This window comes from Dasypus novemcinctus, chromosome 1, assembly GCF_030445035.2.
Source record: "Dasypus novemcinctus isolate mDasNov1 chromosome 1, mDasNov1.1.hap2, whole genome shotgun sequence".
In the NCBI taxonomy this organism is placed as follows: domain Eukaryota; kingdom Metazoa; phylum Chordata; class Mammalia; order Cingulata; family Dasypodidae; genus Dasypus; species Dasypus novemcinctus.
This window is the reverse complement of record NC_080673.1, coordinates 133,213,671-133,285,759: the sequence shown is the minus strand read 5'-3', so window position 1 is coordinate 133,285,759 and position 72,089 is coordinate 133,213,671. Positions and strand designations below refer to the sequence as shown.

Here is a 72,089-nt window from a genome sequence, read left to right as displayed (position 1 = left end):
ACTGAGGATGATGTTAGCGTGGGTTTTTCATATATGTCTTTTATTAGGTTCTATTCCTAATTTTCTAAGTGTTTTTATCAAGAAAATTTGATGGATTTTGTAAAATGCCTTTACTGTGTCAATTAAGATGATCATGTGGGGTTTTTTTCTTCATTCTATTAAAGTGTTGTATTATATTGATTATTTTATGTTGAACTTCCCTTGAAGTCCTGGGATAAATCTCACTTGATCTTGTTGTATAATACTACTAATGTGTTGTTAGATACAGACTGCTAGTAGTTTGTTGAGGATTTTTCCATCTATGCTTATGAGGTACAGTAGTCTATAATTTTCATCCATCTTTGGAAGTTTTTAAGAAAGATTGGTGCTAATTTTTCTTGGAATGTTTTGTAAAATTCACCAATGGAGGTTTCAGGTCCTGATTGTTCTTATTGGAAGATATTTTTATTATCAATTCAATCCCTTTGTTATTGGTCTATTAAGGTCTTATATTTCTTCTTGAGTCATTTTAAGTAATTTAAGTGTTTTTTTTTAAATATTTATTTATTATTATTATTTTTTAATTACATTTAAAAAAATATATGAGGTCCCATTCAACCCCACCGCCCCCGCCCCCCACTCCCCCCACAGCAACACTCTCTCCCATCATCGTGATACATCCATTGCACCTGGTAAGTTCATCTCTGAGCATCACTGCACCCCATAGTCAATGGTCCACATCATAGCCCAGACTCTCTCACATTCCATCCAGTGGGCCCTGGGGGGATCTACAGTGTCCCGTAATTGTCCGTGAAGCACTATCCAGGACAACTCCACGTCCCAAAAACACCTCCACATCTCATCTCTTCCTCCCGTTCCCCACACCCAGCAGCCCCCATGGCTACCGTTCCCACACCCATTTCACATTTCCTCTGTGGACATTGGATTGGTTGTGTCCATTGCACATCTATGTCAAGTGAGGGCTTAGATTCCACATGGGTACTGGATGCACTCTTCCTGCTTCTAGTTGTAGACACTCTAGGCTCCATGTTGTGGTGGTTGACCTTCTTCAACTCCATGTTAGCTGAGTGGAGTAAGTCCAATAAGTCAAAGTGTAGGAGCTGAAGTCTGTTGAGGCTCTGGGCCTGGGTGTCATATTATCAGTCCAGAGATTCAAATCCCCTACATATATCTTAAACTCAGCACCAACTACAATTCCAATAAAGTAGCATGCAAGTCTTGTGAAAAGAGATCCCCTCTGAGTCCATTTCCATCACGCAGAAACACCAGCTCCAAAGAAGGGCCATCTGTCATGGCAGTGAACCCCTTCTGCCATGACCATAGAACCCGTGGGTCTCTTTATCCCTCAAAAGAACCAATACCTGGGGTTGTATCTACCTTATCTGTCTCTTAGACTCTGTTCAGTTGTACATAGGGGTATTCCTTCTGACAACCTCCAGACTCTTTTTTAGAGACTCACAGCCTTATAATCTCATTTCTCCTTTCCATTTCCCCCTTACATTAGGTCAAACCGCTTCCCGAAGTCATGTTATTATATGTAGACAGGTATATTCTGCTGTTCCATATTGAATCTTTAATTCAAGGTCATTTTCTAGTTGCTTCTTCAGCTGGTATGTGGTAGTGATCCCTCGGTGCCAGGGAGGCTCATCCCCAGGTGTCGTGTCCCACGCTGGGGGGAATGCATCACATCTACACGCTGAGTTTGGCTGTGAGAGTGGCCACATTTGAGTAACATGAAGGCTGTCAGGAGGAAACCCCCAGGCACAATGCTACTCTAGGCCTTGTTCTTATTGCAGGTGCATAGGCTCAAAAGTGTAGCCATTAGTATCAAGAGCCCACTGTTGGGCCCTCCTTCCTTCCTGGTTCTTGCCGTTGCACCTGGAGGATTGCCGCTGCTCTCCCAGGGCCCACAACAGTGACCCCCCGGCCAGGAGCCCAGTACCCCCCCAGCTGTTGTTTTTAATTGTTTCCACTATGAGTATATATAGACATTGCTATATACCCTGGGCATATGCCCTGTATAACTCCCTGTCAACCATATATATCCTGTCAATAACATCCCATATCAGTATTCCTCCGCTGCCATTGTTGAACCACTCTGTGATCCAAAACTTCCCGTAAAGTGAATCCCAACATAATGTCAGCTTCAGAAGAGTCTTAGATCACCAAAATTCACATATACAATATACAGTATTTCCCCAGATCCACCATAAAACCTTTTCCCTTCCACAGCAATAATCTTTTAACTTATTCATATCATATTTCCTGAAACTGATGTACAGATTCCGAAACTATAGTTTTCAAACAAGGTAACATTTGTGCTTACTATGTGGTCCATACTTTAGGTTGTACAGTTTTCTAAATTTTTTAGTTATCCTATGTTTTGTCTTATGGTTTTCATTATTAGTCTGTCGTCCCCTATATGTTTTTGGTGTAATATTAGCTGTTTTATATTCATCCTCGTGTACTCTCACATAACTCCTCTTTTGCCCCCTTATTTACCTTTGTTCTATCCATTGCACGTCCATTTTCCCCTCCCCTTAGGGCCCACAACGCCTGCCAATCTAATGCCCTGGGAGCCGTCCTTTCTCACGAGAGATACAGTTCTCTCTATTCGACGGCATTAGTCTTCCCCAGGATATGGGTCCACCCCACCCAATGGTAGAACCCACCTTGGCAAAATGAGCCTTCAGCTATTCCCTCCGGAGTCCGTCCCGCATCAGACCATACCCCCTGAGCGTCCTAACCAGGTGACCCTCCTATTTATACTTTGATACGTTTTACTCAACATTTAGTTCTCAACGAACTTCTGGCACTCTCCCATGTTTGTATGTTGCCCCTCCCTCCCACCTATTTCTTGGACCATATTACCCCTCTTCCCATCCCCAGCCCCCCTCAAACCCAGAAAACCCCACCCGAAGGTAACCCCTTGCCCCCATTTTGTCCCTTCTTTGTGCTCATACTTACCCCCAGCTCATCACAGATTCCACCCCTACAGACATTAACTCACAGCCTTCCTCCACCCCCCGATTTCCAGTAAGCCACTTTTCCAGACTCTAGCTCTCTGAGGCAGTTAACTTGTTTCATATCATTGAGGTCATATAGTATTTGTCCTTCAATGCCTGGGTTGCTTCACTTAACATAAGATTCTCAAGGTTCATCCATGTTATCACGTGCGATTGTAGTGTATTGGTTCTTACAGCTGAGTAGTATTCCATTGTGTGTATATACCACATTTTATTGATCCACTCATCTGTTGATGGACTTTTGGATTGATTCCAACTTTTGGCGATGGTGAACAATGCTGCTATGAACATTGGTGTACATATATCGGTTTGTGTCCTTGTTTTCAGATCTGATGGGTATATACCCAGCAGTGGTATTGCTGGGTCATATGGCAAATCTATGGATAATTTTTTGAGAAACTGCCAAACTGTCCTCCAGAATGGTTGGATCCTTCTGCATTCCCACCAGCAATGGATGAGTGTTCCCCTTTCTTCACATCCTCTCCAGCATTTGTATTCTACTGTTTTTTTCATGGCTGCCAATCTTATGGGAGTAAGATGGTATCTCATTGTAGTTTTGATTTGCATTTCCCTGATAGCTAGGGATTTGGAGCATTTTTTCATGTGCTTTTTAGCCATTTGTATTTCTTCTTTGGAGAAGTGTCTGTTTAAATCTTTTTTCCCATTTTTTAAATGGGTTGTTTATCTTTTTGTTTTCGAGATATATGAGTTCTTTATATATGCAAGTTATAAGTCTCTTATCAGATATATGGTTGCCAAATATTTTCTCCCATTGTGTGGGTTCCCTTTTTACTTTCTTGACAAACTCCTTTGAGGTGCAGAAGGCTTTAATTTTGAGGTAGTCCCATTTATCTATTTGTTCTTTTGCTGCTCGTGCTTTTGGTGTGATATTCATGAAGCCATTTCCTATTACAAGGTCCTGTAGATGTTTCCCTACACTGCTTTCTAAGGTCTTTATGGCCTTGGCTCTTATATTTAGGTCTTTGATCCATCTAGAGTTGATCTTTGTATAAGGTGTGAGATGGTAATCCTCTTTCATTCTTCTACATATGGCTATCCAGTTCTCCAGGCACCATTTGTTGAATAGGCCATTCTCTCCCAGTTGAGAGGGTTTGGTGGCTTTATCGAATATTATATGGCTATATACATGAGGTTCTATATCTGAACTTTCAATTCGATTCCATTGGTCTGTGTGTCTCTCCTTATGCCAGTACCATGCTGTTTTCACTACTGTAGCTTTGTAGTATGTTTTGAAGTCAGGAAGTGTGATTCCTCCTATTTCGTTTTTCTTTTTCAATATGTCTTTGGCTATTCGGGGCCTCTTTTTATTCCAAATAAATTTCATAGTTAGTTTTTCTAGTTCCTTAAAGAAGGCTGTGTTGATTTTTATTGGGATTGCATTGAATGTGTAGATCAGTTTTGGTAGGATAGACATCTTAATAATATTCAGTCTTCCTATCCATGAACAGGGAATATTCTTCCATTTATTTAGGTCTTCTTTGATTTCCTTGAACAATCTTGTATAGTTCTCGATGTATAAGTTTTTTACCTCTTTAGTTAAATTTATTCCTAAGTATTTGATTTTTTTATGTACTATTGTGAATGGTATTTGTTTCTTGATTTCCTCCTGATCTTGCTCATTATTGGTGTATAGAAATGCTACTGATTTTTGCGCATTGATCTTATAACCTGCGACTTTGCTAAACTCATTTATGAGTTCTAGGAGCTTTGTTGAAGATCTCTCAGGGTTTTCTATATATAGGATCATGTCATCTGCAAATAATGAAATTTTGACTTCTTCCCTTCCAATTTGAATGCCTTTTATATCTGGTTCTTGTCTCAGTGCTCGAGCTAGTACTTCCAAGACAATGTTAAATAGGAGCAGAGACAATGGGCATCCTTGTCTTGTTCCTGATTTTAGAGGGAAGGATTTCAGGACTTCGCCATTGTAAACAATGTTGGCTTTAGGTTTTTCATATATACTCTTTATCATGTTCAAAAAGTTTCCTTGTATTCCGATCTTTTGGAGTGTTTTTATCAGGAAGGGGTGCTGTATTTTGTCAAATGCCTTTTCTGCATCTATAGATATAATCATGTGGTTTTTTTCTCTCAATCTGTTTATATGGTGTATTACATTGATTGATTTTCTTATGTTGAACCATCCTTGCATACCTGGGATAAATCCCACTTGGTCATGGTGTATAATTCGTTTAATGTGTTGTTGAATACGATTAGCAAGTATTTTGTTAAGTATTTTTGCGTCTAGGTTCATTAGAGAAATTGGTCTGTAATTTTCCTTTCTTGTGGTGTCTTTGTTTGGCTTTGGTACTAGGGTAATGTTGGCATCATAGAAGGAATTAGGCAGTGTTCCTTCTGTTTCGATTTTTTGGAATAGTTTCAACAAGATTGGTGTTAGTTCTTTCCGGAATGTTTTGTAGAATTCACCTGTGAAGCCGTCTGGCCCTGGGCTCTTCTTAGTTGGGAGATTTTTAATGACTGATTCTATCTCTTTGCTTGTGATTGGTTTGTTAAGATCATCAATTTCTTCTTTCGTCAGTATGGGCTGCTTATGAGTTTCTAGGAATTTGTCCATTTCCTCTAAATTGTCATTTTTGTTGGAATATAGTTTTTCAAAGTATCCTCTTATGATAGTCTTTATTTCTGTGGGGTCAGTGGTGATATCACCTTTCTCATTTCTTATTTTGTGTATTTGCATCTTTTCTCCTTTTTTCTTTGTTAGTCTCGCTAAAGGTTTGTCAATTTTGTTGATCTTCTCAAAAAACCAGCTCTTGGTCTTGTTTATTTTTTCAAGTGCTTTCTTATTTTCTATTTCATTTAGTTCTGATCTTATCTTTGTTATTTCCTTCCTTCTTCTTCCTGTTGGGTTACTTTGTTGTTGTTTTTCTAATTCCTTCAAATGTGCAGTTAATTCTTCAATTTCTGCTCTTTCTTCTTTTTTGATATATGAATTTATGGCTATAAATTTCCCTCTCAGTACCGCTTTTGCTGCATCCCATAAATTTTGGTATGTTGTGTTATCATTATCATTTGTTTCAAGGTAGTCATTGATTTCTTTTGAGATTTCCTCTTTGACCCACTGTTTTTCTAAGAGTGTGCTGTTTAATTTCCAAATTGTCATGTGAAGTCTGGGTCTCTGTCCCTTGCAAATTTCCAGCTTGACTCCACTGTGGTCAGAGATATTGTTTTGTATGATTTTGATCTTTCTGAATTCATTAAGCCTTTCTTTGTGGCCTAGCATATGGTCAGTCTTGGAGAATGTTCCATGTGCGCTTGAGAAAAATGTATATCCTGCTGTGTTTGGGTGTAATGATCTATATATGTCTATTAGATCCAGCTCTTCTAATATACTGTTCAAATGTTTTGTTTCTTTAGTGATTCTCTTTTGAGATGTTCTGTCCAGAGTTGATAGTGGTGTATTAAAATCTCCCACTATAATTGTAGATGCATCTATTCTTTCACTTAGTTTTTCCAGCGTTTGCCTCACATATTTAGAGGCGCCCTTGTTAGGAGCATAAATATTTATGATTGTTCGATCTTCTTGACAAATTGTCCCTTTCACTAAAATATAGTATCCTTCTTTGTCTCTCACAATTGTTTCGCATTTAAAGTCTATTTTGTCTGATATTAATATAGCTACTCCTGCCTTTTTTTGGTTGTTGTTTGCTTGTATGATTGTTTTCCAGCCATTCACTTTCAACCTCCATGCGTCTCTGGGTCTAAGATGTGTCTCTTGTAGGCAGCATATAGATGGGTCGTATTTCCTTATCCAGTGTCCCAGTCTGAATCTTTTGATAGGTGAGTTTAATCCGTTGACATTCAGTGTTATTACGTTTAGAGAGTTATTTATGGTAGCCATATTTTGGTTGGATTTGTGTTTGTTATATTTTGTTTGTGTTATTTTATTTTCCCCTTCTATTTTTGTCTTTCTTGTTGCTTTTACACTCTCCTCCATCTCTGACTGTCCTGTTTTTTCCTTTCTTCCTGCAGAATTCCCTTAAGAATTTCTTGAAGGGGAGGTTTCTTGTTGATATACTCTTTCAGTTTCTGTTTATCTGTGAATATTTTGAACTCTCCATCATTTTTGAATGCTAGTTTAGCTGGATAGAGTATTCTTGGTTGGAGATTTTTTTCCTTTAGTACCTTGACTATATCATACCACTGCCTTCTTGCCTCCATCGTTTCAGATGAGAAATCAGCACTTAATCTTATGGAGTTTCCCTTGTATGTGATGGTTTTCTTTTCTCTTGCTGCTTTTAGAATTTTTTCTTTGTCTTGAGCATTGGATAATTTGACAAGTATATGTCTTGGGGTGGGCCTGTTGGGGTTTATGACCAGTGGAGTGCGCTGTGCTTCTTGGATATGTACATCTGTCTCTTTCAGTAGATTTGGGAAGTTTTCATTCATTATTTCCTGCAACACTCCTTCTGACCCCTTTCCCTTCTCTTCTCCTTCTGGAATGCCTATAATACGTATGTTTGAGCGTTTTGCGTTATCATTCAGGTCCCTAAGTCCTATCTGGATTTTTTCTACCTTTTTATTGACCACTTCTACTATCTGTTTGATTTCCAATGCACTGTCTTCCACATCACTAATTCTCTGCTCTGCCTCTTCTAGTCTGCTGATATTTGCTTCAAGTGTATTTTTGATTTCTTGAATTGTGGTGTTCATTTCCATCATATCTGTTATTTTTTTGTGCATGTCTGCAATTTCCCCTCCAAGTGTTGTCTTCACGCTGTTAACCTCTTTCATTACTTCATCAAATTTGTCGGTGATAAATGTTCTGAGATCTTTCATTGCTTGTGCGAAGTCCTGCCCCCCTTCCTGATTTTCAGTTTGTTGATTGGATTCAGCCATGTTTTCCTGATTACTGGTTTGGTTTGTAGATTTTTGTTGCTGTCTTGTCAACATTTTTTCTTGACGGGTTTAATCCGTTCCTTAGCTTCTTTGTCTAGTCTTGGAGATTAATTAGCTGTTGTTTTTGCATAAGTGTTATATCTTCTCTTTGTCACTTTGTTCTTCTTATTCCAATTTCTTATTGCTAGTTAAGCTCACTTTAAAGGAAAGTATTAGTGCTGGGGAAAGTCAATTGTGTAAGGAAGGAAAAAGTGTGAAGTAGTATTGGTGATATATGTTTACAAAGCAACAATATGAGTTCTGGGAGGATGGAGGTTAGATCATGTAAATTGTGTAGAGTTATAGTAGTAGGAAAGTACCTATAATGAGGTAGACGACTGAATATGGGAGGAATGTGGTACGTACTAAGAGGCTATTGTTTTCGTGAGAGAGGGAAAGAGAAAAGAAAGGTAATAGTTTCAGGGACGAATACCAGATGGAAAACTAAACAAAGGTATTAGAAATTAAGAGTTAGACACTTTGTGGATCAAAGAAAGGGAGATGGAATATAGGAGAGATAGCAGATGGTGGAGGATATCAAGTTGTAGGGGAAAGGGGATAGTGTAGATAGGCTAAATCTATTCACAGAGAAATGGGGCAGTGGAGGGTGAGGAAACCCAGCAAATGTGAGGTATTTCCTGTAGGACCTATTGTATTGTTAAGGTAAAATAGTATAAGAAGAATATTGCGGACAAGAAAGAGAGGATTGAAAAAAAGAACAACAAGAACAACAACAAAAAATAAAAAAAATAAATAAATAAAAAAAAATTAAAAAAAAAACAAAGAACAGAAACCCCGCCGCCAGGCTCGGCTGGGCTCAGCTGGGCTCCGGTCCCCCGCCCGCCGCCCGCCGCGGCTCGGCTGGGCTCGGCTGGGCTCGGCTTTCCCGCCTGCCGCCCGCCGCCCGGCGCGGCGTGGCTGGGCTCGGCCCCCCTGCCCGCCGCGGCTCAGCCGGGCTCGGCTGGACTCGGCTTCCCCGCCCACCGCCTGCTGCCGCGGCACAGCGCGGCTCGGCTCTCCCTCCTGCCACCCGCCGCGGTGCTAGCTGCCTCGGCTCCGCCTACCCAAGGAGGGAGTCCTCCACATGTAGCCGGGATCTCCGTGTATATTTCACAGATGGATCCTCTCTGTTACCTTCCCTCCAAATCGATGTCCAGACACCTCCGGACCAGGAAAAATCCCGAAACAGCCGATCCCAAAGAGTCTCCGACGCCTCCCAGCCGATTCCCCCCAGGAGCTAGTAACCGGGAAGTTCACTCAGCCGCCATCTTGCCTCCCCCTCCCTGAAAAAATCCTGAAAAAGCCTGGTCCCGGAGAACCTCCAGCGGTGCCCAGCTGCCTCTTCCCAGGAGAGACGGCAAGGCAAGCTCACTCAGCCACCATCTTGCCGGAAGTCCTTACGTGTTTTTTTTTTGTGGAATTTATCCATTTTATTTAGATTACCTAATATTTTTGTGTGCAATTGTTCATAGTAACCTGCTTTCATATTTGATTTTTGTTACTTGCATCCTTTCTCTGTTTTTTTTGTTTTTGTTTTTGTTTTTGTTTTTGACATTCTAGCTAAAGCTTTTCTAGTTTTATTGATATTTTCAAAGAACCAACTCTTGGTTTTGATAATTCTCTCCATTGTTTTCCTGTTTTCTATTTCATTTATCCTTACTCTTATTTTTATTATTTCCTTCCTTCTGCTCACTTTGGATTTACTCTATTAGTTTGAATTGGTTATAGAGTTGTTCAAGTCTTCTATTTCCTTATTGATCTTCTGTCTAGATATTTTATCCATTATTGAAAATGGTGTCTTGAAGTCTCATACTACTAAAGTTGAACTATCTATATATTTGAGAACTGATGTTAAGTGCATATATGCTTAAAATTGTGAATTCTTCTTGATGAATTGACCTTTTTATACATACTTGTATGAGTCCTAAACCATAGATTTATCATTTTTTTGTTTTTTAAACATATTTTTATTAGAGAAGTTAACAGTACAAATAAAAGAATGTCCTTCTATGAACAATGTACATCACTATTGCAAGGTGGTAAAAATGTGGAAAGCCATGGTAAAAATAAATTAATGAAACTCATTTTTTTAAAAAATTTATTTATTTAATTTATTTTTCATTATATATTCCCCCTCCCTAGATGGTTCTCTCATCTGTGTGCTCAGTGTTTGCTCGCCTTCTCCAGGAGGCACCAAGAACCAAACCTGGGACCTCCCACATGAGAGGTAAGTGTCCAGCAGCCTGAGCTACATCTGCTCCCCATGGGCTGTGCTGTCAGCTGATTTGTGACCTCAGCTCACTGCAGTGGGAGGCAACATCTAGCTTGTGGTGGTGGGAGGCGGCATTTGCTTGTCTTCCTTTAGGAGGCTCCAGGACGTGAACCTGGAACCTCCAATGTGGTAGGTGGGCACCCAAATGGTTAAACCACATCTGCTTCCTGTCCCCTCCATTATTTTTTTTACGCATTTGTATTTTAGATCCTGAAAGAAGTAACAAAATGGAATTACCCCAAAAATACAATCGTACTGGTATTTCTATTTATTCAAGTCATTACCTTTATTGGAGATGTTTATTTCTTCATGCAACTTTGATGAATTATTCAAAGTCCTTGCCTTTCAACCTGAAGAAGTCTCTTCAGGAGTTCTTATAAGGCTGGTCTAGTGGTGATGAACTCTCTCAGTTTTTGTTTTCCTAGGATTGTCTTAATCTCACCCTCATTTTTGTTTTTTTGTTTTAAAGATTTATTTATTTATTTATTTCTCTCCTCTCCCCCCCCCCCCCCCGCGTTGTCTGCTCTGTGTCCATTCGCTGTGTGTTCTTCTGTGACCACTTCTATCCTTATCAGTGGCACCAGCAATCTGTGTTTCTTTTTGTTACGTCATCTTGTGTCAGCTCTCCGTGTGTGTGGTGCCATTCCTGGGCAGACTGCACTTTCTTTCGTGCTGGGTGGCTCTTCTTACAGGGCGCACTCCTTGTGCATGGGGCTCCCCTATGCAGGGGACACCCCTGAGTGGCACGGCACTCCTTGCGCACATCAGCAGTGCGCATGGGCCAGCTCCACACAGGTCAAGGAGGCCCAGGGTTTGAATTGTGGACCTCCCAGTGTGGTAGGCAATGACCTATCCATTGGGCCAAGTCTGCTTCCCTAACCCTCATTTTTGAAACCGTGTTTTGCCAGATATAGAATTCTTGCTTGGCAAAGGTGTTCCTTTTTGCACTTTAAATATGTCATCTCAGTGCCTTCTTGCCTTCATGGTTTCTTATGAGAAACTGACATTATCTTATTAAGGTTCCCTTGTATATGACACATTTTTTCTCTTACGACTTTCAGGGTTCTCTTTGTCTTTGGCATCTGACTGCTTTATCATAATGTGTCCTTGTATGTGTCAATTTTGGTTTTTGTTTGGATTTTGTTAAGCTTGTTGGATGTGCGTATTCATAAATTCAGTTTTCATTGATTATTTCTTCAACTATTCGTTTCTTCTGATTTTCAGATAGAAGAATTTCAATTGTCTTATCTTCACGTTCACTTATTGTTTTCTGCTAGCTCCATCTACTGCTGAAACCCTATAGGAAATTTTTTATTTCTGTTACTGTTGTTTTCATCAGTGTTTTGTTCCTTTTCATGATTTTTATCTCTTTATATTTCAATAAAGCTATTTTTTTCTCATCTGTTTTCCTTATATCTTTTAGTTCTTTTTCCATGTTTTCATTTAGCTCTTTGAGCATATTTAGGACAATTTTTAAAAAGTCTTTCTCTGTTCTGTTTAAAGCCTTTTCTTCCTTATTAACAGTTTCTATTACTTTATTTCCCTCCTTTGCATGAGGTCCTTTTCTTTTCTTTTTCTTTTTTTGTATGCCTTTTAATCTTTTGTTGCACACTATAAACATTTTGATATTTTGATGTATTATCTCTGGAATTTAGTCACTGCATATCTGTTTCTTAAACTTTTATTGAGTTAGTATTATGACAGAGAGTTCCTTGAATGCCAGGAGCTAACAATAAAAGTAAATAAAAATAAAAATAACACATCTTTCCCAAGCCTTTGCAGATTGGCCCATGTAAGTGCTCTCCTGCAAAGCTTAGCTATACTTAAAATGAGTTTAAAGAACAGCAAGGCAAAGCTTAGGGCTTTCCCCACTCTTTCCTGAGTATGAGTCTCACCCTGGGCATGTACATGTGGCCCTAGGAATTCTCCCATTTACACAGTTTCAAAAGTTACTTTTCCCTAAAAAATATATTTCTTTTCAGTATTGGGTCTATGCTGCAGGTCCCAAAGGAAGCAATTCTTTGCTCCAGGCAGCTGTACTTTTAATTGTTCTCCTATAGTGTTCTAGTTGTCCTGCAAGCTGTCACTACAAGCAAGGTAGTTTCAGAGACAGCAAGCCTTTGATGAGTGTCCTGGTTCATACCTTAGTATGCCACCAGACAGATTGGCATATCATTTTTTTCAGTTCAAGAAAGTTACATTCTCTTTTGTATTTTTTTGTTTATGTTCAATTTGCTCTGCTTTTTCCCCCCTGTTAAACACCTATCATCTATAAGTTGACTTTTCATTCATTCTCCTTCACATAGAAATATTATCTCATCCTTGTAGTTAGCACAGTATAAAGGTAAATGGACATGCTTTGAGTCTGACAGATTTGAATTAAGAGTTCTCCTGTCATCTACTGGCTGTTTGCCTAAGGTTAGGTGAATTTGCCAGGCCTTGGTTTCTTCTCCTATTGCATGTACTTGGTGTCCATGAAGTAGTAATTGAAGAATAGCTATTTTTAGCTAATTTTCTCAGCAGTTTTCAAGAGTGCTTCAAGGATTTCCTTAAACTCACTGATTCTCTGTGAATTTGGTTCTATATATGGTCTTCTGGTGTTTTCTTTCTATGATTATTCAATCGGATTCATTCACTCATTTCTTACCTCTCTCAATCTGCATCTCGACTTGTTTTTAAATTAATAACCTCCTTTCACTCAAATCATGTTTTCTTAGTATTTCGCTGAAGACACAAAGCTGAATCTTCAAGTTTCTTCTCTTTCCTATGGTAAGTCTTTTCCAAGAGTGTGATTTTTTTCAGCTCTATTTAGGCACTGTAGCTTTTTTTTTATATTGACGAATATTTCCCTGTGTCCTCTGTTGCTTTTTTCCCATCCCTTGATGAAAATATGGGCAGGTCTAGTCACTTTAAATCACACACACACACAAGTAAGATCTTAATTCAGAATTTAGAAGTATCTAGCTAAAAAACTAATCAGAACTCTGTATTTCTAATATGCTTCAGAAATGGATGAAATGATGTGGATGGGGTGGGGGAGAGGAATGACTTTTTCTCTGCTTCTCTACACTCAGCTTTTACCCACCTAGCTAGCTGCCTGTCCATTTTTGGACACTTTTAGGGTGGAATAGGGAACGGAAGAAGTATGAAGCATTTATCTCTATAAAGGTTTTACTTGAGCAGATGCATTTATAAGCTACATTTAATCTCCTTGATACTGGAAGGTGTTTGAAGCTCTTTTTTTGATGGGAACTTTTAGAGTCCTTTGACAGTTTCTATGATTCAGGGCCCATCTCCTATAGTTTTCTTGACATAAATAGACATCTGTATTTTGAGTCCCTTGCAAGAGTATTATGGGTATAATCTGATGAAGACCTTAGGAATTCAGGGCTTGATCCAACTTTTTTTTTTTCTTTTTTTTTTTTATTGACTTTGTAATAATATTACATTAAAAATATATATGTGAGGTCCCATTCAACCCCACCCCCCCCACCCCACCTCTCCCCCCCCAGCAACACTCATTCCCATCATCATGACACATCCATTGGATTTGGTAAGTACATCTTTGGGCACCTCTGCACCTCATAGTCAATGGTCCACATCATGGCCCATACTCTCCTCCATTCCATCCAGTGGGCCCTGTGAGGATTTACAATGTCCAGTGATTGCCTCTGAAGCGCCATCCAGGGCAGCTCCATGTCCCAAAGACGCCTCCACCTCTCATCTCTTCCTGCCTTTCCCCATACCCATCAGCCACCATGTCCACTTAATCTCCTCCAGGTTACCCCATTAGACAAGACTAAGAGGATGCATCACTAGCACTCTCACAGACTCCATATCTGCTCCACACCAAAGTCTACATATTTCTTTGTACTAACAAACTGGCCACAGGGTGTCTTAGTTTTTCAGACATGGGTCAGGCACCAGTCTTTTGTGAGTATTCACCACAAGACCTCAGAGTGATCTTGTGGCAGCTCCTCTCATGAAGCCTGTGGTGCAGAATTTCTTTGTCCTTCTACATTTAGTATGCATTTGTGTATTGGGACAAGGGAATTATCATAACATGGTAACATTTTTCTCTCCTAAAAATATTTATATCTTCAAAAATCACTTCCTGACCCCTTTTAAGATTTTTAATTTTACCGTAGGGCCCAAGGGTCATAGAGGTCATAGAATTCATGGAACCGAGGAGCAACCATTTCTTTTGTAAAACTGCATATGGAGATTTATTTCCTAGTCACTTTGATGCCTGATGTCTATCATTTTCACTTCAGTTGAAACTTCAATTTTGTCATTCTTTCATGAACTCATAATCATATATTTTAAAGTATGTTTTGCCCAATCTAAAATTCCACATATGCCCTGGAATTGTCTCTGGAAAATGTTTATTCATTCAGCAACTATTCATTCAGTTGACCTCATGTCTTACATGCAGTTTATTGGGTGATGGGCACATGAAAATTACCACAACAAAGAAGCTTAATGTCTGCTCACACAAGATGCCACTGATGTCATGGAATCAATGCCCTAGAGTAGAATATTGTTTGGTCTTAAGGCACCAAACTGCCATATGACTTTCAGCACTATATCTGTCAGTTAACTGGTAAAAGAACACAGTATTCAAATGGTATCTAAAGTTGTGAGGAAGCCATAGCCATGTTTATAGTGTCATGGCTCTGGGGCCTTTTGATGGAGGTGGTGGCCAAGAGTACCATCTCAAAGAATATTAGAAGAGATTAAAGATGACAGTCTGAAATCAAGCTTCCGTTTTCAAGGGGACTAGTGAAGAGGGGAAGTCCAGAAGAAATACAAAGAAAGTGAAGGCTAATAAGAGGCCAGTTTGGAGAAGATGAGGGGGTGAGAGCCAGGAGAAATTTTTGATTGGAAAAGCAGGTGGACATAGAGCTCTGGCTCCTGAGAGGCTGGGCATGTTAGAAAGAGCATCTGGTGGAATAAACATTAGTCCAAGAGAACAGGCATACACAAAAACAGGTAGCAATTTCAGATGTTAACTCTGTCATGATTATAACTATTTTGATAGTGTTAAGGACATCAGTTTCCTTCTTTCTGAAGAGCTCAAACATATCATTTTGGAATCTTGAAACTGGAACAATTGGTGTGGAGGTATTTTAGATATCAAATAATGACCTAAAGAAGACGGGGCCAGTTAAAAAGACCAAAAAAAGGATATGAGAGCAGGAGACACCAACCCTTAATAGGACACTCCCAGCTATTTTTAGGGTTTGGAGTCAAATATTTTTTCCAAGAAAGTGAGGATACAGGTTTATTTACTTGGCCCACAAGGCTAACTGAAACTCCTGAGATCACCATTATCTCCTTCTGGAGACAGAAGCCTGCTACCCTTAGATCTAAATACTGGAAGGTGCAGGGGGTGTCCAAGGTTTCCTACTCCTGCTGGTAGGTTGGGCAGGTATAGAAGTGGTGCAGTGACCTCACAGACTAGGTACTCTGTCCCATTTCAGTTTCTCTGAGAATTGAACAAAGATTCATGGAATGTTACCTATCTCCATCTTCACACAAGTGGAGCCTAAGGATTAATATGGGTCCAGATATCAAGGTTCCTTGGTGATTTGTGCATATTGAAGAGTCCCTTGCCAGTAGTTGTGGTGAGTGTAGTCAGTGGAAATTGTTGGAAGCATAATTTAAGAAGCCAGGTCAGAACAGACTATAAAGATTTATTGTCTGAAATCATGTGACCAAATAAGGCTATATAAAGAAGAGAAAGAATGATAAAAAGCTCAATGTTTCATAGAACGTGAGGATGTTGAAGCTGACAGACCTGAAGTAATTACTTGTCTGTGAATGAAGATAATCAAAGTAGCTCTTTATGCAAAATCCAAAGCCAGGTTGTGGGTGACAAAGGGGCCAGAGAGAAGCAAACCCTTCTCTTCCCTCATTCTGACAGAGATAAGATTGCCTTTCCTCCATTCCTGCTTTCCCCCTCCCTTAACCTGACTTTTCCCAATTTTTCCCCTTTAAACCTGCCTTTGCTTCTTTTATTTTTTAAACTAGGCTTTATCTATCTGGAAGTTATTCATGGAAAAATGAGCACACTGTCCACATAAACCTGGATATCATCTTAGATTCTATAATCCACTGAAGACAGTCTATAGACTACCCCTTTAAGCAAAGGAATTATAGTCATGAAATATTGCAAGACCGACTGCAATTGGAATTTATAACATTCCAATTCTTGTAGCACTAAATTTGGAGGAAGAATATTCTACTCTTTCACTACAGTGTGAAAATTACCTCTTTGGTCAAGAGATAGTTATGTAGTATTAACATTCAGAACAAATTTGGTATCCCAGACAGAGGACTGGAGTGGTTTCTTATTTAAAATTAGCTGTTGAAGAAAATAAATCTGGATACTATAAAAAAAAAATTATACCTGTATCAGGCTAAAAAAGATTTTTTAAACAATTGTCAGGCCAATGCATCATATTGCCAAACCCATAAACCACTTCAAGAAACAGATGGAATTTATATCACACACTCTCAAATCTCATGAGGAAGGATCTTCAAGTCCAATTAACCCCTTGGCAACAGTGTTTAATCTGCGGGGATATGCTCAAAGCATCCAAAAATATTTTGTCTAGACATACTCACTGCACGATTTTCTATGCCACATTCTCTGGGTTAGGGCCACATGGATCCAATGAGTGGGCAGGGACTGATGATATCTTCACAGAATGTAGGTCCTCTTTCCACATGTTCTCAAGGACATCTCCATAACAAGTTTACAAGACAGGTATTTCACCTCCTTTGGCTCTGCCACTCAGTTTTGCTAGGATTTCTAACACAAGTGCCAAGCCTCAAATTAAAAGAAAATACAAAAACATGTCAGTATGTGCTGAACTACTACTGACAATATCCAGAGATGGCAAAAGCTGGAGAATTAGAGAAGAGTGTTTCATATAAAATGTTGTCAGTACAATTTATGTAGATATTTTTGAATAATTTCTGAAGGAACTAGGAATTAAAAATAATTCATCCTTTTTGTAATTTTATTAGCATTGCGAATAATATCTCCTCTCAAGTAGTTAAGGCAGGTTAGTTACAGAAGAGTACATTTAATCAAGTTCCCTCTGATGATGATAGATTGCATGTACTGTAAGAGGAGTGAGTCAAAATATACTTCCCTACAGGCCTCAATAACAAGTATTCATGCTTCAGTACTTGAAAGTGCATCGGTGTAGTCCTGTGCAAAAACAGAGAACAGGAATGGACAGGTATCTTTCAAAGGGCCATTGCAGGATTGCAGTTCCTAACACAGGTTCTGATTTGTCAACCAACAGGACACTGTCATGCATGGATGGTAATAGAAGGGAAGATGAGAAAAGAGAGAGATGAAAAGGACAAAAAAAAAAATTAAAAAGAAGGGAGCCAAATGACAAGTTTTTAAAAAGTCTGGAAGGAAATGCATGGAAATATTATTTATGTTGTATTGTTGTTTTCAGTGCATCCTGCATTATTACAAAAGCATTCTTCAGTAAGGCCTGACAATGTTTCATGTTCATTTCTTTCAAAATCTCTTGAATCTGCTCCTTTGCCTAAGAAAGAATTTTCTCAGGAATTGTCAGCCTTGGATGGACATGCTCATTAGTATTAAAATAATTGCTGACATTTGTAAATGATTGTATACTTTCCTAAACACTCTTTTTACACTTTTTTATTAAAGTTAATAGAGCACAAAGAACGTTACATTAAAAAACATAAGAGATTTCCATATAAACCACTCCCCACCTCCACCCTCATCATTTTTGTAAATTGTATTTTTTGAAGATATATACATCACCAAAATTTTACCTTAAAAAATGTAGAAGTTTCCATATACCCTCCACCCCCCCACCCCACTCCTCCCACACCATCAATCTTCTCCATCACTGTGGCACTCTCATCGTACTTGGTGAACATATTTTGGAGCACTGCTGCACAACATGGATAATAGTTTACCCAGTAGTTCACACTCTCCCCCAGTACATTCAGTGAGTTATGGCAGGATATATAAAGTCCAGCATCTGACCCTGCAATATCATTTAGGACAACTCAAAGTCCCCAAAATGTCCCCACATCACATCTCTTCTTCCCTCTCCCTGCCCTCAGCAACTACTGTGGCCACTTTCTCCACCTCAATCCTGCAGTTTCTTCTATTACTAGTCATAAGAGTTTTATAGGAGAACATCAGTAAGTTCACTCTAATCCATATTTTATTCCTCCATTCTGTGGACTCTGGGATGGTGATGTCCACTCCACCTCTAGATCAAGAGGGGGCTTAGATTCCACATGGATGGTGGATACAATTCCTCTGCTTGCAGTTGTAGGCACTCTTGATTCCCTGGTGTGGTGGTTGACAATCTTCACCTCCCTGTTAGCTGATCTGGGTAAGTCCAATGAACCAGAGAGTAGGAGTTGCAACTCTGCTGAGGCTCAGGGCCTAGATGGCACATGGGCAGTCCAAAGATTCAAGTCCCCTGAGTATACACCATCCCTAGTGCCAACCACAAGTTCAGTAAAACTGACAGAAGAGACATGTGTAGAAAGGTCACATCTGAGTCCAGCTCTATCACACTCAGGAACACAAATTCCAAAGTAGGGCCCTCTGACCTGGCATAGAACTTCAAATCTATCTGCCATGACCATATACCCTGTGGGTTTCTGTAGCCTTTAGGAGAACCAGTACCTAGGGTTGTATCTACTTTGGCTTTTTCTGGGGTCCTACAGAGGCGTGCATAAGCAAGACCCCTCTGATGACCTCCCGACTCTTTTTTTGAAAACTTTTAGCCATATAAACGTTTTTGTCTTTGCCATTTCCCCCTTTTATTCAAAGTCACAAAGCAGTTTTTAACACATAATCCAACATGTAGGCTGAGATATTCTGCTAGTCTGAGTTGACCCTTTTATTCAAGGTCTCTTTCTAGTTGCATCACCAGTTAGTGATTGGTAGTAATCCCTCAGTGCCAGGGAGGCTTATCCCATAACAATCACAATCCTTTGTGTCAGATTATCAATATTATTATCCCCCATTTTATAGATAAAGAAACTGAGGGAAATGGACTTGGCCCAGTGGTTAGGGCCTCCGTCTACCACATGGGAGGTCCGCGGTTCAAACCCCGGGCTTCCTTGACCAGTGTGGAGCTGGCCCATACGCAGTGCTGATGTGTGCAAGGAGTGCCCTGCCATGTAGGGCTGTCCCCGCGTAAGGGAGCCCCACGTGCAACGAGTGCTAAGGGAGCCCCAGGCGCAAGGAGTGTGCCCCGTAAGGAGAGCCACCCAGCACGAAAGAAAGTGCAGCCTGCCCAGGAATGGCGCCGCACACACAGAGAGCTGACTCAACAAAAAGAGACACAGATTCCCGCTCCACTGACAACAACAGAAGCAGACAAAGAAACAAGATACAGCAAATAGACACAGAGAACAGATAACCGGGGTTGGGGGAGGAGGGAGAGAATAAATAAATAAAATCTTTAAAAAAAAAAGAAACTGAGATGTGAAGAGGCCAATGGAACTAAAGAGGCTAAGGAATCTACCTAAGGTCATCCACTCAGACCAACCCCACCACCCCAGACCTTCTGACTTAGTCCCTGCACCCTTCTGTAGTATACTACTGCTCAGTAGGCAAAGCCAGTTTTTATAAATAGACATTACACCACATAGGGGGCCTCAGCAGCTCTACTGAATTAAAATATTTTCCTTACAAAGATGTTTATCAAGACCTTGCAAATCTTATGGGAGGAAATTTGTCACAAAGTTAAACAAAATTACGGCAAATAGTTAAATATACTCTATAATCTCAACCTTATTTTTTAAATACTTAACAGAAAGAAGTCCAGAAGAAAATCTGAGGAAATGTTAGTAGTAGTAAATAAGTGTTGATGGTGCAGCATAGTAGTTACGGCTAGAACCTGGAATTAGCCTTCCTGCATTTAAATCCTGTCTGGGTCACCTATTAACCAAGTGACTTTGGGCAAGTAGCTTAACATGTGCCTCTGTTCCCTTTTATATATGTTAGGGGCAATGATCATTTTCCCTCGTAAGTCATTGTAAGAGTTAAAGGAACTAATATAACTAAAACTTTTAGTACAATACATGCTACATATTAAACATCATATAAGTGTTAGCTATTAATGATTATTTCTGGGCATTATGCATGATTTTAAATACCTTCTTTAGACTTGAAATTTCCAAATTTTCAGCATATACGTGTTAATTTAATAATTCAATTTTAAAAGGCACTATGAAAACAATAACAAAAAGTGACCAGTAACAAGACAACCTACCACAGCTGTCTTAACTGAAAGTTCCATCCCCATTAAGATTCAGAGCTCCTTTATAACACTATTTTTCAGCTCCTTGGAAAATTTGTCTTACTGTCAAGTAGGTGCCTTGTTTGCTGAAAGAAAGCTATGTGAATTATAGCTATCCCAAAGTCTCCCTGATGAAACTGGAGCAGATGTTTGAACAAGTATTCAAGGTATCCAGGATTCCTTAAGGGGACAAGATCCATCTTGAAATCATCCAGCAAAAGAAACAAACACCAATTTCCGGGTAACCTTGTGCAAATTAGGTGGCAGGTAAATTAATCAGGTTTTCCGACACTGAATTTCCTCTTATACAATTCTTAGTAACTTGCTTTGGACTATTGGTCTCACCATAAATGTGTACTGAAGCAAATGCCAAAGAATTTACCCCAAAAGTTAACAGAACTAAATTTACTAGAACCATGGCACACACCAGACAACTGGCAACAAATACAGAAAGCCAGACTTATTCCAACCAGATGCTTCTCAAAATATGTGCAAACCTTTTAAAGGGTCCTGTTAGAATTTCAAGAACTTTTCTTCTAGATTAAGAAAAGCACAGAAGGAATACTGACAAAGAGCAGATGGTAAGCACAAACTATCTAAGATTTTGAAAGGAAAGATGTTACAATTTCATAGACTAGTAGCAGTTTATTGTACATTTTAGGCAGCATCCAGCCATGTGCATTGTATTTCCATAGACTGGCCCCCCAAGGTCTCCATTTTCAAAATGATGAACCTTCCCACTGTGGTGAGCTGCAAACACTGGATATATAACCTGTGTATAATTATAAATTGTAATTTAATATTCCCAAGCTATCAATAACAATTTGGATAATGACTATTTTGTAATTAGCAATATATATTGATTTCTTAAATTCTGTTCATTGGCTTCTTTATGGGATTTTAAAAATATTTTTAAGACAGTTGAGACTATGACAAAATTCTTGGTGTTCATATGCCCTGCCATGCTTTATGATTATTTGCTACCCATAAAGTACTCTGTTAAGTAATCAGTACTTAACAAAAGTTAACTTATAAAATTTTTTTTAAAAGTTTGCAAAACCAAGTATTCCAGTGTCCTAGAGGCAATTAACCTCTCCCACCACTTCCGGTAATTAAATACAAGATATGCCTGCATTTCAAGCCTTAGGCTTTGTGGATCTATCAGTAAACAGATATTTCCAGAAGGACCTCCTAATGAGACAAGAATTGCTAAGTACAATTAGAATGAACTTGCCACTAAATATAGTTTCATGTATAATGTTACCTAAAGATTTGAGGAAAAATGATGACTCTTGTGTGTTTTGAATTTTCTCCCTGTTGATTCCTTTCTGCTTATTCTGAAAACATATCAAATGTAATTAGAGTGAAAGAGAAAAAAATCACTCTGATTCTTTCTCTACTTTTTTAAAACCAGTAACCTATAGCTAGATTAATGGAATATTATTGTATTGCACATAGCATGCTCTCTAAATAAGTATTTTCTACTCATTCTCTGCATTGCTTAAAGTAGAAAAAGCCAACACTGAATGAATCTACAGATTCTCCATATTTATGATGATTTACAGCCATTAGATTCTTGCAGCTTGTCTGGGTCTCTTTTGACTCCCATAGCAGTTATAGGACCATGGCTAACCTATCCATCCAAGAGATATATTAAAACTTTTGCCATTTGTTTGGGACTTTCCATACTCAAGATTAATCTGTTTGACAAATTACAGTGTCTGCTCTGCCAAAATTATATTTTCCTAATACAAATGCAAATTTTCAATACTGCAAGTGTTTTTGAAAATAATAATATTAATTGATAGGTAACATCTTTTGAGGGTTTTCTTTGGCAAAATACTGTGATAATGTACTTTATGTACATTATATTTTGAATGCTCACAATCACATTAAATTGGTACATAAAGTACATTATCACAGTATTTTGCCAAAGAAAACCCTCAAAAGATGTTACCTATCAATTATTATTATTATTTTCAAAAACACTTGCAGTATTGAAAATTTGACTATCAGCACTCTTCTTTATTTTCTTGTGTTTGGATACAATTTTATAGCATTTTGTTTTATTCCTTCAGTTAAAACATGGGACTTTTATTTTTCTTTGTCTTCTTACCACTCAATTTCTAGCATATAGAACAATGCAAAGCAAAAGATCTAATGGATGAGTCCTGCCAGTTTTGTGGGGAGGAGGACACAAAGAGAAAAAGAGAAGCAGAAATCTCAGAGTAAAACAATCACGAATTTTGTTCATCTATTGGTTTTTGCAAACACTACACTCGAAATACTAATTTTTTAACATAGTTTTATTAGGGAAGTTGTTCATCTATTGGGTTTTGCTAGCACTGTACTGAGACACTAATTTTTTAAAATATAATTTTCTTAGAGAAGTTATAATCATGTAGCTAGTGATTACAAAATAATCATGCACATGTATGGAATTCCCATATAACACCCCTCCACCAACACTCTACATTGTTGTGGAACATTTGCTACAGATTATGAGAGAATATCATCAAATTTTTACCACTACCTTTGGTCTATAGCATATTTGTATATTTTTCCATACCCCATTCCCCAAATTAATACAGTACATCTTTGGCATTGATGCACAAATATTACAATATTGCTGTTAACTACAGACTATAGGTTACATTAATTGTATTTTTCCCATGAGTTTCCATATTCTTACCATCTTGCATTAATGATGTACATTTGTTCTAATTCATAGAAGGACATTTTTGTATTTGAGCTATTAGCCACAATTCTCATCCACCTCTGGGTTGACTATGTTATTCAGTCCCTTGATTATTCTCTAATTTTCTTTCAATTGACATTTACATCCCTTGACTACCCTTTTCAGCCACAATCCCATTTATAAACGAGCTGCTTTAGTTCTACTCACTATAATGTGTTATCATCAACTCTATCTATATCCATACTTTTACAGTCAAGTTGATAAAAACTTCTGTATACATTAAGCATCAGTTCCCCTTCTCAGCTTTCCTCTTATCTCTTAATAACCCATACTCTAGGTTTTAACTCCATGCATTTATTTTTTATATTTAATTCATATTAGTGATACCATGCAATATTGTTTGTGTCTGTCTTATTTCACCTAGTGTAATGTTTTCAAGGTTCATCCATGTTATCATATGCATCCCAATTCCATTTCTTCTTACAACAGCTTAGTATTCCATTGTATGTATTTTGTTTATCCATTTATCAGTTGATGGACACTTGAATTGTTTCCATCGTTTGCAATTGTGAAGAATGCCACTATGAACATCATTATGCAAATGTCTGTTTGCTTTACAGTTTTCAGTTCTTCTGGGATCATATAGCAGTTCATTTAGCTTTCTGAGGAATCACAGAGCTTGTACCAATTTACAATCCCACTAGCAGTGAAGGAGTGTTCCTATTTCTCTCCATATCCTCCCCAGCACTTATTGTTTTCTGTTTTTTTTTCCAAATAGTGACCAATCTGTGTGGTGTAAGATGATACCTCATTGTCATTTTGATTTGCATTTTCCTAGTAGCTACTGATATTGAACAGTTTTTCATGTGCTTTTTTGCCCATTTGTGTTTCCTCTTTGGAGAAATGTCTATTTAAAACTATTTATTTTTAAATTGGATTGCTTGTTTTTTTATTGTTGAGTTGTATGATCTTTTTATGAGAGTGGAAATTAAACCTTTTTTGGATATGCGGTTTCCAAATATTTTCTCCCATGGAGCAGTTTGCCTTTTTACCTTCTTGGCAAAATCCTTTGAATTACAAAAGTTTTTAAGTCTGAGGAGGTCCCATTTATTTATGTTTCCTTTCACTGCTCAAGCTTTCAGTGTAAGGTTTAAGATATTCCCCTGTATTTTCTTCTAGGAGATTTATGGTTCTTGCTTTTATATTTAGGTCTTTGATACATTTTGAGTCAATTTTTGTATAAGGTGTGAGACAGGGGTCCTTTTTCTTTCTTTTGGCTATAGATATCCAGTTCTCTGAGCACTATTCATTGAATAGACTGTTCTGCCCCAGTTGGGTGGGTTTGACATGCTCATCCAAAATCACTCGAGTCTGATTAAAAACTGGGCAAAAGACTTGAAAAGGCAACAGTCCAAAGAAGTAATACAAATGGCAAAGAAACACATGAAAAAAAATTCTCAACATCACTAGTGATTAGGGAAATGCAAATCAAAACTACAATGAGATATCATTTCACACCTATTAGATTGGCTGCTTTTAAAAAGTTGGAAAACTGTAAATGTTGGAGAGGATGTGGAGAGATAGGAATGCTTATTCACTGTTGGTGGAAATGTAGAATGGTACAGCCTGTAGAAGACAGTTTGTCAATTCCTAAGGAAGTTGAATATAGACTTGCATGACACCCGGCAATACCCTTGCTAGGTATAATATATATCCAGAAGAACTGAGAGCAGAGACACGAACAGACTTCTGCATAGCAATGTTCATAGCAGTGTTATTCATGATAGCCAAAAGTTGGAAACAGCCTAGGTGTCCATCAACTGATGAATAGATAAATTGTGGAGTATACACATGATGGAATATTATGCAGCACTAAGAAGAAATGAAATCGTGAAACATAAGACAACACGGATGAACTTGGAGGACATTATGTTGAGTGAAGCAAGCCAGACATAAAAAAACAAATCCTGTATGATTGCATTATTGTTAACTAAATACACTGTGTAAACTCTTGGAATTAATAATTAGAATATAGGTGACCAGAAAATAAAAGGAGTGTAAAGAATGGAAAGCTGAGGGTTAATCTGTGCAGAATTGTTAAAAATGTTGTTTGTAAATCCTTGGAAATGGATAGAAATGAATAAAGCATATCATGGTGTTTGTAGCTACCAGTGCTGTTGTATGAGTATGACAGTGGTTGAAAAGGAAAATCTAAGATCATGTATTTTACTAGAAGGAAAGCTAAAACCTGTAACATGGGACTATATAAGATAGTAAAACCTCATGTAAAACACGAATATGGGTGAGACTGCTTTTAGAAAATATAAATATACTAGAGGAAGGAAAAAGAATAGCAGCTATGTATACCAGGTAAGGCATAGAGAAATTGAGAGGTGATGAGTTTTGCTTGTTTATTATTATTGGAATAAGGAAAGTGGTCCAGGAGTGATTGGGATGATGAGCACACAAATATATGATTACACCAAATATCATTGATTATACTCTTTGGATGGATTTATGCTGTATCAATAAAATTGAAAAAACATTCCAAATTTGACTCTTCACAAAGACAAATAGGTATTTTCAAAGAAGTTGGACAGATATCAAAGAATTCAAAATCTTAAATTATTTTGTTTCTTTGTAAGGTTGTGGTAATCTGATAAGTCTTCTTATTCATTATGATCAGAAAAATAAAACATAATAGAAATTAAATATAGCTTACCCCCAATTCAATAATTTGCTTCTGATTTTGTTTTGCCATGTTAAAAAGAGCTTGAATTTAAATTTGACAGTTGCCTCTATTTAGATTTACTTTGATCCATTCTGTTATTTTGTTTCTTCAAAATAATATATTTTCTTATTTGTTTCCAGTATTTTATTTGCTAAGATTTAAAAATATATTTAATTTTTCTTTTACAGAAAATCTGATTTTGGCAAAGTTGTTCACATGTGTACTAGTCAGTGTTCTCAAGGGAAACAGAACAGAGAGGAGATATCTGTAAATAGTATGAAATTTTATAAAATTGTCTTGCACAACCATGGGAATGCACAAGTAGATATTCCATAGGTCAGTTTGCAAGCCAGGGACTCTGATGAAGGTCCTTGATGAGTTTTCCAGTAGATATTGTCTGTCTGAAGTAGAGATGGGAATTCTCTTCCTGAATGTGAAATAATGATTCCTTTAAGTGACTGAATGAGCCATCACTTATTGTGGACAGCAAATCCTGAGTTGATCATAAACATAATCAGCCATCTGTGCAATCAATTCACTGGTGATTAAAGTCCATGAAATGCACTTGTGTTACAAATAGCTCAGTGGTTTCTTGACCAAACAACTGAGCACCATTACCTGGCCAAGTTGGCACATTAACCTAAGCAACACAGTCCATACCTTGTCAACATGGCAGCCATACATATCACCTTGAACCATACTTAGTCTCTAAATAAAAACATTAAGAGATGTATATATATTTTTTGCCACACAGCATTGCTTCTGATCAAGGAACCAACATCACAACAAATGATGTATGGAATTCACTAATCATATGATCTCCCATCATCCTGAAGCAGCTGGATTGATAGAATGGTGGAATGACCTTTTAAAGATTCAATTACAGTGCTACTTAGAAGGCAATACATTGCAGGGGTGGGGCAGTGCTCCCCAGGAAGCTATGTATGCTCTAAGTTAGCATCTACTCTATGGTGCTGTTTCTCCCATAGCCAGGATTCGTGGGTCCAGGAATAAGGAGTAGAAATAGTAATGACACCACTCATTATTATCCATAGTGATCCACTAGGAAAATTATGGCTACCTGTCCCTGCAATCTTAAGCTACACTGGTCTATGGGTCTTAGTCCCTAAAGGAGGAGTGCTTCCATAGGAAACACAAGAAAAATTCCATTGAACTGGAAGTTAAGACTACCATCTCACCATTTTGCCTCCTCATGCCTCTGAATCAACAGGCTAAGAGGGGAATTATTGTACTGGGAGGGGTGATTGGGACTGCAACTACACAGTAGAGGTAAAGAAGAGTTTGTCTGGAATACAGAAGTTCCCCAAGGTGTTTCTTTGTACTGCCATGATGACCTGTGATTAAAGTCAATAGAAAATTGCAACAACAAACTCCAGGCAGGACTAACAGTAGCCTAGAATCTTCTGGAATGACAGTTTGGGTCATCTCACCAGGTAAAGAACTATGGCCAACTGAGGGTAAAGGGAACATGGAATGGGTAGTGGAATAAGGGTAGTAATAAATATGAACTTTTAACACATGACCAGTTGCAGAAACAAGGACTATAATGGTCATGAATATTTCTTCCTTGTTTGGTTATGACTACGTTTTTATATGCACATAAAATGAATAGCTTTGTTTTCTTCTCTATCCTTTCACCTTATTACATGACATAAATTGTATTCGTTTCATATCATAGTATTTAAGGATATCAAGTTTAAGGGATTCTGGAGGGATTTACTGTATTTCAAGTCCATGTTGCTGAGTCCATGCATAACCTCCATCCCTACCACTATAGTCACTTTGTTCATGAACCCATTGGGCAATGACAAGAGTGGCTGGGGAAAGAGGCTGACTGCTATCCACAGAACAGGTCATCTTCACTTGATTATTAAAGACTTTCTATGCTGAAGTCACTCACTGGTAAGCATTCATGTGGGACACAAAAGTTTTCATGTTTCTTCCCACTCTGAAAGGTCTATCCACATACCTTTTCCTCAGACTTCTTTGTCACCAATTTTCCAATCATGTTTCTTTCAAGTCCCTGACCTACCAGCCAAATCATTGGAAACAGCTCACTAATCATTGTACAAATGCACTTCTGACCATTTCTCCTTCCAAGCAAAATGAACAACCAGGTTCACTGGTCAAAGTTCTACCCATGGAAGGACTTTCCTTCACCACTGTCTTTCAGGGAAGTCACAGAAAGGGGCTGCTGTGCTGCTGCTCTCCACATTTTGGTGGTACCTGCATATCATGCAGAACCATCTGTAAACCAGGCCTCATGTTTTGCTTCCTCAGTCAACTCATTGTAAAGAACTTCCCAAGAGGATATAGCTGTAGACTGTGAAAGAGAAGGTAATGTGGCAGGAGTGGTGACCATGGAGATTTGGGGAACTTTCTTGTGTAACTTACTTGTGTCTTCAGGACTCACTTGAGCTCTGTCTCATAAATAACATGGCCATTTCATGTTTGTTTGTTTTTTTATAGTTTGGCAGATTAGACAATACCCAGCTCATGATAGGCAACTCAGGTCTCATTGTAACTTGATGGCCCATGGTTAAGCATTCAGTCTTTAATAAGACCCAGTAGCAGGCCAAAATCTGTTTCTCAAAAGGAGAGTATTTATCTGCAGAGGATGACACGGCTTTGCTCCAAAGTCCTAAGGTTCTGCATTGTGATTCTCCTATAGAGGCCTGCCAAAGGCTCCAGACAGCATCTCTCTTTGCTATTGACACTTTCAGCACCATTGGATCTGCCAGATCATATGGCCTAAGTGGCAGTCCAGCTTTTACAGCAGCCTGGATTTGTTGCAGAGCCTCCACTTATTCTGTTCTCCACTCAAAGCTAGCTGCTTCTGGTCACTCAGTAAATGGGCAATAGTAGCACACCCCAATAAGGAATACATTGCTTCCAAAATCCAAAGAGGCCAACCAAGTACTGTGCCTCTTTTTTGGTCATAAGAGGGGCCAGATGCAATAGTTTATCCTTCACTTTTAAAGGGATAGCTCGATATGCCCCACAACACTGGACATCTAGAAATTTCACCGAGGTGGAAAACCCCTATATTTTTGTTGGATTTATCTCCCATCCTCTCCCACACAAATACCTTATCAATAAGTCTAGAGTTTTTGCTGCTTTTTGCTCACTAGGTCCAATCAGCATGATATCATCAATATTATGAACCTTTAGGATATCTTGTGAAAGGGAGAGATGATCACATTCCCTGCAGACAATATTATGACATAGTGCTGGAGAGTTGAAACACTGCTAAGGTAGGACAGTGAAGGTATACTGTTGACCTTACTGGCTGAAAGCAAACTGTTTCTGGCAGTCTTTACTATGACAATTGAGAAGAAAGCATTTGCCAGATCAATAGCTATACCAGGTACTAGGGGATGTGTTGATTTTCTCAAGCAATGATACCATATCTGGAACAGTAGCTGCAATTGGAGTCAACACTTGGTTAAGTTTTCAATAATCCATTGTCATTCTTCAAGATCCATCTGTCTACTGCACAGGCCAAATTAGCGAGTTGAATGGGGATGTGGTGGGAATCAGCATCCCTACATCTTTCATGTCTTTGATGGTGCACTGATCTCTACAACACTTCAGGAATCTGGTATTTACTATTTTGCTAGGTAGGGCCAGCTCTAGTGGCTTCAACTTGGCTTAGCCTACTATAATAGCCTTCACTCCACAAGTCAGGGAACTGACAGTTGCTGAGTATGTTTATACAAAATTATTCATTCTGAGAAAGGAGAAATAACCATAGGATGGACCCAGGGAACCACTGGACCCATTGGGAGATGGGCCTGAGCTAAAATGCTATCATTTGACCTCCATAAGCCCCTACTCTGGTAGAGCACATTGATGATTTTTGTCTCCTGGTAATAATGTCATGTTTGAGCCTTTGTCTAATAATCCCCCAAATATCTGATCATTTCCTTTCCCCAATGCACAGTTACTCTGGTCAAAGGCCATAGGGCTCTTTGTGGAAAGCTGGGAGGAAGATTAACAGTATAAATTTTTGGCAGTGTAACAAGGTCCTGCCTCAAAGGGACCCATCTTTCTCCTCATTCAAGGGGCTCTAGGTCTGTAAATTGTCTCAAATCTAGGAATTGAGTAAGGGGCCCTGACTCTGTTTCTGCAATTCAGGTTAGGCTTTTGTTCACTTGATCTAATGCTATTCTGCTTATACAGATCAAGTAGGAATTTAGTAGACTGCCCATCTACTTTACTTCTAGGTATCCCATGATCTGTTAGCAAATGCCATAGTTCTATGTGACTCAGACAATTTTGATATTGTTGCTTTGAGTCTGCTTTTCATTGTTGTAGCCATGCTCTCCTTGCCTTTGGCTATTAAGTACTGCCACTTGGCTTCTGCTAGCCTGGACCCAGTCATCCCCATAGTGTGTAAGGATCCTAGTTCCATGATAGCAGCTCCCATGGTAATATCTGACCTACAGAGGAGAGCAACCTCAGATGGAGGTAGTCTCACAAATTTATTCCTCACTGTCCTGGTAAAAGATGTGTACTCTGGACATTCCTGAGAATGGTGGGCAGGTCTTAGATGGTAAAGCAATTCTAGCATTCCTATCTCTCTAAGCTTTTGGATCCCCTCATCTATAGCATACCAGGGCAATTCTGGAATCCCAAATGCAGGAAATTTCAGCCATCCTTTGGTCAATATTTCAGCCAGTCACCTTGACAATCTGTTAGAGCTGTTTTTAATCCCTTGAGCTACAACACTGAATTCAGAATCTCTGCCCATATCAAAAAATTTGGCTTGATTCAACTTTATATTCCTTCCGCTATTATCCCATACCTTTAATATCTATTCCCACAAATATTCCCCAGATTTCTGTCTATATAAATTTGAAAAATTTTGTAGTTCTTTTGGAGTATAGCATACTTTCTCATAGGTCACACTTTGTACTTCACCTTTGGGGACTTGTTGTGACTTTAGTCTAGCTGCAGGTCTAGAAGAAAGAGGAGTCATAGGGTTGGGTAAGGAGAAGCATTAGAAGTGTCTTTCAAGGCAATAACCTCAGGGAAATCCACTGTAGATTCATGAGGTAGGATTAATCTCTTCAGGTTGTGGTTGGATAGCAGACTCCTTCAGGCAGGCTGGATGTTGGGTGAGTTGTCTCCTCAGGGTAGGATGGACATTAGGTAGTCATCTACTCAGAGCAGAGAGAGAGTTGGGATGCCTTGGGACAGGCTGGAATTTGTTTGGAACAGGCTTGAAAATGGGTGTTTTTCTTTTCAGGGCAGGGAAGAGGTCAGGTGGCTGTCTCCTCAGAGAAGGCTATTACAGGTTTATATGGCAAAGTCTCAGCAGAATTTAGGTTTTCAATGTCCCCACTGCCATTATCATCAACCCATATGCCTCCATCCTATTCCTCAAGATCTCATTCCTTTTCAATCAGTGCCCTCACTTTAACAGCACAAACCCTGAAGGGTTGAGGTTTTAGCTTCTGTTGTAACTCTGCTACTCACACAAAGAGACTCTGGGTCTATTTTTCAGAGATCTCAGGTCTGTGACTGCAGACAACAAGATTTTCTTTCAGAGCACACATAGAAACTTTCACATTATTCATGAGATGCTTAAGTTGCAAATTTAAAGGCTTTAACTCTTCTCTTTCTTTTCCAGTGTATTTAAGAACAGCCAGTAAACATCATTGTATCTTTTAACTCAACAAAACTCTGTTAAAGGGTTAAAAATGCTCTCATTCACACCCTTGCCTCTTATCAGCGTGGAGGTTGTCATATCCAGTGGTGATATTTTGTGTATTTTGTCTATTGCCAACTCCTGCCATGGACTCTCAATAGCCTTCTGATTATTATAAATGGAATTATTAGTGCCCTTGAATCTAATCAGAGTAGAGAGCCATTTGCAAAAATCCCAGAACCAATTCAGAAATCCCGTTTTTAAGATTCTGTTTCTCAAGAACCACTCCTGGTAAAAACATGTATTAGTCAGGGTTCTCTATGGAAACAGAAATGACAGGAGATATCTATAAATAGCATGAGGCTTTATAAAATTATCTCATGTGACCATGGGATGCACAAATACAAATTCCATAGTGCATGTTACAGCCAGGGATTCTGATGAAGGTCCTTGGTGAGTTTTCCAGGAAATGCTTGTTGTCTGAAGTAGAGATGAAAATTCTCTCCCTGAATACTGAAATCACTTCTCCTTTTAAGGTCTTCAACTGATTGAATGAGCCATTACTCATTGCTGACAGCAATCTCCTGAGTTGACTGTAGATGTAATCAGCCATCTATGCAACCAATTCACTGATAATTATAGTCCATGAATTGCACTTGTATTACAATATCCCATTGTTTGCTTGACCAAACCATTGAATACCATAACCTGACTGAATTGACATATTAGCTTAACCATCACAGCATGCAATGTCAGTAATTTTCTGACAGTTAGGTAAAATCTTGCTTTCAGTTCTTTAACTCTCTTCAGTCCCCAAATTATATTAAAAAAGTACACTCTAGGCTTAGAGTAGGAAAATATTAATCTGAATTCCAGCTCCAGTCCTTTCTAGTTATCTTAGGTTATTAGATAGCAACTGACTGCTTACCTTATCTATGTGCTTTAGAGGGTTGGTTAAGAAAGCAGGCCAGAGCCAGAGTCCTGAGTTCAAGAACTGCTTCAGTATTCTCACTGGTACAGTGGGGATGATAACAATGCCACTACATAGGGTACAGGCATGAAGTGAATTACTAAATACAAAGCACCTGGCATGTAGTACCTAACACTGTTATGAGAATGAAAGGAAACTAAGTGAGAAGATGGCGGTATTAGCAATAATAACAACTGCATTTGAGATTTGCTATGTGCCAGACCTTCTTCTACATCTATGAATCCATCCATTTCTTGTAACAACCTTATGAGGTAGGGTCAGTTCTTATCCTCAATATAAAGATGAGAACAATGAAGTTCAGAGAAAAGAAGTAACTTGAGCAAGGTCAAAGTGGTAGAGTCTGTTTTCAAAACCATGAAATGTGATGAAAATTTGTCTAGTGGATGAGTAGCTATTCAATAAATGTTTTATACTTTCTCTTGCTAATCTTTGACATCTGCATGAAAAGTTTTTTATATCACAGTTATTCTTGCCATTGTTTTGAAAGCTTGATGCTGAGGCATTTTTTTCCTGTGCTCCACAGGAGGTATTTTTTCCTGTGCCTCTAAGGAACTCATTAGTTCCTTAGAAATTTATAATGGTGTATTAGTCAGCCAAAGAAGTACTGATGCAAAGTACTAGAAATCCGTTGGCTTTTATAAAGCGTATTTATTTGGGGTGGCAACTTACAGTCAAAAGACCATAAAGAGTAAGTTATTTCCCTCACCAAAGTCTGTTGCCACATGTTGGAGCAAGATGGCTGCCAGTCTCTGTGTGAAGTTTCAGCCTTCCTCTTCCTATTAAGGCCCCATGGTCCCAGCTTCTTCCTGTCAGCTGTAGGCTGACATAAGCCTCATCTCTCTCCCCAGGGCTCATTTCTTTCCAGGCTCAGCTGCTCTGTTCTCTTCACAAGGTCAACTGTAGACTATCAGGCTCATCTCCCTTCTGGGGGCCATGCCTATGGAGCATTCTCTCTTCCTGTGTATCTGCTTCTATGTGTGTACGTCCGTGTGAGAGTCTGTTGGCCTTAGAAACTTTTTATAAGGAGTAAAGCATAAATTGCTTTCAAAACCTTAACACTGTAACTCAGATAATCTCTAAATAATTATCAAAAGAGGGGGGAAGAGTACTTTCTTCCTAAAATAGTTGTCTAACTCATACTTCCCTAATGGGGAGGGCCACAGTCTTAAAACCACTAGAATCCAAGGTGAGTCATTGATTCCTGCTACATCTGGAAATAAGTAGGTATTACACTTGAGTACCTAACTAACTAGCCTCTTAATTTGAACGGCATATATGGGCTTTCCATATTTTATAGTGAAGTCTATGGTTCCTATATCTTTCGCCACTCTCTATAGTATGAATATGGAGATGCTTATTGTTTCAGCATCTCTACCCTATTATGTAACTCAACTACCCTTATGGAAAATTCAGCTTTAGTGATTAGTGTTCCTAGGTCTGTTTTGTCCACAAAGACTTGAGGCTAGAGATATGAAAGTGGAAAATATGAGCTTTGCCTAGCAGACCAGAGCCACTGGTTTCACAGCAGTGACAAAACTTTTTCTCAGAAAGTATCAGCTCTGCCTGATAGAAGATTACCTGGTAGAGCCTCCCCCAATGCCTATCACCACTGGGGTATGATAACCTCCATGCTGATATATCCATGGCAAAAAGGATATACTGGAACACATCCTCCCATCCTCCTCCACTCTCAATGACAGCTGAACAAGCCCTGCATTTCTCATTCCAAATGACTGGCAATGCCAGCAGAGATTTGGAACAGTAGGCAGACAAAGGAAAACAGTTTAATTTCTCTCTGACTGGCTGCTCCTTTCCAAATATGACAGCTTTCTGACCAAATGGCTCATATTTTAGTCAGTTAAAACTGAGGTAGAAACAGGGTGAAGAGTGACACCAAACGGTTAGATATATTAACAAAGGGCCTTATATCCCATCTCATACCAGAAAAGTTTGGTATGGTTTACAAAGATAAATCAAATGCAACAAGATAATGGGAATTAAAACTAGGCAGCAAATAAGGTTAACAAAATGCTTTGTAAACTAAAACTGTCTACAAGACAGTGGCTCAAAAAGAAAACAAACCGAACTGAGCCACTAATTTGACTTCAGTCCTAGCTTTCTAGCAGTGTTAGGAAAAAAAGGAAAGCTGTTCAGTTTCAAAGGAGAAGTACAATTCTTTCTGAATGAAAAATAAGAGATTTCTAGTAAGGAACTCTTAAATATCAATTAAAAAGTATGGACCTTGGAAATGTTTCACTCCTTGCACTTTTCTTCACATGTAACTTCATTTATGTCATGTTATCTTCTACACATCTAATTTCCTTAACCTTGGATTTTTATTTGGTACTAGTGGATCTCACATAATTAAAGTATTTACTCAGGCCCTGCCCAATTAAAACCAGCCACGTAGATCAGTTGTTTGTAAGAATGTTTTGTTTTTAAAGAAAAGGCTTGCATGTTAAAGAGAATGTATTTAAGAGATATTGACAGGAAACAAACCTAGAAAAATAAAGATAAATGGTTACTAGGCAGTATATGGAAGCTCAAGATGAAGAATGAAAAATGAGAAGGACAAGCAGGTATAGAAGGGAAAATGATGTAGTGATCAAAATCATAGGAAGCAAAAAGAATGGCAAAGACTATCAGGTTAAAAGTGAGAATGGGGGAAACGGACTTTGGCCCAGTGGTTAGGGCGTCCGTCTACCATATGGGAGGTCCACGGTTCAAACCCCGGGCCTCCTTGACCCGTGTGGAGCTGGCCATGCGCAGTGCTGATGCGCGCAAGGAGTGCCGTGCCACGCAAGGGTGTCCCCCGCGTGGGGGAGCCCCACGCGCAAGGAGTGCGCCCGTGAAGAAAGCCACCCAGTGTGAAGAGAAAGTGCAGCCTGCCCAGGAATGGCGCCGCCCACACTTCCCGTGCCGCTGACGACAACAGAAGCGGACAAAGAAACAAGACGCAGCAAATAGACACCAAGAACAGACAACCAGGGGAGGGGGGGAAATTAAATAAATAAATAAATCTTTAACAAAAAAAAAAAAAGTGAGAAAGGGAAAATGGAGGAAAAGGAGACCCAGATGAAAGAGACAGATAGGATATGGTGAAGAAAATAAATTGCCAAGTCAGGAAGAGAGGAAGTCAAAGAATGCTTTTAAAAGAACAGCTGGGGATTTTAGCATACTTAAGGGTAAAGTGCCAGAAAGTGAAGAAAATGTGGAAAGAAACAAGTAGTTGGCCTGTAATGGGTTCTTAAGTAACACTTGTTAGCTTTGGGTTGCTGTTGAGATGGAAAAGAGATAGGGCAGTGGAAACAAGATTAGAATTTGTAGAGAAAAGGAAATTGATAGAAATAAATTTCTTTCATGTTCTATGTTCTTTCCATAATGTGAGATAAAGGGATAATAACAGAATTACTGGAATGATTGAAATGCTAGGAAGTAAGACCTCTGAGAAAAGAAATGAAATCATTTTCTTTTCCAGAGAACAGTAAATGAATAGTAATTAATAATGTTGTTTTAGAGGTTCACAAGACATGCTGTTAGCTATTCCTGTGACATCCATTTGACCATGTTGTTATGACATCTGTTTATTTTTAACCATAAGGAAATGAAGATTCTGAAAGCTCCTTCTTTCTCCACTTTTCTCGCATCTCTATTATATTGGATATCAAATTTTTTAGGAGGTACCAGGGATTGAACCTGGGATCTTATACATATGAAGCAGGCAGTCAGCCACTGAACTACACCCGCTCCTCTGGATATCAAATTTTTATTGACTTTTTTGATGTGTATTTCCCTCACTAGAATGTGACACCTCCAGGACCAAGGACAGTGTCATATTTATTTTGTATATTCATGCCTAGTGCCAGTGAATTCTTCTTATGTATTTATACCCAGTCTTTCTCTGACAGGATTTAACATGCTTTTTTTTTTTTTTTTTTTTTGCTGGGAGAACCTGTTTCTCTCATAGTCTTCACTATTTCATTTCCTAAGAGTTAGTCATCCAATTGTTTGATCCAATTACTCAAATTTAGGAGTCATACTTGATTCTTCTCTTTCTTTTCCTTTTTTCCAGATCAATTCATCACCAAATCCTGCCAGCTCTCTTTTCAATATAAATCTTGCATTCCATTTCTCATCACCTTACCACTACCATCCCTCCTGGGTTATGGTAGCAGCTTCCGAGTTGGTCTCTCTGCTTCCTTTGTGCCCTCTTGAAGTTATTCTTTATAGATCAACCAAACTAATCTTGCAACTCCCTAAGTCAATTCCTATCATTCCCCTGATTAGAATCTTCTGATGTCCTCCTATCACTCTCAGAATGCGCCATACAGCTCCCTTCTCCCTACTTAACAGGCTCCATCTACAATGGTATTCATATTGTAATGTGAAGAAGTCAAAGCCATTCCAGTCTTTTAGCCTTGTTCTGCCTTTGCCTAAAATGCTCTTCCCCAAATCCTTGCTTATCTAACTGCACTGCAATTATTCATTCCCCATTCCAATATTACTTTCTCAGAGGGGCATTTTTCCAGACCATCTTTTCTATATGGATTGCCTCACCCTGCTTCATTTTCTTCATAGCACTTATTACTCTCTGAAATTATTTATTTACTTATTTTCTGTCTCCCATCCCAAAATATAAGCTCCCATAAAAGCATATACTTTGTCTCTTCACCACTGTAGTCCCACATCCCCAAGATCCTGAACACATAGAAGGTACTTAATGAATAAATAAATGTTTGTATTGGCCAACAAGCTCCCAAGTTCTGGGATGGATACTTTCGTTCATCATCTAAAAACATATCCTAATTGTGTGTCATGGATTTTTTTATTACATAAAATTACTGTCTTTTTTTTTAAGATTTATTTCTTTCTTTCTCTCCCCTACCCCCCCAACCCACCCTGGGTTGTCTGTTCTCTGTGTCTGTTTGTTGCATCTTCTTTGTCTGCTTCTGTTGTTGTCAGCAGCACAGGAATCTGTGTTTCTTTTTGTTGTGTCATCTTGTTGTGTCAGCTCTCCATGTGTGCAGCACCATTCCTGGGCAGGCTGTACTTTCTTTTGCACTGGGCGGCTCTTCTTATGGGGCACACTCCTTGCCCATGGGGTTCCCCTACACAGGGGACACCCCTGCGTGGCACGGCACTCCTTGCGTGCATCAGCACTGCGTGTGGGCCAGCTCCACATGGGTCAAGGAGGCCCAGGGTTTGAACCATGGACTAACCATGTGATAGATGGACACCGTAACCACTAGGCCAGGGCAACTGCCCAAATTACTGTCTTTTTAATAACGGTGATATTAAAATGAATGACATGAAATTATAAGTACCAATAGTTCTCAGCAAACTATGCTAGGTTAATGAAATGAATCAAAGGATTTTATAGATGAAAAGAATTTTAAGAAGCATTCTAGGGAGGGGATGTGGTTCAAGTGTTTAGAGTCTGCTTCCCACATGGGAGATCTCAGGTTTGATCCCCTGTGCCTCCTAAAAACAAACAAAAAAGCCAAACAAAAGCAAACAAATGAAAAAACCCAAGTCTTGGGAGCCAATGTGCCTCAGTGGTTGAGCATCAACTTCCCACATATAAGGTCCCGGGTTCATGCCCCAGTGTCTTTAAAAAAAAAAAAAGCTATCTAGGCCAATCTCTCACCTATTTCTTGAAATGCCTGTACCATCAGCCCCTCTTTAGCACTTCAGAGAAGGGATACTCCCTATCTTATGAGATAGTCTTTCTCCCTGTGACAGACTAGAGTTGCATGCTGAGCTAAAATATCACTGTTTTAAATTCCATCTATAAGTCAAAAGCAAGAGTCACTAACTCAGATGCCTACAGTGTCCAGGTGAATAACATAATTATGTGAATTTGGGCAGGAGTAGTGGCTACTGTGGCAAACAAGAGAATCCTTAACTTGACTAAAAGAAGTAACTACTATTCCATACCAGATGACTGTTGCTATGTGAGGTTGAAGGCCCAAAATTGCAAAATGTTCTCATTTTTTCAAGAGACGCTTGAGAAAACATATTTTTATATGAAATATCTCCATTTTAAACACCTCATATGATTCATCAAAACCTGAAGACTGTTGGTTGCTAAATCTCCAGTGTACAGCAACACATAAAAGAAGCCTTCTCCCTCTTCTAGAAGAGGTCCAGAATTTAAAGATCTTTGGTACATCTCCCCTAAATTTATTTTCTTAATCTGTAGCTACTCGACTACTTTAAACATTTCTTAATTAAGCTATGGTTATTTATATTACAAAAATCAAATAAGAAAATTGCTTTAAGAATCCACTGGATTAACTCAAATACTTAGATCATACCTGAGTTAAAAGCAAACAAACAAAAAACTAAAATCAGTAGATATAAGAATGATTACAAGGCAAACAACACTGTGATAACGTCTTTTTTTTTTTTTTTTTTAGTATTTTGTCTTGTGGCATCTTGTCCAGGCCACATTTCAATCCTACCATTTTACGTACCATTAAAATTACTAGTTTCAAACTTCACACAGCACATCATGTACTTGAAGGAATGACCCCTGGTGAACCACATGTTACATGACATGTTTTAATACAGCAAAATTCAGGACATTGTTTTTACACAAATATTGTAGTTTTCCCACATATATTCCAAGCAGCAGCCCTGCCTGACCCTAAAAGGGAGGCTACACTGTATTATACTGTAATAAAACACTATGCTTTTATCATCATCTTTTCCTTATTTCAATCCTAACTCATTTATCTTTTTCAAAACTTCTTTTCCTGTGTGTGAGCTAACAATGTGGCTTAAGTGGAAGAAGAAAAAAATTAGTAGAACATAGCTACCACAAAACAAAATATTTGGAGTTATAAAAGTTTAAAAATGTTTTCAATAATAAACCATACATTTCCACCTTTTCTAAAGCATTATTTGCTATCGTTTTTTAAACTACATCGAGGAAATCAAATTATTTTATGATTGCATTATATTGATTTGTGTCTCTTCCTACTTTCATCAGATATACTGCTGATTCTTTTATGTGATCTTAATTCTAAATTCCCCCTGCATCACAGGGCCATGACCTAGTCTTTCTTTTATCACATCTTATAAAGCAGCCTCACTTCCTTTGGTTCATCATCTTCTTGTCTTCAGCATTGAAATTATATTTCCCAGCTGTAACAGGAATTAGGATATTTTTTTATCCCTTTCTCTCAAAGGATTGTCTTTAAAATTAGAATTCCTTCATTACAGTATTAACATTTATCAATAAATCCTCTTTTTCGCTGGGCTTTTTTTTTTTTTTATTATATTTCTGAAAGCACTCTTCTGGTCATCATCTCACAGTACTGACTTCTATTTTATTTGAGCCACCAAGAATAGTAGATTGCCCCAATTCTTTCACAAGGCCTGGACAGCATTTGGATTTTGAGGTAGTCTAGATATTAACACAGTGTTTCTTCAGGATTAGGTGGGCTGAAGATAAAATTGCTATTTTTATAGGTCAAACTGGTTGACTGTCAGCAATTTCATATGATTCAACTTAATAAATTTGAGAATAAAGGACAAGTAAAAAATCAGAATACTTGTATATTATTAGTAGAATAAAAAATGTTTAACCTGTTTACATCTATTTCCATACTTTTCCACTAAATTATTTCCTAAATAAGATCTTAAATCAGGAAATTCAATTTAATATGTGATTGAAATATGTTGTCACTTTGTATTAAATTGCAAATGAAATTGTTCAGATAGTAAGAGCTTATAAACAGACTTCAAAATATTACAGAGAGGAAAGAAAGAAAGGAAGAAAGAAGGAAGGAAGGAAGGAAAGAAGGAAGGAAGGAAGAAAGGAAGGAATGAAGGAAGGAAGGAAGAAAAAGAAAGAGAAAGAAAGAAAGAAAGAAAGAAAGAAAGAAAGAAAGAAAGAAAGAAAGAAAGAAAGAAAGAAAGAAAGAAAGAAAGAAAGAAAGAAAGAAAGAAAGAAAGAAAGAAAATAAAGGGGAAATAAGGGAGGAAGAAAAGGGGAAAAATAAAAGAAAAAGATAATTATTTTTCCATTTACAAATGAATAAAATATGGATATGAACTGCTGCTACTCTTCGTGAACAAAGTTTAAAACTAACAAAGACATAAATAGAAATATATAAAATAAACTTTAGATTACCCAGAATAAATTTTTATGGAGCATGCTACAAATAAATAAATATAAACCTATAACTAAGAAATATATATTTTTAAAAGTTATTACAGGTTTGTTCTTTCAACATTGTTTTGACAATTTTTCTTGAAAAGGTAGGAATAGTATGGTTCATCACTCAAAGATAAATTCTTACTGTGTCTTTGAAGATGGATCAATCACCACAAGTAAGAGCAATTGTTATATTCACACACTATCCCTGAAGCATGACTTTGAAACCTTCAGTTGTTCCTTTCCATTTTTGGTTAATTATGAACACCTTAGCAATAACCTCCGTAATTGTTGGTAATAGGGCCCCAAAATGGAGACCATAGCTCCAGGCAATATCAACATTTGTGACGGAGCCTAGTGCTAGTTTCCTGTGCAAGTTTGGTACAGCCAACATGTGAAGCCCTCTGCTATTTAAGACCTGGTTCCAAGTAGCCCTTATCTCCGCTCCTCCTCCTCACACCTGTTTCTTATAGGTTCTATTAACTCCCTAAAGCTGGAGAAATCTGTTTCCTCTTCTCCTCCAAACCTTTGATATGTTTATTAAAAATCCTCCTCAGTAATAAAATCTTTCCAGTTTAATTGCAACTGGTTTCAGGTACTTCAGTAACTATTCCAAACTTACTGTCCTTGAGTCAAACACCTTTCTAGAGTTTACACTTAGATAATCACCACCATGTGTACTTATGTATAAATATGTTTCTTTAACTTGCATTTTAAGTACTTTTATTTTATTTTAAGTTGTGTACTATATTCTTTGTAAACTACCATAGCACTTCCCAAAGAACATTTAAAGTAACAATAATTGAATGAGTCTTTGCTAAATAAATATAAAAGATTGATTTTTTTTATCTTTAAGACACTGCATTATATGGCATATTATTTATAAAATTCACAGGTAACTCTAAGATAATCCTAAGACTTTTATAACAGTACTTAATAATCACTTTATAATTGTGTCACTGACAAGTTGTGAAATAAACTTTTCAATTCCAGTGTCCACTCATACTTACATTACATTCATATGTTAACTAGATGGGCACTTTTCCCGCTTCCAAAATGAAAACAAAATTAAATCCTGAAATTAAAAATACATTTTAATTTTTATAATTGCTTATCATATTGGCAATGTCAACAAAAGACAAATAAGAAAAATCAACCCCGAAAACATAATGTTTTTGCTGAATTCTGTTTGATATGTCTTGATATAAAGCTACCAAAAGATAACCTTCATTTCAAACCTCATCTGCAACCCATCTGGAACTCTGACATATGGAACTTCCAAGACCTCAGTGGAATGTCTCTGTTCCCTGTGGTAACTAGGACCATATGTGAAATCCTCTGCTGACAAGCTAAGCAATATGAAAAGACAGAGATGTTTTTTATGCATTTCCATCAACAAACAAAACATTGTAAAAAGCAAAGACATTGAAATAGCTATTATAGCCTCAGATTTAAGCAATGAAAAAAACCACTGAGCATACAATGTAATTTGTTACAGCCTATGACTAATCACCACAGATGGTGCCAGATGGGGGGAGGAAATCCTTAATTACTGAAGATATATGCTGTAAGCTTATCAGCACTTTAAGCCACAGATTTTGATTAAAGTTAGCAATGTTGACATATGGATGATTGCTTTGGGAGATGGAAAGAAGCTTGTCCTTTGCTCATTTTTGTGGTTGATAGTAGACTGTGAAAAGAAGTTGAAAGAAACAATAGCATACAATGTAGGCATGGGATTTAGGAGAGTGGTGTCAAAATTTCCCATGAGAATATATAAGATAGTCTCTTAGCATACAAAAAGATGTAAACTTTTTATCTCACCAATTTTAGTTTCTATTTTTTGTGGTTTATATAATATTCATAATAATAATAGTACAATGACATAAATATACAGAAATATTTTTGTGATATATGTTCCAAAATTCTCATTATGCATGTCTGTTAAGAAAACCTGAGTTAGAACATAAATATATCAACATTATGTAAGTACTGTAGTAGCAGAGAAGTCAGGTGTACGCAGTATCGAAGGCCAGGACATGAGAACTCCGAGAAGGAAGTTGATTTATTTTGACCGGCCGGACTCAGCTTACTCCTGTCCTAATAAAAACCGAGCCCAAATAGAATTTTTGGGTCCCTTTTATACAGAGGAAATAAGAGTGGGGAGACAAATGGTGCTTGTATGCAAAAAGACTTTTTGTTAGTTTTTTCAAGTGTTTTATCTGAGTATTGGATAGGTTATTTCCTCCAGGTAAGCTTGAATTAGTGCATATCCCCCACATTCCAAGTCAGATTTTAGTAGGAACCCCCTGCATTCCAGCTTACATCCTCCCTGATTATCCAAAGCCTATAGAGTTTATATTTCTCAATTGGCTTTCTAGGGATATTTGGATATAAAATAAGTTTGGATTTGTGCACAGGCTATATTAGTACCAGACACTGTTACAAGTTCTTTGCTTATAGTAATTCATCTATTCCTCTTATCAACCCTATCTGATAAGTACTATTGTTATCCTCATTTTATGGGATGAAGATATTGAATCACAGAGAAATGATAGAAAAGACTTGAACCCACATAATCTGGTCCTACTGCTTCTATTAGAGTGATTTCATTATATAGACTATGGTGCTATTAAATCTGATGCTTCTTTGTAATTTTAATTAAATTTCAGAGTCAAATGCAAAGAAACAGATTGCATAATACTGGGCTCAAGATGGACTCTTCAGTCAAAAATCCCTTCTTAATATGTGGAATGTGGATTCCTTTTGGAAGCAGTACTGCTGGCCAAGGAAGAACATAGATGGTTTGAATATCTTAAAGATCTTCCTAGGTAGCAGGAATGTTTTCTACTCATCACTGCTTACCCAAGGTGACCAAAATCAGAAGGTATAGATAATGTATATGGAAAAGGAAGGGTGCACAATGGATGAGGGCCATTTCCAACAGACTGCCACTTAAATGAAAGGAGATGTGCTTCTAGTATGGTTATGCCAGTTACTGTTTGGCGATTTTTTGACTAAGTCATTTCTCTTCTCTTGGCCTCAATTTCTTCATTTCTAAAATGAAGTAACTGAAATAAATTATATATATATATGTATGTATGTATGTAATATATTATATATATACACAATGAATCTATGAGTCTCCGGCATTCTAAAAAAGCTAAGAGCCAAAAGTAAATTTAAGTAGTGGAGGCAGTTCTGGAGGAGCTTAAACCACATAGCCTGGCTGAAACAATGTGGAACAGCACTGCTTCTCAAGCAACTTAGGGGTAAAGCTAAGCAATCTGGTAGAAGAGAGTTAACATGTTAATTAGGCTGTCTTTCCAGAGAGCTTCTGGCTGGCAAGAATTAGATTGTGATTAATTTGTGGTTGATTATCTCATATTACCTAATGAATTAATATTCTAAATTGTCATTAAAAATAACTTCACATGCTTTAGATTGCAAGCAGGGCTTCTCAGGGTCCAGAGGGTATCAGGTCACTTCTATTTTTCCAGGTACCTAATGTTGGAAAGGAGAAATACTAAGACAAGTTCCAAAAATTGTGATAGGCAACTAGCATATTTAATGCAGAAAAACACAGTGCAATATAATTAAGCTCTTCACAAGATAATTAAGTTTCAAGAGAAAAGGTTAAAATATGGCATATATTAGTTTCAAGAGAAAAGTTAATATGTGGCTGTATTACTAGACATATCAGTGTTGTCTAGTAAAAAGCATAGGTAGACTGTATGGCATATGCCTTCTTCAGTCATTTTCATTTAACTGATGTGTAATGTCTTTTAAAGATAACAGCAAAAGTCTAAATGTGAAGTCCTCCTTATATGCCCTTTGACAGGCCCCTGTAAGGGGTTATATCTGAAGGTAACCTCTAATGGCTGCTGCAATAGAACCAGTCTAACTTCAGTCCACCACACATGCTCATCATTCAGAAATGAGCTCTTGAATTGGAAAGAGCACTAGACAAGTACTTGGTTGAAATTTACTGAAAGGAAGGACTTTTCCTCTGCATCACATTTAAGGGCTTCTGCTACCAATCAACTACATCATCCTAAAATTGACCTCAGTAGTGTCCCCTGGAGAAATTCCAATTCAGGCAGCACATCATCTTTGAAGAACAAATTCATTATAAACCATACCCCTAAGTAGTTGAACAAATTGCTCTTGTGGTAGGAATGTTTTAGGATATTTCCTTCCAGATTTGTAATTGCCATCTTTTTTTTTCTATAGTTGATTATGAGCTTTCTTTCAAAGAACAAGTATTTTATGCTTTTTGTTCCTAGTTGGAAAACATTAAAACACATTGCTAGACTAGTGTAGGCCCTGTATCCTTGTAGGTTGTAGCTGGAGAACAACATCCTATTTATCTAATAAGTGTACCAAGTATTTTAAATTTTGGAGAAAAAAAGGGAGGAGGCCTAACAGTCCCATTCCAAAACTACTCAGGATTAAAATATCATCTAACACAAGACTTTCTACTGTCTTCTCAAAATATGGTTATGATATTATGCTAATGCCTAGAATTTTTCATAAATACAGAGGAGTTTACTCTTAACCAGTGGTGGTGCAAAAATCAGTTTATAAGGCAAAACTTGCTTATGGAGAAAATTACCCTTGACAACTCCTTTAAGTCATCTGTAAAATCTGAGAATCCACAGCTTTATGTATGTAATCCTATGGAGCATTTTTTAAGCACATTCAAAGTAAAAGAGCTAAACTGAAAGAAGGAGCAAAAGAGAAGTCTCTATACATACATCTGAACATTCAAATTATTTTGCCATTAAAGATGACAATGAAATCCCTAGAAGGGAAGAAAGAATAGATGGAATATTCTAAAAAGTGTCCCTGCTTGCCTTTGGGGTTTACTCCATTATATTTAATATTAAGCCTTTCTTAATACATATTAGTAGAACTGGTTGTTGTGAAAATTCCATAACATAATGATTTTATTTTCTTTCATTTGACAAATAGGTATGAAGGCCTACTATCTTCTAGCACCTAACCCAATGGCCTGGTACATAGTAGGTACTCTGTAAATGCCAACTATTCATTGAAAAGTTGTAGAGGAAAACGTGGCCACCAATTTCCTCCCTTTACCAGCTGGTATTTTTTACCATGGCCCTTTTGAACCGCTATCTATCACTCTGATGCCCACAGGTATATTATATAAGACTGACAAGAGATTGATGGGGGCTTTAAAACAGGAGTTGCACAAGCAAATGTGGGGGCCAGGAAGGTAGAGTAAATGAGGCAAGTGGCCCACGTGGAGACTGGGGTGAACTGAAGAGGTCGCCATCCATTTTCCCCCACCAAGGGCAAAAGGAAATCATGCTTTTTATGTAAAATTCCCCTATTTTTAAATGTTTCAACCAAGTAAAAAATAATAGTGCCCCCAAGCCTGGCCTTCCACAGGTTCTGGTGTTCTGGTATTATTAAGAAGGTGCCAGTGATCACTGAGACTTGACTACAGAGTCCTAGAGAGAAAAAAGAGTCAAGAGTTGTCTCTGACATTGTGAATGTGGGAAGTGGAAGACAGAGAATGGTGGCACCAGTTACAGACTCTCTAAAACTACAAAGTGCCAAAAACTCTTGGTTGTCCATGTCAAGTCATAGGTCACAAATGGGAGACTCATCTACAGCCACGATCAATAACCCCTTTAGAAAATGAAATTCTTATTGATGATGGAAAATATGGAATCCACGATGATGTTGAAACTCTGGATTCTGATGTGTCAGACTGAAAAAAGATTACATGTCAATTATGCTGAAAAACCTCCCATCTCAATAACCAAGAAAAAAATTTAAAAATCTAGATTTAGGGTCAAGCTGACATTAGAGGGTCTGGAGGATGATGACGATGATAGGGTATCTTCTTCACAAAATGTCAAACAGCCTGGAGATAGCCTTGATAAGCAGCAGTGAGTTCAAGTGCCGGCTTTCCCAGCCTGAGTGTGGGTATGGCCTACAGCCTGACCGCTGGACGGAGTATAACATCCAGACAGTGGAGCTGGATAATCGGAAACAAATCTTTGACTTTTTTGGGGAAAATCTCAGTGACCTGTGGTTCAGGGTGACGCTCTTCCGGGACATGTGGAGACAGCATGTCTCTTGTCATCCACCATTGCTGAGAGTGGGAAGAGTGCTGGAATTCTTACTCTTCCCATCATGAGCAGGAATTCCAGGAAAACAATAGGCAAAGTGAGAGTGGACTATACAGTTATTAAGCCATTGCCGGGATACAGTTGTGACATGAAATCTTCATTTTCCTAGTTTTGGAAGCTGAGAATACCATTAGAAGTTGGACATTGAGGTGCAGGGAACTCTAAAACAACTGCCCAGCTTGCTAATGTTCAAGAAAATACTATTGCTTCTTTAAGAAATGCTGCTAGTCATGGTGCAGCATTTGTAGAATTTAATGAACATTTCAAAAGATTTTGTGCCTGTGGTTTATCATGAGCTTACCTGTTGTTTGACTATGAAAAAGAAATTTGATGCTGATGGAGTTGAATTATTTGAAATTCCAGTAAAAGAATCAACATTTGACCAACTAGTTGTGAAAGCTTGCTCATGTGACCACATTGAAATCTAAAGATCATAAAGAATTTGTGATTGAGGAGGAAAATTCCTTCTCTGAAAAGCAGCCATTTCCTTTTCTTAAGATGGTTTTGCAATCTTTGCCAGAAGATGTAGGCTTTAACATAGAAATAAAGTGGATTTGTCAACAAAGGGATGGCATGTGGGATGGTAACTTGTCACCATACTTTGACATTAACCTGTTTTTGGATATAATTTTAAAAACTGTTTTAGAAAATTCTGGAAAGAGGAGAATAGTCTTTTCTTCATTTAATGCAGATATTTGCACAGTGGTTCAGCAAAAGCAGAACAAACATCCCATATTATTTTTGACTCAAGGAAAATCTGATATTTATCCTGAACTCATGGACATCAGATCTCTGACAACCCCCATTGTAATGAGCTTTGCACAGTTTGAAAATTTACTGAGCATAAATGCACACACTGAAGACCTGCTCAGAAACCCAGCCTATGTCCAGGAGGTCAAAGTGAAGGGACTAGTCCTGTTCTGCTGGGGCAACGACACCAATGACCCTGAGAACCGGAGGAAGCTGAAGGAGCTCGGAGTCAGTGGTCTAATTTATGATAGGATATATGATTGGATGCCCGAACAGCCAAATATATTCCAAGTGGAGCAGTTGGAGCGCCTAAAGCCAAGAGTTGCCAGAGCTTAAGAGCTGCCTGTGTCCCACTGTCAGCCTCTTCGGTGCCTCACCTCTGTGTGGGGAGCCTGATCTCTATGTGGATGCAATGGCATCAATAATGTGGAGTATGAGCTGTCTCCACGGTGCTAGGCCATTCCCAGGCTTGCGCCGCTGCACTGCGGCTCCTTCCCACGGCTGAGTGCTGTTCATCTATGCCTTTCGGGTATCTCGTCCAATGAAGCAATAATGACGTGTTTTACTGATTCACTACATCTTGCTAGAATTCCAGGTATGCTATTTAAATCACTTGGCCAGGTATAATTACCAGTCAGTCTCTTTACAATGAAAAGGCTTATTGCTTAGTAAATATTTTAAACTAAATATGTAAATCTATAATGTCAAACAGATGTACATTAAAAACATTGAACTTCGAAATTAAAATATTATATAAATTTCTCATATTTACACTTGTTGCAGCTTTTCATTTGATCAGGTCTGAAGTCTTTACCACTTGAGGAAATGGCTATGCATAATTATACCTGACCATGGAAAATATAAGTACCTCAAATGCATGCATTTGCACTGGTGATTCCAATTGCACAAATCTTTGTGCCATGTGTGTATATCTGTTATTTTTACATGGATTGACATGCACATGTCCCATGTTCATTCAGTATGCACCTTGAGACTGCTGCCATTTTACCTCTTGACAAACCAATGCCTGTGTAAGCAGCTGGAGGTGAAACTTGGCAACATGTTTCATAAGTCTTTCCAAAGTTGTTTTGCATGTTAAAATTTCAAAATGCTGCAGGGTATTTAATGTATAAAATATCAGTAAGAGGATATATGTTTGCCTACTTATGTAGAGTAGATCACAATGTATAAATTCTACTCAGTGCATGCTTTAGGTTTTAAGCATGAAATTAGATGTATTTACTCTAAGTCCTTGCATCTGTGGTGCTAGGTGAGTGTGAGAAGGTGTCAAGAACTGAAAATATTTTGCTACCTAAAAAAAAAAGTCTGTTTGTAGGTATTTTAAATTTGCTTATTTTAAGTGTCTCTCACAAACTGTTATACACCATTGCTTTGAGGGTTTATATTGTATGGTGTGTGTGTTGTATAGTACTCTCCATGCAGGAAAAAAAAATGTCCTGAATTCTCATATTGGTATTCCTTATTGGTTAATGTATATTATGCATGTAATTTATTCAGAAATGTAGAAATTCTTACTAAATGTATGTGCATGTTTTTAGAATTATACTGCTAAGGTTTCTTTCATTAGAAAATTGTTTTGAGATAATTGTAAATTAAGGATGAATATTAATATAAAATAACAAATTTATTTTCTTCATTAAAAAAAAAAACTATGAAGTAATGGTTAAGGCAGCAACAGAAAATGTGTTTCTTATTTGTAGATTCCAATGGAGTTCATCAATCTGTTCCGTGTGGGGGCATTTTACTGATGTCTGAAATGTCTCAAAGCCAAGACACAGCTACCCATATGAGAATTGAACTGACAAGAACAACATCTGCCTCTATCCTGGAGGATGAAATTACAAGACTTATTAATCTCATGCTTCTGGGCCCTGGCAAACCCGTGACTGAAACTGATGAAACAGTCTTCTTGTCCCCTATTATTTCTCACTAAAGAATTTTATGGAAGTATATTAAATACATAGAGAGAAGTCAACAACAGGGTAGGAATTTTTTACTTCTCCTGGCACACTCAGCACTTTGTCCACTTTTAAAACTAGAATACTTGACAAAAACTCTTTTAGCTTTGCTATTGAGATCTTATCATCCCACATAACAAGCTATGGTTCAGATATGCGACATCCACAATTCAATTCATTCTTTATAAGTATGCATTAAATTCTACCTGTGGATGTAAATCAAGAAAGCACCCTCAAGAGTCCATAGTACAGTCTAGACTGGCTTCTTCCTCTTTCCACTTTAGTGAGCTCTTACACTTGCTCTTCACTCCAACGAGGCTTGTCTCACCTTGTGAACTTTGCAGACTAGGAATGCTTTTGAAAAGCCAACCTTGAAATATTTCTATTAGCCAAGGAGGTGGGTTATGTGGAGTTTGGCCAGCTTGCGTTGGATTAAGAACTGTCCAAGTGAACCCCAAAGAAAGCCTCTGAGCATACTGTCTGCACTGGAGCATGCCTAGGAGCAACACTCTCTCACCTGTTAACCTTTAAGGTCTAGTCTTTGATTCTCTCCAGTAGAGGTTTTTCACTGAGTTGCATGGAAGACCATGATTTGGGCATGAAAATCATGTAAGGGAATTTTCTATCTCAATATCAGTTATTCTCACCATTTTATCTTCTAAACAAAATTCCTTCTCCCACTAAAATGGAATATTGTACATGAATCTTTGCAATTTTAGTTTGCAGAGCTCATGGCACTGAGAGATGTACAAGAAATTAGTTGGGCACCTTGAATCTGTTGCATTTAAAGCATGAAAGCATTCTGAATTGTCTGCCTTTCATTCCATTGATCAGGAAGATGGTGAAGTTATTTATAAGCAACCCCCAAATATGTCTTGCTTCTTATAAATATTTAAACGAATTCAGTTAACTGACCCTGTCATTATTAATGCTGTGTAAACTATCTAGAGCAGCATTGTCCAATAGATTTTCTGCGATGATGGAAATGTCTGAAATTTCCTCTATCCAATATGGTAGCCACTAGTATCAGATGGTTTTGAGCACTCAAAATGTGGCCAGGGCAACTGAAGAAGTGAATAATAAATTTTATTTAATTTTAGTTACTTTAAATTGAAATTGAAAAAGTCTTATGTATGTAGTAGCTACCATATTGGACAATGCATGTCTCTAAGTACAGCTGCCTATATACTGCATCACCTTCACCTGGAGTCTTGCTCAAAATGTAATTCTTAGGTCCCAACTCTAATTTAATTCTACTGAATTAGAATCTTCATTTTAATAAGCTCCCCAGGCTAACCATGTGTGTCTTAAAATTCTATGTCAGGAGTACTGACCTAGAAGTGTGGCTTTCAAATTTGGCTATATTCTTGGGGGTACCCAAAACACTTTCAGGGAGTCAATGAGGTGAGAAATATTTTCAAAAAAATACAAAAAAGCCATTGTCTTTTTCACTGCATTGATGTGTGCATTGATGGTGCAAAGCAATGGGAGAGAACACTGCTGGCACCTTAGCATGAATAAAAACACTGGCACCAATTGGTAAAAGTAGTGCTTGATATGTTCACAGTCACACATTGAAGGAAATAAAAAGCCAGTTACTTTTAAGAATGTCCTTGACAAATCAGTAAGACTTACTGATTTTATTAAATCTCAACTGTTGGATATACATCTTTGTGTAATAATCTGTGAAAAGAAATAAGTGTGCAAAAAGCATTACTGCTGCAAATGAAACTACAATGGTTCTCTCTAGCAAAAGTACCTTTATGACTGTTTCAGTTACAAGCTAAATTAGTCTCTTTTTAAAGGAGCATTATTTGCTTGAAAGAATCACTGACAAACTATGGTTATTCACACTTGGCTATTTGGCATATATTTTATTCAAAATGAATGAACTAAATCTACCATTTCAGGGAAAATAATTAACAGTATCTTTCTCCAATGACAATATTTAAGCTTTCAAATTAAAATCAAAATTTAGAAAACTAGTATTTGCTACTAGTATCTTTACATCTTCCCACCATTGAAAGACTTTTTGATAAGGTTGGTAGTGATATTGACAACTGTATTTTTAAAATGTGAATAACTCCTGGGTACCAATATTTTCAAAATGACCAAAGTGTGAATAAAAGATCTATTCAAAAAACAAAAAAGACCAATGGATTTTATGTACAAAAAGTTTATTGGTATAGTTTCAGAGTCTATGTTGTAAATAGCCATTAAGAAACTACTCTACTTGTTAAATTTTAATGTATCGAAGAAAAAATGCTTATTTGAAGAGGCTACTATATACTCCTCTTCCCCAACCACATATCTGTGTGAGAGCAAAATTTCTTCCTATAGTTCAACCAAAAAATGTAACAGAATATAGAAGTGAATATCTGAATTCCTGTCTTCTATTGAGCTGCATATCAAAGAAATTTGCAAAAAAAAAAAAAAAGAAAGAAAGAAAACCAATGCCATTCTTTTTATAATTTTTTTTGTTTGGAAATTATAATTACTTTTCATAAATATATTATTTATGCTTCCATGTAATGCATTCATTATTTTTTAAAGGAAACATTTATCTTTTTTAAAATTTTCAGTTTCAATTTCCAGTATGGCAAATATTGATTAATCTTACTCCCCAAAACAAAAGCTCTTTGGGATTCTCAATAATTTTTGAAGATGTTAACCAACAAGTTTAGGTGCCACTGGCTTACAGGATGCCTTGATAAGCTTGAAGACGGTCATAACTGTGACTCACCACTCCTCCCATCTGAAACCTGGGTACTGCTACCAAGGATTCAGAAGAAGGCAAAATACTTAGCATTCTCCAAAGAGACATTGTGGAGTTCCTAGGGGATATTCCTGAAGGCAAAAAGGAGACATAGAAGGAAACAAGTGTGCATGGAGCCAGGGAATAATGAATAGAAGGCAGGAAAATGCTTCTAACCTCTTTCTGTAATCCTCTAATTTGAGGGAATTTTTCCTAAATTCAAGGAAATCTTGGAACAAGTGGGTTTCTTGTGGAAATTAGTGATGCAGAATGAAGCAAAGACAGAAATGTGTGTTGGTTAGTGGGTGGTACAGGGAGCCCTCAATGACAACTATAAGGCTTGTGAAATCCCATTTCTAAAAAATACCTGAAATACTGACAACTAATGTTGTATGGTTACAAACAGAATATACCCCCAAATCACACACTCTTATAGCCCATAATGTCTATCCATTTTCAATCTAGTGTTCAAAGATGAATTATTCTATGGTGATATGTGGTTAGATATTTAGTTATCAATAATAGCATGTGATAAAAATTGACTAAAAGCAGCACCCACAGAAGAACCTTGCCAGTCAATCTCACCACCACCCCACAGGGAAGTCCCATCACTTACCAGCTCCTACCCTTCCCTGATCTGCCAAGTCCTTGACCCTAGTTAGCACAACATTGTCAATGTAATGAACAACACTGAATTATATATTTGAGTGTGGTTAAAGGGGGAAATTTTAAGTTGTATATATGTTACTAGAATAAAAATTTAAAAAATAAGACTGTACAACAGAAATGGTGAACCTTATTTTAAAGGATAGACTATGGTTAATAGAATAATTATAAAAATGTTCTTTCATGAATTATAGCAAATGTACACAAACGCAAAGTGCTAATAACAGGACAGTATATGGGAACTCTACATTTTAAGTATGATTTTTCTGTAAACCTACAACTTCTCTAATAAAAAAGTCATTGGAGGATTGTGAGAAGATGGTGACAGACTAACAGGCAAAGCTGAATGTGCTCATAAAAACAATGGAGAAAAAGCCAAAAGCTATCCAAGGGACTTGTTTTGGGGTCAGCAAACCAGGACAGTGCCATACAACTCCCAGGAGGGTGAAGGACAGAGAGAGAAAGAAACTTAAATGACAACATGAGTTACCAAATCCCCATGTTGGCTGAGTTACCAAGCCCCTGTGGTGGCAGAGAAAAGCTCCCTTCCCCCACCCCCCAAGATATTAAGCTTGGGTAAGACCCATGGCTCACTACAGCCAGCTGTGAGGGGAAGAGACATCTTCCTCCCTGTCAGCTGTTTCAAGGGAAAAGGGAGGGGAGGTTGGGTAGCTTTTCTTCAATGAGTTTGGCCAGCCAGCAGAGCCTGCTTTGAATCTCCAAACTGGAGTTTCACAGGAATGCAGGAAAGCCTAGACTGAAACACCTCTGTGGAAATGTGTGCTGATAAGAACCATCTCCTAACCAGTCTGGAAATTGCATTGACAAAAACTGTTCTCTGTGCTCTCTGTATCCAATCTCTGGGAGAAAATCTGTGCCCCACTAGTGAGTCCTTGGCCAGATTCTGAGAGCTTAAGCTGGGCAATTTTAAAGACATAGAATAAGTTGGACCAAATATATATATATATATAAAGGAGGCAAGAGAGAGAAATGGGCCATCAGAATAAATTCACCAACATTTTCAGATACTTAGACATCAGCAAAAACTTACAAGCCATACTAGGAACTAGGAAGAGATGGCTCAGCCAAAAGAACAAACCTAATATCCTGAAGCTATACAGGATTTAAGACAATCAGTGATAATCACACAACTCTCCTAAATCACTTCAAAGAATTTAAAGAAAATATGAATAAAGAAATAAAGGATTTTAAGAAGACACTGGGACAGCACAAAGAACAATTTGAAAGCCTGCAAAGAAAAACAACAGACCTTATGGGAATGAAAGATAGAATGGATGATATTAAAAATACATTAGAGGCACATAAGACCAGATTTGAATTGCTTGAAGGCAGAATTAGTGATTTCAAAGACAGAACATCTGAACTGGAAAAGACAGGGGAAGAAAAAGAGAAGAGAATGGAAAAAATGGAACAGAGTCTCAGGGAACTGAATGACAATGTGAAACACACAAACATTCATGTTATTGGTATCCTAGAAGAAGAGACTGGAAAAGGGGCAGATGTAATATTTGAGGAAATAATGACTAAAAATTTCCCAACCCTTATGCAGGGCAAAAATATCAGTATGCATGAAGGACAATATACCCAAAACAGAATGAATCCAAAAAGGCCTACCCTGAGATACCTACTTTTCATAAATGACAAATATCAAAGATAAAGAGAGGATTCTGAAAGCAGCACGAGAAAAGCAAGGCATTACATACAAAGGAAACGCCATAAGATTAAGTGCTGACCTCTCATCAGAAATCATGTAGGTGAAAAGAAAGTGGTATGATGTATTTAAGGTACTGAAAGAGAAAAACTGCCAGCCAAGAATTCTGTATTCAGCAAAGCTGTCCTTTGAAAATGAGAGTGAGTTCAAAGTCTCCACAGACAAACAAAAACTGATAGAATATGCTACCAAAAGACCATATTTACAAGAGATATTAAAGGGGGTGCTGCAGCCTAAAAGGGAAAAACAAGGGCAAGAGATTTGGAGAAGAGTTTAGAAATAAAGATTATTAGGAATGGTAAACTAAATGATAAGAAGACAGATAATAGAACAATATGACAACAGTGAGACAAAGAACAAAATGGAGAGTTAAATTGCTATAAATCCTAGGAGGGAGAAATGCACATTTTGTTGATGCATTGTAGAAATGGAGAGCATAAGAAATGGGAGCCTCTGTTCATGGTGATGTTATATGAGAAGCTAGCACAATCTGTGAAGGTTACTTTTTGTACAAACATTTGTATAACTGGAAAACTGACTTTTTCTACTAGGATTTGATTGTTTTCAGTGAATTGATTTCACCTGATTGGAAGCAGCAGAGTTTCATAGCCTTGCCTTCTTACCCACAAGATACACAAAAATTAAAAAGAGCAAAGACATCTTATTCTACTGAGAATATGGGAGACAGCACTATAATAATTTGCCACAGCTTTTTGGAAAGATATCTGGCAAAATCTAATGAAAATTAACATATACACCCACTTCAACTCACCTTTTGGGATCTCTCCCATAGAAAACCTTTGTAAGGATTTATAAATACATGCATTTATCATAGCATTTTTATAGTGGAGAGAAATTCACCCGAGAACACTCTAAATGCCCATAAGTAGTAGATTGGTTGATTAAATTATGACAAGTTACACTATAGAATAGTATATAATTACTAAAAAGAATCTGTTAAACCTTTATATTTCTAAAACTGGAAGGCTATCCAAGATGTAATAGTAAATAAATATTCAAGTTGAATGGTAATATGTGAGGTACAATCTCTTTTAAAAATGAGGCAACAGCTCTCTATAGTTGTATATAGCTTTATATTTGTTTGTCTTACAGAAAGGTATAAAAGGATACACATCAATTTATTGTTACCTCAGCATTGGGTTGGAGTGGATGTAGGATTGATATTATTTGTTTTCGGTACAATTATTATTTGTTAAACTTGTAACAGTTTAAAACTTCATGTTTATTCAGCTATACCTCCTATACTAATGGATCCTGACGTGTTCTTTGCAGCCCACACAGGGTAGGAAATGAGAAAAGCAAAGTGACATTTGTATCATTCTTACCTTTCTGAGGAAAAGAGACAAGAGTTACAAGGAAATAAGCAACAACATTTCGATTGTGGTATATGATTCAGAGCATGAAAATGCCAATTATAATCTTCAGTTTTCCTCCAAATTCAATAAAAATTGCAGCAACAACATTCAAAAAAATTTAGCAGATTTGTGCTTGTGCCTATGATTTTTCTGACTTTGGAGCAGCCAGTTACAACTTCACACAGCTGTGAGATTTGTCCTTTGTGTCCACCACATTCAGTTTCTTACTCTCCCTTTTGCCTCCACCTCTTCAGTCTCATCTCAATACACTGACCCACTGGTAGTCTGCCGTTCAACAAACTAAACTCCTTTCTGTTCTTGGCACATGCCCTGCTTGCTTTTAGGTCTGAATTTTCATGCACATGTTCCCTATGTTTGAAACTCATATTCTCCTTTCCCTACCTCACCCACTCCATCAAATCTCAGAATGGTGTATCACCTTCTCTGGAAAGCCCTCCCAGTCAGAATACTGAATTGGGTACCTCTGCTCCATACTTCCATAACACCTTACTCTGACCTTCCTTGACATAGTATTTACACAATTCTGCATCCTTGTAGACTGTATATATTTGCTGGAGTCCATTTCCTTCTCTGGTCTCTTCTTTCCTGCACCTGACTGCATCAAACCACAATCATTTTCTGGGATCCACTTCCTCATGCTTATGTTAAAATAAATTCGTTTGAAAACAAAACCTCATGAAGCATGAGTTTTTATGGGACACAAAGAAAAACAGCGCCTTAAATCCAAATTGTGGAAATTTGAACATGCCAGGTGGCCTATGAGGAAGACATTTTTAGAAAGGAAATTTTTTAACACTTGTTCCTTAAACCGCATCTTTGAACAGGCACCAGGAATCTGTGTTTCTTTTTGTTGCATCATCTTGTTGTGTCAGCTCTCCGTGTGTGCGGCGCCATTCTTGGGCAGGCTGCATTTTCTTTCGCACTGGGAAGCTTTCTTTACAAGGCGTACTCCTTGCGCGTGGGGTTCCCCTACGCGGGGGACACCCCTGAATGGCAGGGCACTCTTTGCTGGCATCAGCACTGCACGTGGGCCAGTTCCACATGGGTCAAGAAGGCCAGGGGTTTGAACCACAGACCTCTCATGTGGTAGGTGGACACCCTACCTATTGGGCCAAGTCCCCTTCCCCACTTGTTCTTTAGAACATCTATTCTGCCTATTTGGAAAGACAACCCTTGGTTTGAGGCACTTTGCCAGCGATGAAAAGGTATATTGCATAGCTGCCTATTTTCTTTCTTTTTTTTTTAATTGATTTTGTAAAAATATTACATTAAAAAATATATATATGAGGTCCCATTCAACCCCACCCCACCCCCACCCCACCACTCCCCCCCCCCCCCCCCAGCAACATTCACTCCCATCATCATGACACATTCATTGCATTTGGTAAGTACATCTCAGGGCATCTCTGCACCTCATGGTCAATGGTCCACATCATGGCCCATACTCTCCCCCATTCCATCCAGTGGGCCCTGGGAGGATTTACAATGTCCGGTGATTGCCCCTGAAGCACCATCCAGGGCAACTCCAAGTCCCAAAGGCGCCTCCACATCTCATCTCTTCCTGCCATTCCCCATACCCATCAGCCACCATGTCCACTTTTCCCAATCCAATGCCACCTTTTCTCTGTGGACCTTGGATTGGTTGTGTCTGTTGCACCTCTATGTCAAGAGGAGGCTCAGATTCCACATGGATACTGGATACAATCCTCCTGCTTTCAGTTGTAGGCACTCTAGGCTCCATGGTGTGGTGGTTGTCCTTCTTCAACTCCATCTTAGCTGAGTGAGGTGAGTCCAATAAATCAGATTGTAGGAGCTGGAGTCTGTTGAGGCTCAGGGCCTGGCTATCATATTGTCAGTCCAGAGATTCAAATCCCCTAAATATATCTTAAACCCCAATACCAACTACAATTCCAGTAAAGTAGCATGGAAGTCTTATGAAAAGAGATCCCATCTGAGTCCAGTTTCATCACGCAGAAACACCAGCTCCAAAGAAGGGCCATCTGACATGGCAGTGAACCCCATCTGCCATGACCATAGAACCCGTGGGTCTCTTTAGTCCTCCAAGGAACCAATACCTGGGGATTGTATCTACTTTATCTGTCTCTTAGACTCTGCTCAGTTGTGCATAAGGGCAATCCTTCTGACAGCCTCCAGGCTCTTTTTTAGAGACTCGTAGCCATATAAACTCATTTCTCCTTTCCTTTTCCCCCTTACATTAGGTCAAACAGCATTTTAAAGTCATGTTACTTTATGTAGACAGGGATATTCTGCTGATTCTCATTGAACCTTCTGTAAAAGGTCATTTTCCAGTTGCATCATCAGTTGGTAGTTGATAGTGATCCCTCGGTGCCAGGGAGGCTCATCCCCGGGTGTCACGTCCCACGCTAGGGGGAAGGCATTGCATTTACATGCTGAGTTTGGCTTCGAGACTGGCCACATTTGAGTAACGTGAAGGCTGTCAGGAGGAAATTCCCAGGCACAGTGCTGCTCTAGGCTTTGTTCTTATTTCAGGCATATAGGCTCACAAGCATAGTCATTAGTATCAGGGGCTCACTGTTGGACCCTCATTCCTTCCCGATCCTTGCCGCTGCACCTGGGGTACTGCTGCTGCTCCCCTAGGGACCCCGACAGAGCACCCCTGGCCAGGAACCCAGTACCTCCCCAGCTGTAGTTTTTAATTGTTGCCACTATGAGTATATCCAAACATTACCATGCACCCTGGACATATGCCCTGTATAACTCCCTGTCAGCCATATATCACCTGTCAATAGTATCCTATACCAGTATTCCTCCACTGCCATTGTTGAACCACTCTGTGATCCAGAACTTCCTGAAAATTGAAGCCCAATATAATGTCAGGATCCCTTACTAGCAAAATGGCATATAGCGATGGGTTTAAAGGTTAGATATAGAATACGTGTTGACTTGGAAAAATTCTACATCCTATCTTTTTCTTTTTCTTTTTTTTTCCCCGTAATTGTTGAACTTCTCTTCACAAGAGCCCTAGACCACAGCAATTTATATATACAATATACAGCACTCCCACACATCCACCACAAAACCTTTTCCCTTCCACAGCGATACTCTTACAACCTATTCACATTCATATTTACTTAAAGTGATGTACAGAGTCTGAGACACTAGCTTTCAAACAAGGTGACATCTGTGCTTACATTGTGGTGCATACTTTAGGACACACAGTTTTCTAAATTCTTAGTTATCCTATGTTTTACATTATGGTTTACATTATCAGTCTGTCATCCCCTATATGTTTATGGTGTAATAGTACATGTTTTATGTCCATCCTTGTGTACTCTCGTGAAACTCCTCTCTTACCCCACATTTACCTTGGTTCCACACATTTAATATCCATTTTCCCATCCCCTTGGTGCCCACAGTGACAGCCAACCTCCATTTCCCGAGGAGCCACGTCCAGAGATACTTGCAACAGTGTTCAGGGCCCAACTTGCTCAACTGCCCCAATGCCCTGGGAGCCACCCTTTCTCTCGAGAGATACAGTTCCCTCTATTTGATGGCATTAGTCCTCCCCAGGATGTGGGTCCACTCCCACTCTCACTACTTGTGTCTCTACCCAATGGTACCACCCACTCTGGCAAAATGAGCATTCAGACATTCCCCAGGAGCCCGTCCTGCATCAGACCATCCCCTCCGAGCATCCTAAACAGGTAACCCTCTTAATTATATTTTGATACGATTTTCTCAGCATTTTACTCTCAACCAACACCTGACGCTCTCCTATGTTCGTATGCTACCCCTCCCTCCCCCCACTTTTTGGGCAATATTACCCATCCTATTTTCTAACCATAGCAAACAAGCAACTATATCTCCCATTCATGCTATGGTTGTATTGATTTCCAATTTGGAATTCATCTACAAAACAAACAGCAGTGAAGATTGTATCTGTTTCTGTCCTTTTGATCACACATGGACTACAGAAGATTTTGGAGTCTAATACAATGTACTAAACACCTACACCCAGTGAGATTGGATTGAATGTGAACTGATTTGCCAGTTGTAGGGGTGAATTTCTTTGCCTTGACACTCAACCCCCCAGGGTACTCTTCCAAAAGTGGCAAGAGCCATGTGGCCACATGTAAGAAAGTTTTGTGGTATTGTATCCCTACTTGTCAGTAACGGTGGACAAGTTCTCCCTCCTGAATAGTTAAGGCTGGTGAGCTGAAGTTGTTGAGCGGGCCCAGGCAATTGTATACATGTGGCTAAAAATCCTTCCTTTGACAGCTTAAAAGAATAACTTCAAAATGCTTGTTGGGTAGTCTTGGAAGCTAAGGAGGTAGAACCAGAAGGGTTAATTAATGAAGGAAGGAATACAGAGATGCAGCATGCCAAAAGTGTTCTGCATAATTAAGGTCAACCAGGCTCAGTGTAGGGAAACTTGATGCCTCTGCCCTGACATCTAGTGGTGAGCAATCCCTCTAGCCTGCTATTCAACTCCAGCTCCACTTGTGACTTCTGCTCATTTTACAGGGGATGCTCTCATTTACTTTGTTTGGTAAAGTTATGAGATAAATAAATTTTCTCTCTGTTTTACATATGAGGAAACTGACTCACAAGCAGATTAAATGGTCATATGACTTAAAAGGAACGAGTTGGCATGAATTAAAAATTTCTATATTCCGTATATACATAATGTGTTGAAAAATTCGAGGTGATGATTGGCTTTCCTAGTCATCACAGGTCAGATGAAGTAAGCATAAAAAAACCTGGTAACTGAAAAGCATAACCTTCATATTCTTTAAGCCTAAAACAATATCCTAGAAATTTTCAGTAATAATACAAATAAAACAAAGGAAAATACCAATAATAAAAATAAAACCATCCAAATGGACAGAAAAATAACTGGAGAAATGCTGAGGAAGTGGCTTTTTTTGGTTCTACAGTGAATTATTTTGTGAAATGAAAATCTGTTTCCTCTGCTTGTTTAAGCTTGTTGACAATAGGAACCAATGGTTTTATTTAGATATTTAACTATTAAATTTAAATGTTTAAATATTCAAATATTCCTGAGGTGTGGGACAGAGGGAGAGGAAGAAAGGGAAGTGAGGAAGGAAAGAACTAAAATTAATTTCTTTTGTACTCCAAGTCAATTATTTTATATAAATAACACTACCATAATTAGAGTGAAATGGAGCACCATTGGTAAAGACTGACTGCAGTTTTAAAAAGTAAAAAAAAAGGCTGTGGTGAAGTCCTGCTCACTAATAAGGAATTAGTAAAACAAAATCATGGTATATTTATTCAATAGAAAACAATAAAATTATTTAAATTATATTATGTTAGGATATTTTGAGAAAGAAAAAATTGTATACAATGTAATATTAAAGGAAAATAAGAATGTAAAAAACAGTACAGACAGTATGATAATTTTGTTTTTAAAAAACATTTGTGAAGGAAATAAACCAAAATATTGTCATTACCTTTGACTAGAGATATTATAGTTTTAAAATTGCTTTCTTTATACTTCTCTGTATTATCTGGATATTCTGAAATGAATATTTATGGGTTATATTTATAATCCCAGAATAATGGAATGAAAAGTTTAATCTACCATATGACAGTATCCTGCGCTGTCAAGAACATGTAGAAATGGACACACATGTTCTGTTAGAAAGTACAGTACAACATTTTAGGAGTTCACTTTGACCATATGACCCCAAATTTAATAATCATTCTCCTGGGAAATTATCCTAAGATGATTGTGAGAGAGGTGTATTAGAATTCAGACCATTTGGATCTTAGAAATTAATAAGGAATATAGATGACCTTGTTCTCAACTCCAACAGAATCTAAGCAGGCACCCATAAATAAACATCTTAATATTTCCACAACAAACATATGACTAGTCAAACCAAGTGCAATAAATGAAGACTATAAACAGCTTCGCAAGAGTTCCAATCAGGTTTTGTACCAAATAATTTTGCACCAAGCAAATAAAAACTTTTCCTTTACAGAGCTTTTTGGATTACAACATCATAGAAAACAGAATGTGGACCTTTATATTAAGAGATGTTCAACATATCATTGTTTATAATAACACATTAAATATATATTGAAAATGGGTTACTGGTGGCGGACTTGGCCCAGTGGTTAGGGCATCCGTCTACCACATGGGAGGTCCACGGTTCAAACCCTGGGCCTCCTTGACTCGTGTGGAGCTGGCCCAAACGCAGCGCTGATGAGCACAAGGAGTGCCATGCCACGCAGGGGTGTCCCCGCGTAGGGGAGCCCCACACACAAGGAGTGTGCCCTGTAAGGAGAGCCGCCCAGCGCCAAAGAAAGTACAGCCTGCCTAAGAATGGCACCACCCACACGGAGAAATGACACAACAAGATGACTCAGCAAAAAAGAAACACAGATTCCCATGCCGCTGACAACAACAAAAGCGGACAAAGAAGACCCAGCAAATAGACACAGAGAACAGACAACTGGGGTGGGAGGGAAGGGGAGAGAAATAAATAATAAAATAAATAAATTTTTAAGAAAAAATGAATTACTTAAAGAGAAACTCTTTGGTTCATCCATGTGCCAGCTGAGCCCTGAATTTCAGTAGAGTTGCAACACCTACTCTCCAGTTCACTGGGCTCACCCAGGACAACTGACAAGGAGATGATGATGGACAATGCCCATTTGAAGGAACAGAGAGTGTCTGTAACTGCAAGCAAGTTGGCTCCATCCATCTGCCCTCATGGGATCTAAGATTAGAAGTAGAGTGGGCATCACCATCCCCAAATCCTTAAGACTGGGGAATGAAAAATGGACTAAAGTAAACTTATTATTATTCTAGCAATGGAAGAACTCTTATCATTAATGTAAGGCAGTGACCACCAGAGATTCTGAGGGATGGGAGAGGGAAGAATAAGTGTAACATGGGGGCATTTTCAGGACGTTGGATTTGTCCTGCATGACATTGCAGAGACATACAGACCATTGTATATTTTCTCATAACCTACAAAACTGTGCAGGACAGAGTATGAACTATAATGTAAACTAAAGTCCATGGTTAGTAGCAATGCTTCAATATGACTTCATCAATTGTAACAAATGTACCACACTAATGATGGATGTTATTAGTTTGGGAAAGTGTGGGAGGGGAAGAGAGTGGGGAAAATGGGAATCCCTAATATTTTAATGTACCATTTACGTAATCTAAAACTTCTTTAAAAATAAGAATAATTAATTTAAAAAAAAACTATGGTAATAATCACACAATGGGATAATATTTGACCATTGAAAGGATGATATGAATCAGTAGCACTGAAATAGAAAGATCTTCACAACATATTATTGAGTTTAAAATTGATTACAAATGGAATTTTCATGACTTTGCTTCCAGGAGGAGAGAGCAGAAATGCTTTTCCCTCTTCTTCCTATAAAGTACAACTATTAACCCTGTAAATTACAAATAAAACAACTGTAAGACTCTGAAAGAACTCTAGGATAATAAATTTATGTTGTTTTAAGTAGCTAAGTTTGTGGTACTTTGTTACAGCAGCAGTAGGAAACAATATGCTTTCTCATTAATCCTTTATTATTCTCTTACTTTCTGTATGAACCATTCACTTCATATTTCAGTATACTGATTTGATTTTCAGCTGTCTTTTCAACTATTCAGCCTATCAATTGAGGTGGGGTTTTTTTTGTTTTGGTTATTGTTTTTACTTTCAAGAACTACATTTTTTTTCCTTTAGGCATCTGTTTGTCTTTTATGACTGCCATATCTATCCAATCTGAGAATATTAATTATGCTTATTATTTTATTTTATTTTTTAATTCATTTTTTAAAAATATTACATTCAAAAAATATGAGGTCCCCATTCAACCCCCACCGCCCCCACCCCACCACTCCCCCCCACAGCAACACTCTCCCCCATCATCATGACACATCCATTGCATTTGGTTAATATATCTGTGGGCATCACTGCACCTTATGGTCAATGGTTCACATCATAGCCCACACTCTCCCACGTTCCATCCAGTGGGCCATGGGAGGATCTACGATGTCCGGTAATTGTCCCTGCAGCACCACCCAGGGCAACTCCAAGTCCTGAAAATGCCTCCATATCTCATCTCTTCCTCCCATTCCCTGCACCCAGCAGCCACCATGGCCACTTTTTCCACACCAATGCCACATTTTCTCGATTACTAACCACAATAGTTCATGAATAGAATATCGGTAAATCCACTCTAATCCTTACTGTATTCCTCCATCCTGTGGACCTTGGATTGGTTGTGTCCATTCCACATCTATGTCAAGAGGGGGTTTAGATTCCACATGGATACTGGATGCAATCCTCCTGCTTTCAGTTGTAGGCACTCTTGGCTCCATGGTGTGGTGGTTGACATTCTTCAACTCCATGTTAGCTGAGTGGGGTAAGTCCAATAAACCAGAGTGTAGGAGCTGACGTCTGTTGAAGCTCAGGGCCTGGCTATCATATGGTCGGTCCAGAGATTCAGATCCCCTAGATATATCTTAAACCCCAGCACCAACTACAATTCTGGTAAAGTAACAGGAAAGGCTTGTGAAAAGAGATCACATCTGAGTCCAGCTCCATCACGAAGAAACACCATCTCCAAAAAAGGGCCAACTGACATGGCAGTGAACTCCATCTGCCATGACGATAAAACCTGTGAGTCTCTTTAGCCTTCAGAAGAACCTATTCCTGGGGTTATATCTACTTTATCTGTCTCTGAGACTCTGCTCAGGTGTGCATAAGGGCAACCCTTCTGATAACCTCCAGACTCTTTTTTAGAGACCCATAGCCATATAAACTCATTTGTTCTTTCAATTTCCCCCTTGATTTAGGTCAAAAAGCATTTTTAACTCCTGTTATTATATGTAGACAGGGATATTCTGCTGGTCCGAGTTGAACCTTTTATTCAAGGTCATTTTCTAGTTACGTCATCAGCTGGTACTTAGTAGTGATCCCTTGGCGTCAGGGAGGCTCATCCCCAGGAGTCATGCACCATGCTGGGGGGGAAAGTAGTGCATTTACATGCTGAGTCTGGCTTTGAGACTGGCCACATTTGAGTAACACAGAGGCTCTCAGGAGGGAACTCTTAGGCACACTGCTGCTCTAGGCCTTGTTCTTATTTCAGGTGTATAGGCTCACAAGCATAGTCATTAGTATCTGGGGGTCACTGTTGGACCCTCATTCCTTCCTGGTCCTTGCTGTTGCACCTGGGGAACTGCCGCTGCTCTCCTAGGGACCGCGACAGAGCCCCCCGGCCAGGAACCCAGCACCCCCCCAGGTGTTGTTTTTAATTGTTTCCACTATTAATATATCCAAACATTTCCATGCACCCTGGACACATGCCCTGTATAACTCCTTGTCAACCATATGTCCCTTGTCAATAACATCCCATACTAGTATTCCTCTGCTGCCATTGTTGAACCACTCTGTGATCCAAAACTTCATCCACTGCTGGTGGGAATGCAGAAGGATCCAACCATTCTGGAGGACAGTTTGGCAGTTTCTCAAAAAACTAACCATAGATTTGCCATATGACCCAGCAATTCCACTGCTGGGTATATACCCAGTAGAATTGAAAACAAGGACCCAAACCAATATATGCACACCAATGTTCATAGCAGCATTGTTCACTATTGCCAAAAGTTGGAATCAACCCACATGCCCATCAACAGATGAATGGATAAATAAAATGTGATATATACATACAATGGAATACTACTCAGCTTTAAGAACAAATACACTACAAGCACACGTGATAACATGGATGAATCTTGAGAACCTTATGTTGAGTGAAGCAACCCAGGCATTGAAGGACAAATACTACATGACCTCAATGATATGAAATAAGTAAACCAAGCTGCCTCAGAGAGCTAGAGACTGGATGATAGGCTTACAGGAAATTGGGGGGTAGAGGAAGGATGTAAGCTGCCATCTACATGGGAGAAATCTATAAGCTGGAGGTAAGTATGTGAACAAGGAAGGGATAAAATGAGGGCATAGGGTTACCTTTGGGTGGGGCTTTGCAGGCTTGAGGGGGGCTAGGGATGGGCGGATGGGTAATATTGCCCAAGAAATTGGGGGAAGGGGGGGCAACATACAAACATAGGAGATTGTCAGGTGTTCATTGAGAGTATAATGCTGAGAAAAACTTTTCAAAATATAATTAGGAAAGCTACCTGTTTAAGATACTTAAAGGGGATAATCTGATGTAGGACAAACTCCTAGGGAATATGTGAATGCTCATTTTGCCAGAGTGGGTTATATCATTGGGTAGAGACCCATATAATGAGAGTGAAGGTATACCCACATCCTGGGGAGGACTGAGGCCATCAAATGGAGGGAACTGTATCTCTCAAGAGAAATGGTGGCTCCCGGTGCATTAGGGCAGTTGAGCATGTCAAGCCCTCAACACTGTTGCAAGTATCTCTGAACATGGCTCTTCAAGAAATGAAGATTGACTGTCACTGTGGACCCTAAGGGGAGGGGGAAATAGATATTGAATAGATGGAACCAACGTAACTGTGAAGGCAATAGAAGTGTTTCACAAGAGTATGCAAGGATGGATATAAAACATGTAATATTACACCAAAAACATATAGGGGCTGACAGACTAATAATGTAAATCATAATGTAAAACATAGGATAACTAAAAATTTAGAAAATTGTATAACCTAAAGTATAAACCACAATGTAAACCTTGTTTGTTTACATTGTTTGAAAGCTATTGTCTCAATATCTGCACATCAGTTTCAGTAAATATGGTATGAATATGTTAAAAGATTATTGCTGTGGAAGGGAAAAGGTTTTATATTGGATATGTGGGAGTACTGTATATTGAATATATGAATTACTGTGATCTAAAACTCTTGTGAAGATAAGCTTAATAATTAGAAAAAAGAAAAGAAAAAGATAGGATGTAGGATTTCTCCAAATTAATATGTATTCTATATCTAACCTTTAAACTCATCGCTATATTCCATTTTAGTATTAAGGGAACCTGGCATTATATTGGGCTTCACTTTTCAGGAAGTTTTGGATCACAGAGTGGTAATTATGCTCATTATAACTTTTTTTGTTTCTCTAGTAACTCCATTTCCTCAGTGTTAGTGTTTCTGTTTGATGAGTTTGGTAGATCTTGTAGTACTGACTGTCTTTAAGTGCATAGTTATTCTTGATTGTCTGCTCTTAATTGATGATAGTTCCAATTACTCTAGCCTGTCTATGGTGATCCTAGGAAAAGGACAATTTAAAAAAAAAAAATTCTGATGAATATAGCTTACCATTCCAGTCTAGGGAAACCTTTCCATCAACCAACTGGATTTCAGTTGTCTTACCTTCAAGTTCACTGATTCATTCCTCTGCCAGCTCCAATCTACTGTTAACCCTCATCCCCCACCCCCCCGTTACTATTAGTCTTCAGCTCTACTTAGTTCCTTTTCATCATTCTATCTCTGTGTTGGTATCCTTTTTTTGTTCATCTATCATTTTCCTGATTTCCTTTAGTTCCTTATCCATGTTTTCCTTTAATTCTTTGGGCATATTTAAAAAGCTGTTTTTTAAAGATTTGCCTATCCCAGGTTTGATCCTCCTCATTGATGGTTTCTAATGCTTTAAAATTCTCCTTTGCCTGTGACATCATTTCTGGTTTCTTTGTGTGTTTTGCAATCTTTTGTTTATATCTGGTTATTTTGATATTTTAGTGTATTATTGCTGAAATTTAACCCCGAGTCTTCCATTCCTTAATCCAGCTGAGATTATGACAGAGCTTTCCTTGATTGCCAGAACTAACAAAAAAAAGAGAAAAAAAAAAAAGAAAGAAAACACCTTTCCTAGTCTTTGCAGATTGAACTGTGCAAATACTTTTCTTCAGGGCTTATCCATAAAATGTATTTGGAAAATAGTTGGTAGAGTCCTCTCTGATCAATTCTGAACATTCTTCTTGTCTTGGGCATGTGTATGTGGCACTAGGAATTCCCCTATTTACATGTATATGATGAATGCTCCCTCTTCCCTAGGATACAGTTTACTCACTGTCTCAAGCACTGATATCCTACAGTCAACCGTCCCTTGTCCCTGGCAGTACACTTCATAGCCCTGGCACAGTGAGTCACTTAGGCCACCACCAGACAGACTGGACAAGACATTGGTACTCCCAGTATGTGTTCCCTCTGGAACCAGAACCAGGGATCTGCACTGGGAGCATGGACCAGCTCCTTGTCAACTGGTGAGGGGTAGAAAACGTGCCAGACAGGGCACTGCAAGATGACTACTGGTTTATTTTTTCTTGATTTGGGTTTACTCTGTTACTGCAGTCCTTTAACTGTTTTCAGGAGCTTTGAGAAAGCTCGCAGTTTTGAGGCTAGAAGAAGTCCAAAATCAAGGTTTTGGCAAGGCTTGCTTTCTCCTGGAGTCTGTACTATTCAGGGCCTGGCTTCTAGCAATCTTTCAGGTTCCTTGGTTTCTATGTCTGCCTCCCATCACATGGTGATGTCCTCTACTTTCATCTCTTCTTCTGGTTTTCCTCTGGCTTCTGGGCTTTTGGCTACTCTTGCATTTCTCTGACTTCTGGTTTTTTGTTTCCTTTCTTTATAAAGCTTTCAGTAATATGTCTTAAGGTTAACTCTGCTTCAGTTCACACACCTTAACTAAAAATAATATCTTCAAAAAGTCCTTTTTACAATGCATTCACATCCACAGGGATGTGGATTAAGATTAAGAGCATGTATTTGTTGAGGTACGTAATTCAACCTGCCACAATCTCTATCTTGGGACAAATGCTAGAGTGAGTTCTTCTTTTTGATTTTGATTTTTTAGTGATGTGTGCATGTATTTTGTGTGTGTGCATGTGTGTATGTCTTTGGGTCTTCCCTCCTTCTCTTGTTAGTGTCTGGAGTTATTTCAGCATTTGCTTCTGCTTAATCTCCTATTTCTAAACCTATAGGTATAAATAAAGACTTCTGGCTGACTTTGAACTGTTAGTTTATGATATTTGGTTTGCTATTTCTGCCCAGAATAGTCTGTGCAAATTTGTATTTCATTTTATTCAAAACCTATTACATAACATGGAGGCTTCTACTAAAGATTTATAATTGTTCCCAATTTCAAAAGGGCCCAGGAGGTGGTTCTCTGCCCCACAGTTTCAAGGAAAAACAGGGGAGTGCAAAAGACTCTTGACAATATCTATGTGAAGAGAGAATATTCATATAAATTCTAGAGAATCACACTTTCGTCTGTCACATTTAAAAATAAAGAAGCAAAAAATTAAGTTTTAGAATAGCCTGTTGTCCAAGCATCAAATAGAAAGAATCATTAAAATTAAACCACTCAATTTATATTTAAATAAGTGAAAAAACTGAGTCTCTTAGAGTTTAAATGACTCACCAAGTTTTACAAAGTCTTTGTTGACAGAACCAGAAGGGATACTTCCAAGCCAATGTGCTTCTATGATAAACTGTTCAACATTTTCTTTATTTGAGCATCACCTAGATATTTGATAGCCAAATGCCACCAAAGTAGTTTCTTGTTTATGGTGAATTGCCTGATAAACTATTATATTCTAAACACAAAAGATGATAGTTTGTCTCATACTCTATTCAGAAATTAATAACTTGCTTTTCCATGTTTTATACCATTGGAAAAAGAAATCATTATTTTATTGTAAAAATAGATGCACAAATTTCTTCCAAAATAAGTTCTCTTTAAAATAAAAATTTAAATAATAAATAAATAAAATGAAATAAAAATTTAAAGCATAAGAAAAGAGCTTTGGGAGCAGATGTGGCTCAAGCAGTTGAGTACCTACTTTCCACATATGAGATCTCAGGTTCAAACCCAAAAAACAAAACAAACAACAAACAAAAAAATCAATTTCAGGTAGTCAATGTAGCCAGCTTCTGATATAATGAGGTCCTGGGTTCATCCCTGGAGCCAGTACCTTAAAAAAAAAAAATAGCTTTACAGTGTGGGTCAAGTACTTCAAACTAGAAAGGACTTCAATATTCACATAACAGAGAACAAAAGTGAGGCCTATAGAGGCTGCCATCCAAGCCTTGCATCTGCCATCCAATTCTGGTACTAGCCACCTGAATGACCTCAGTGAGCCGTGTGCTCTCACAAGGTTTGGTTTCTCTGAAGTTGGCTGTCAGATTTCATTTTGACCAATACCTGATTTCCTCTAAGATTAAGGAAATTCTTTTAGATTACAGACATGTGTACGATATTTTCAGTCCAAGTAGATAGACTTATTAAATTGAAAGGACATAATTATCTTTCTATGCAAGGAAACAAACAAAAGATTGTATAACAAAAATATAACGACTCACAAATTCATGCCACCACCACTACCCCCAAAACCCAATGGAATGTTCCCAGATAATCACTCTCAAATCAGTGTGGGCTTACCCATGCTTCAGGACTGTATGTTCCACAGTCAATTTATGTTGAGGAGACTTATCATTACAACTGGTATTTTTCCAAACAGGGACTAGAAATTTCACTAAGAACTGCTGCACACACCACCCACAGTGTTACCGGATCTTCCTGAATTGCTAAATGGAAAAGAGCCCAATTTAGTACTTAAGTATCATTTCAACTTTACACCAAATACTTTCTATATTTTTTATTTTGCATTCTTGCTAACCATGCTTTTACAGAATATTAGAAATAATTTCCTTCATTTAATTCTAGTAATTTGATCCTTTTTCATTTGACAGACATTTCTCTCCCTTCCTTTTTAATTGATGTAAAATTTGCATGACTGATGTTGTCTTAAAATTAAATAGCCCATACATAACTATTGCTCTTACACAGTATATAATTACCAGTGTCAAACAAAACTGCAGCTGGCTTCCTCCCCTTCCTTTCAGCTAAAGAAATATCACTAAGTAATATCAATGGGATAAAGATTCTGCCAAGGTCCCTGGGACAAGTATTATGAATTAAATGCAAATCAAGCATGTACTACAATTCTGTGCAATAAATTCTCAGAATATTATTAAGTCTATTTTACTGTCCACACATTTAATGATGTTGTCATTAGAATATATAGCAGTTTAATCAGAAATCATTCATACTCATGGGTTCAAGACATGAGAAAGTTCTCTCAATAAAGACGTGGAAACACAAGGAAGTGATGCCAGCTATTTTCAAGTACTTTTATAGTATACTAAGATAGTAATATCCTAGTATATTATAAAGAATGCTATTCCTTATAATATATTTATAATTCTTTATAAATTTTCAAGTTATTTACATTTATTATCTTCCTTGAGTTACAAAACAACCCTTTGAGGTAAGGGGAGGTCATCTCTGGTCAACAGATGTTATATATGAAGTAATATATGATCATTGCCTGCAGCACAACACCTGGCCCAGAGTAAGGGATCAATAAACAGTGACTTCCAAAATTTGCTGGTAGGTGAAAAATCTTCTAGTTCCCAATCTAGTATTTTATGTTACAACACCCTGATTTTATAGTCAAAATGTAAACTCTAATAATGATATATCAACCAGCCATGGTCACCTAACTTCAGGGGCAAAAGAGGGCTGCAGTCAGCTCTCAGAAGGACCACTCAGCCACCTCTTTGGGGTTAAAGCCCCATAAACAAAAAGCAAATGCTGTTTTCTTCCAGAAAATGGCACAAATAGCTTCAAACCTGATGCATTATAGTAGTTAGCAGCAGAAGCAGGCTTCCTCATAGTAAATAGCCAGGCTGCCTGTAGCTATTATTTTATTTCATTATGGAAATGTTCAATCATACACAAAAATAGAGAGAATAATATAAAGTACCCTTCTGTACCATCATGCAGTCTAAATAATCACCAACATTTTATCTTTTT

At 38.1% G+C, this 72,089-nt stretch overlaps 1 pseudogene; it reads left to right on the top strand.

Moving 5' to 3' along the window:
- Positions 1–30,309: 30,309 nt before the first annotated feature.
- LOC101440857 (glycerophosphocholine phosphodiesterase GPCPD1-like) lies at positions 30,310–48,217 on the top strand (annotated as a pseudogene).
- The last annotated feature ends 23,872 nt before the right edge of the window (positions 48,218–72,089 follow it).